The sequence below is a fragment of the Eschscholzia californica genome, unplaced genomic scaffold (genome assembly GCF_041429995.1).
Source record: "Eschscholzia californica isolate CP2 unplaced genomic scaffold, dmEscCali1.0.p SCAF_1, whole genome shotgun sequence".
Taxonomy (NCBI): Eukaryota; Viridiplantae; Streptophyta; class Magnoliopsida; order Ranunculales; family Papaveraceae; genus Eschscholzia; species Eschscholzia californica.
This window is the reverse complement of record NW_028238198.1, coordinates 69557816-69629904: the sequence shown is the minus strand read 5'-3', so window position 1 is coordinate 69629904 and position 72089 is coordinate 69557816. Positions and strand designations below refer to the sequence as shown.

Sequence of the window (72089 nt, the reverse complement as noted above, 5' to 3'; positions counted from 1 at the left end):
ATTCATGGGCTAAGGGTCAAAGAACACGGAACCGAGATAACCCACTTACAGTTCGCTGACGATACTATAGTTTTTCTACAAGCTAATATTGAACAAGTACGAGCTATAAATGTAATTCTCCATCGCTTTGAAGCTTTAACAGGTCTCCGCATCAACAGAGACAAGACTTCAGTTATAGGTGTTAAATGGAACCTGAATTGCTAGAAGAAATCAAAGGCATTATTCATTGTCGTCAAGAGACCCTTCCTTTCTCTTACTTGGGTCTTCCTCTTGGAAAATCTCCCAAATGCAAGTCTTTCTGGGATCCGGTCATTGATAAAATTCAAAAGAGATTGGCTACGTGAAAATGCAAATATTTATCTAAAGGAGGGAGAATGGTTCTTATCAAAAGTACATTAACAGCCATTTCGGTATACTATCTCTCGTTATTCTTGATGCCAGTCTCTATCAGTAAGAAGGTTGATCGTATCAGGAACTTTTTATGGGGAACAACTGCAAATAAAAGAAAATATCATTGGGTAGCTTGGTCTAAAATCAACATCAGCAAGAAATCAGGTGGACTTGGTATTAAAAACTTGGCATTGATGAACAAAGCACTTATTGGCAAATGGGTTTGGAGGTATGGACAAGAACCTCATAGCTTTTGGAGGAAGATAATTGATGAAACATATAAGGGAGGTGCTGCTCCGTGGTTCCCAAGCGACCAAATAACATCCAAAAATGCTGGCTCTTGGAGAAGAATATCTTCCATGACCCCTATTATCATGAAGAAAACCAAACTAGAGATCAATAGAGGTCGTCAGCTTAGCTTTTGGTTGGACGACTGGACGGGCAGAGGGTCTTTTAAGTCTAGATTTCCTACTCTATGGAGAGCTACCAAGAAGAAATTTGCATCTATAGAGGATAATTTGGGTGGTGCTTTTGTCGACGATTCATGGAATCTTCATTTTTCTCGGCCAATTAGAACATCAGAGATTGATCCCCTTACTTCTCTCCTTGAGTCCACAACGGAAGCTTCATCTTCCCTCAATTCCTCGATTGACTCACGTAAGTGGCTCCCTTCGAACCATGGTTTCTCGATCAAATCTTTATATCTAGAGCTAGAACATCAAGTTGCATCCTCACAACAACCAGTTGCAAGTTGGATTTGGAACAAATGTATTCCTTCAAAAGTCTCTTTTCTTCTCTGGGCTATATCATCCATAAAGTTGCTCCAACCATGGACAAGATTATTCGAAGAGGCTTTATAACTCCAAACAGATGCTCTTTGTGTAAGTCCAATTGTGAATCATCTGATCACCTATTCCTTAATTGCACCTTCACTTCTAAGATTTGGCAAGCTTTAATCCCCTCTCATGATACAAACAGTAGCACTCAATCAATCTCCAACTTCTTGATAGAATGGAAACCAAAGAAAGTAACAGATAGAAAATCCTTCCTCCATCTTTGTACCCCTCCGACAATCATTTGGGTCATATGGTTAGAGCGTAATTATAGAGTTATGGAGATAGAAAGTGACAGAAGTTACACGGGATAATATCATCATTCAAGCTAAGAGCCTAATTCACTATTGGGCAACCAATCAACTATGGAGCAAGTCGACTCCTTTTAGCCAATACATTAGGAATTGGGATGCTTTATCTAGGCTATAAGCCTAATGTGTCTATATTTTCTTGTCTTTTGTCTGTGTATTGGATGGTTAGCCATCTAGGCTTCTACCATTGCATTGTTTTGTTTTTTCATTAATGATACTATTTTATCTTCTAAAAAAAAAAGGTTAATACCTTTCAAAACCGTATAAAAACCCCAAATTTACCATTCATAAACATAATACTTAATAAATTCAAAAGTGAGTACAGTTAGTGAGGTAAAAAATTTACCTACTAGTGAGTTTTGTGTCAAAAAATAAGGTAGAGAAAAGTCTAAAACAAAAAACTAAGATCCATTCAAAATATGGTTCAACCAATAACAGTTAAGCCTTATTCTCATTTCTCCCCTTCCCATCTAAATTACTAACTTTCACTTACATATTGATTCCAATGTACATAGTACTGCCATTACTTTTAGTTATAAAACTAAACCAAATCCAAATATGCTTAATAAGTCGTCGTCCGGAAACTGACTCGTTTGGTCTCTTTGTAAGTCCGCATGTGGTTAAACTGATAAACAATCACTTGATTCTTTGATCGTCAAGATAGTCGTCATTGTAACATTGTAAGTACCACATTGTGGTGGTTGTGATAAATATAATTATATAAACCCAGCATGCATGTTTAATTGATTTAGTTGTTTTCTAGAATGTTTTATGTAAAATACTGGTATGTAGCAATGCTTGTATCTGGTAGCAATGCTTGAATAAAGAGAAAATCAAAGAATCCCTCAGCAATAACATCTCTTATATGAAAATCAAAAAGTTTCACTTCATACTTTTTTTTTCTTGTTTAATCCAAGTCCAGCTTCAGACCAAATTTTTATGACTCACGTATTAGTTATGTAAAATACTGGTATGTAGCATATGATTTGGTCTTCATGAAAAATGCATGAGTGGGCACACTATTTTGTATACTTTTTAATTTAGTTGATAATTTAGTTATATACTGTAGTTCACTATTATTCAAGAGTCCCTGAATTCTAAGAGTGTTCAATTTCAATTTTGGACTCTCAAATCAGAAGTTATCAACTCAAACTTTCTCATAAAAAAAAAAAAAAAAAAGAACTCAAACTTAAACGTGTAATGTATGTACTTGTAAAGGATTTTAATTTTATTTTTCAACTACAAATTATTAACTTTAAATTTAAAGTTAAAATCTATATAATAAAACAGAAGGCAAAAAGGCTAACGGGGGCAAACATCCTTCTTTAATAAAGGATATTATTTAGAAGCCCTTCTCAAAATTTAAAATATAGTCCTTTGTAGAAATAAAATAACCTATTTAAAAAAAATTATATCTTTCTTAGGAATAAAATAATTAATTTAAGAAAAAAAAGAAACAAAAGATATTGGAAAAGTTATAAAAAGAAATTGAAATATCTCCCAATAAAATAATAATTAATTTAGAAAAAGAAACAAAAGAAAATAAACAATAAGTAAAATATCAAAAAATTAGGGTATCCACAATATAGCAATAATAAATATGAAAAGTCCTCAAATTTGATTTGTACAATGGTTGTGTCCTAAGGCACGACGTGATATATCCTAGTTATATATAATTTGCGAAAATTTTAAAAAGATAAACAAAGAATGGAAAAAAGAAACTATTATGTAAGCAATTGTCAAGAAAAATAACAAAAGAAAACAAAGGTGAAAAATATAAAACAAAAAAAAGGAAGTATAGTGGGGCGGATCTCCTTTTTGGAATCCACCTCAATATAGTCATCCAAACTCAAAAATAGTAGAGGTTATGAGCCTCCTCCTCTCTCCCCTGTCAGAGCACGGGGTTGTTCTTAGGTAAAAAAAGTTTACAACCAATATGATCTTTTAGAAGTATATAGAGACAAAATAAAGAAAAAAAATGAGGACACTCTCTAAATCATGTCAGAACACATACCTCATGACTGTGATTCGGCCAAAATAATGGTCGGACAAAGCATCAGTGTTAATAAAAAGTCAGTGCTTTGGGGAAAGCTAAATAGTTTCCGGGGTGTAAAATTTTAAAGGGAATATGTAAAATTTTAGAAATTTACCGGGGAAATAAAAAAAAAACACTCCACCTCACCTCACTCTCTCTCCACCTCACCTCTCTATCTTCTCCGATTAGGTCGCCGGCCGGAATATTTTTCGATCAGCGGCCTAATCGGAGAAGAGAGAGAGAGAATGGTAGGGAGAGAGAAGTGAGGTGGAGAAGCTATTTTGCTTTCCCCTAAATAAAATTGTCAAACAAAATTGACCAATTTTTGACCAAGTCTTCACACTCCGGAAACTATTTAGCTTTCCCTAAAGCGCTGGCCTAAACCGCTTGTGCAGGCCCCCGTCAATTCCTTTGAGTTTGGGTCTTGCGACCGTACTCCCCAGGCGGAGTGTTTCACGCTTGTGCAGGCCCCCGTCAATTCCTTTGAGTTTGGCCTAAGATCTACAATAGTCATCACAATGACATTTATATATCAAAGATGTGATAATTACGATAACCACTCATTCAAACTCTTACAAGAACGGGCCAATAGTCCAACTAAACTATAGCCTAAAGCCCAACAACATTATTTATACCTTAATAACATAAACCATTGAATCCACCTCCTCTAAAAATCGAACGTAGAACCTCCAGAATTTTGGAGTTTATGTCAATATTATCCACCACTTAAGCTGTCAAATGTTGACCTTGTAAATGTTAAGTAGCGGCATTTTATGAGATACTCACTTAAACGTAATGTCTAAGTGCACCCGTGCTCGTTTTTGGTAGCTTATAAATACGGATAATTTGCTTTGTGGAACTTAAAAACAATGTTGTTCTATGACTCTATATCTGCTATTTCAGAGTCATCAGCCAATCTAAAATATTTATCTACCTGATTTTTAACCAAATCAAACTACTCTGTGTTTAGATATATGTGATCACTGAACTCAAAAATATCTTAGGAAATTGTCTTTATTTTCATCGCCAGACTGCTATAAAAATGAAGAACATGTCAATTTAACAATTAACAGAAAACCCATATTGAAAATGTCAGATTTCCTGGGTTTTGAATATATCAACCAAAAAATAAAGTTTTCACCATTGCTTGGCTCTGAATATAGATGTAGGTTGCTTTGTCGAACCTTTGAAATTATATACACAGTAAATATAGAACCAACTTGTTATATAACAACCGACATAATGTTGGGTTTCGAAACCCTAGTCTATTCACAATCAGTTATGAGACGTCGGATGTTGGAACTTGGAAGTACCACCATCAAAGAGGCAGATACAAAAGACTAGAGAAGTCTTGAGATGAAGCACTAATATTAACAGGTATTTTTCAGAGAGTAAGAAGGAACAAAGAGGATAAGATTTATCTGACATGGTTTCTCAAGGTGTGCCTGATCTTGTTTTGTCGATTTTCAGAAACCGAATATATTCCTGTTGAGACATTTCCCCTCCATTCACTGGATCAAATGTGCATCTGTAGAAACTGGTATAGAACTCACAGAAGTCAACAACGGTATTACCAAATGCTAAGAAATTGTTTCCAAAGAATCGTTTAACTTCACTATGCTGCTTTATAAATATTTGAATGAATTATGATAGAATTGGAGAGAGAGAAAGAGAGGGTTAAATGAGTTTGTTGTTTGCACCTGCCATCCATGCCAACAATAATAATAGAGTTTTGAGATCCAAATGCAGCAATGAAACGGGTAACTTCTGGTACAAAGAACTGAGCGAATGACCATTCTGAGCTAAAGTATTTTGGTAACATTCCTGATAACAGTTGAAGCAAGAATAAGATATCGAGTTTACACAAACAAATGTGTTTTCTAGTGTTCAAAGATATCATACAAAGCAAAGAAAGAGTAGTTGTGAATGTAATAAAGGTATCCATAATTGCTTCGAGTTAAGACCCTTTGTAATCCAGCTAGAGCTTTCTCAGACAAACTTCACGTTCCTTCGTTATCTTACTTTTTCTAATGTTCTGAAATTGCAATAGTCCTCGTCAATGATTCGATTGATCATTAACTAGTTTAAAAACTTACCAAGAATTATTAACCTAATTAAGCGTACTAGGTTCACTACTTGAATACATTTGTCAAATGTTAGAACTCTTTGGCTGAGTTTCCTTGGCCTTCTTTTAGGAAAAGAGAAAATTTTCCTCTAAAATTTTAGTATTCCATGCGTTCCCGAACTTTAACCCATTCTATTTTTCTTATTGACCAGTTTTATCCGAAAATAGATAAAATCATGATCCAGCTTTCTTTCCCCAAGAAAAAGTTTGCTTCTTTGAGAATTTTTCAATTCTTGTAAAGTTGTAGTCAGATCATCTCCAATGCAAGACTAAAAAAAACTCGAAAAATCCTAGGTGTCAAGTGTGAAAAATGTATCTCTAAATGATCTCTTTCCTACATGTCCATTTAGAGATACTCTATCAGAAAACCATCTCCGGAGGAACACTCGAGAGAAACTCTAAAATTTATATTCTGACTATAAAATTAATTGATTTTCTTACGTGGCACTTAGAGACTCAAGGCTCAAGCTACAAAGATATTACTATGTATTTAATTTAGAGTTTTCTCTTAAGGATCTCTGAATAAATCTTGACACATCATTTTAGAGATTCATGTTGAGTTTTGCATTCGAGATAATTTTTAAAGAGAAACTATAAAAAATCATGTGTGGCACTTTAAGTTTTAGAGTTTAAGTGTTGCATTGGAGATGCTCTCAAACACACCTCAAGTCGTAGCATGCTAGGCTAGTACCTGTCAAACTAAGAGAGTACTTGTACGGTTTACCTCTATATGTGGATTCAATACAAGATGAACCTAGACTCAAGCTACAAACATATTTCTATGTATTTAATTCTTCAAGAGGTATGCAAATAGTTTAGCTTAAACATCTTACCTTTCATGAAAGAAAGGGATGAGCCAGGGTTACCACCAATATTTGGAGATATAATGGTATTGACAGAAGTGGAAGAATTCTGGTGAATCAAACCATGTGCATGAGTTGTACCAGAATAGCTCGATGATTCCTCTCCACCCACTCGAACTCTGAGTCTAAAAATATGGACAGTACCTTTGTCGCTTGAGACAGCTAACCACTGAACATTCGGAGATAGTGAAATGCTATATATTTCTGCTCTGTCTACACCCCTGCGAACCTACTAAGGGAAGTAGTGTACATAAATTAGTTGCATATCATGGTTAACAAAATCAAGCAGTAGGAAATTTCATTTAACCAAACAAGTAAAGTAAATTTTGGAGACCACGGGATGGATTTTTGTGAGCCAAACTCGACTCTGAATCAGTAGATACACAGACGAATGTAGAGAGCTTTAAGTTTACAGTTGAAATTGTAAAACTTATCTAGAATTTCATGACAGAAAGTCTGAATACTCTAATATAACAATTCATAAAGGAAGATTTGAATCTGCCATAACCTGTAATTCTCTACAGGAGTGTACATATTTCTTTTTTCTATATTAATTCAAATTTTTCAAAAAAAATATATGTACGATGTGACCAGACCCATGCCCAGAAAAAACAAGATATTTGAAGCTAAGATTTCTCTGGCATCCCATGATGTCCATTATGTGTGCCATTTGGTTAAGAATTTTCAATACAAAGAGCTGATTTTTAACAATTGGTATTTGGAACCCCTTCTAGGAGGCATATTAGTAGTTAGTTAAGAAACGACTAAAGAGAATAAATAAATCTGTAGAATGACTAGCTCACTGCCGCTGCCAGCACTTGTTTTAATTTCTTTCAGTCGTTACTTAGTAGCCATTTCATACTCGAAGTCTTTCAATTCCTCTTAAATCTAATAAAGAAAAAGATGAACTGCAGAGGAATGAATAAGTCCTAGCATACATTCACATGTGAATAATATATTTCAACTGTCAACTTAGAAGTTTGAGTTTGATACATGAGCATCACAATGCAAGCGGTAATGCAATGCAATTGTTATATTAGGAAACAGTAAATTGAAGAAAGAAAGCATCAACATGTTGGATTTAATCAAGAAATTCTTTGTCCATATAAAGACCCTTATTGATTCATTGACTTTTCTTAGTCAAGTTGTGTTTGGAATCGGAATGTCAAGTTTTTCGAACTGGAGCTCTACTTTGTTACCACTCGCAGCAAAGTGTACATTTCTCCAACCACCCATGATTGGGGAACCTGTATTACGAAAGGATCATCTTCCATATCCTCCCATCTTTATCACCTAAAAGAAGCCTAGCATGACGGTTAACTCAGATGGGATACCGTAATCATAGGATCATCTTCCATATTCTCCCATCTTTATCACCTAAAAGAAGCCTAGCATGATGATTAACTCAGATGGGATACCGTAATCATGACTCTTCGTGCTCTGCCACTTTTAGGTGACTTATTTGATCTAAGCAATTTCTGAAAAGGACTCTAAAACGCTGAAAACATTTTTATCATGTCAATGTGAAGCTAAGAAGTCAAAATAACTAGTCCTGAAAATGGTATGTATGTTAACAAAAGATAAATGCATAAACTATCCATTTAGAATCACGATACCTCTTGCAAGAGCGTCCCGTCCATTGTATTAAAAATTCGAATCAGAGTGCCTTTTGTACTAGCAGTAGCAAGAAGAAGCCCATCCATAGTTAAGCTTAAGCATGCAAGGTTAGAATCATGAGCATCAACTACTTTTGACCTGTTCAGTCCAAAGTGATGAATTCCAACTTGCCCTCGTTGACGACCTGGGCAAGCCAACACAGACGTAGTTGAATGATGTGAAAGACAGCAAAGTCCTCTTGGATTTGACCAAGTCTCTATTTGATGAAGAAGCTTCAAATCCATGAAGTCATAGACATATATCTTATGCTCAAGAACCACGACAATGTGTTCCCTTCTTAATTTCACTGCACGAACATCAGATCTGAATGAAAACTCCCCAATGCATCTGCTCTGATGATCATCCCATATCATGACTTTGTTTGGTGGATATTGAGGATTATCCCCACCACCAACAAGTGCCAAAATGTTGCAACGAAACAGCATTTCAACAATTCCAAATCCCCCAGTTTTCAGATCTCTTCTAAATATTTCCTTGAAAGGTTCACAATTATAAATACGAAAACCGCGACTTGTGCCAGCGGCAAAGCATCCATAATCCTGATTCCAGGACATCGATAGTAGCTCAGTTCCGTCATTGTCATTGAACTCCAGTTCAGGTTGACCAAATGGAATCGGAGACTGCACAAGTAGAGGTTCCGACATGCCAAGCCCTGGCACTGGTATCCCTGAGATGTTTTATAAATATCAGAGCCATGGAAGTGGAAGCAGCATTGAAAGTGATTCAAATACATAATAAGAAACATACCCAAGCAAGAAATCCACCAAAGTTTATAACAGATGTAAAAAAGGCATGAGAATCAGAAAATGAAAGTGAGAAAGCATAAAGTAGAAGAACGTAGCATGCAATAGAAACTCATTTAGAGAGCAAAAGAAAATATATGACATAAAAAAAAAGATTAACCCACTATTTACCTGATCCTAAAATTCAAGTGTGACAATAAGCTAAGACAAATAAAAGCTCAGCTCAAGTGCACCACTAGGATTTCTTTGATGCCTTAATAAGAACAAATAACACTACATTCATTCCGAAACAAAGTAATGATTCTTGTGAATATTTGTAAATGCTTTACACTACTCTTTCAGTCAATGTGATTTTTTTCTCTTTCAACATAAATAAACCAATATTACATGGGCATTTACCATTAAGTAGATTACATGTTAGATTCTCTAGGTTGGTCACATGATTCCTTTAGCTCTTCTGTACGAGCCTACGACTAAAACACTTTTACATGGGCATCGGGTACATTACATGTTCATTGTGTAGATAACATGTTAGATTCCCTAGGTTGGTCACGTGATGCCTTTAGCTCTTCTATACGAGCCTACGACTAAAACACTTTTACTTTTACAATGCCATCTCTTTAAAACTTTAAATATTCAATATTGTACTAAGATAACTAAAAAAATCTTGCATTTAGCTACTCAACTATCTATAGATTTTTTATAAAAAAGTATGAAGAAAGAAGATTTTCGTGAGTAGATTCAGATTAAAGGATCACCGAAGCACCCAAAAGCAATACATGACATTAGTGTAAAGGGGGCTAGAGTTCCAATAACTCTGGAATAAACACAATGTGTCTCAGACGAGATTTTGTAGTCATAAGAAATACAACTTGAACATGAACCGACTAAATCCTTCAGTAAATTTTGGTTACTTGGATAGATTCTTCTAATGATATCCAACATGACAGAAAATATATTTGCATTGAGTAAAGATCAGCTCTTTTCCTATAATCAGTAAGAAACCCCTCCACCACCATCACAAAAACAATTAAGAAATTCATTTATAGAAAGAACACTAATTGATCTTTCCTACGCCATAACTAAACCAGATGAATGAAAACCACACACAAACGCATTAGCTTAAGTTTCAATTGCACCTATACGACCGAATTGATCTCTAAATTATCCCAAATTGATCCAACTATCCGCCCTAACCCGCAAGCAAGTAAGCATGCTTCAAGTGGAACACAAGAAACCCTAAAAATTTCAGCATCAATCACTAAATTATTACTAATCCAACAAAAACTCAACATAATTCGTATAAATTTCAAATTGACCTTGGAATCCAATTTGAATCAAACAAAAAAAATTACAAATAAACAGAAGATCTACATATTAAAACAAAAAAAGAATCCAATTAAGTTGGTAAATACTGAAACGACAATAAGATATACAAATTTAAGCGGGAAAGATAAGTAAAATAAGCAATGAAGGAAGATCTCTAACCTGAATCTGATCTCAGAGATGAGATTTCTAGAGAGAGAGAGAGAAGATAAGAGATTTCTAGAGAGAAATCTAGAGAGAGAAAGAGAGATGATTTTATTAAAACAGAACTCGATTTGGCGAAGCTTTCTTCTCTCGTTCTAAAGCGTTGCAAGCAAGGTGAGAAAAATAATACAGAGAAAATGTTGGTGCTACTATTATACATGGTTAGGGGAGTAGTATTTAGATGTTGAACTAATAGTTGATGGTTTGATATTATCCAATGGTAAACTGACAGTTTTCTTGTGGTTTAGTTCAATGTACAAATGTCTGTTTTTTATTGGTTGTTGACGTTTACAACAATTTTGATCTTTAAATGAGACATTGTGGAAAAGTTGTTCTTTTTGTTTGCTTGTTCCATTTGCAAGAAATGATTAACAATTTGGCATTCATTGACATAAAGAGTCATAAGAGCAACTCCAACGTGGGGCTCGGGCTCCCAATTTTGGGAGCCCCTGAATTTTGGGAGCCCCGGGGCTTTCCTCAATTCCAACGTTGGGCTCCCAACCGGGGCTCCCAAATCAATATATTATACGTGTGCGAAGTATGTGTGCGAAATTTTGGTTTTAAATTTCGACTATAAATTATTAGATTTCGACTATGAATTAAAATGTGATATTATTCGAGAGAGATAATTTCAAAAAGATAAACACAAAAAAAAAACACAAAAATAAAAATTAGAGAAAAATACTTAAAAAAGTAGTATTTAAAATAATAAGAATATTAAAAAAAAAATTAGTTTAAAAAAAAAATTTTTAAAAAAATAAAATAAGGTGGGGTGGATCCCCTTTTTAGGGGATCCACCCCAAAATAGCCGTTGGGAGACCCCCATCGGCTATATTTGGGGCTGGGAGCCCCCCAGCCCGGGCTCCCAAATGGGAGCCCGGGAGCTTGGGGCTCCCGGGTTGGAGTGGTGAGGCTTGGGGCTGGGGCTCCCAAATTCAAATTGGGAGCCCCAGCCCCATGCACGTTGGAGCTGCTCTAAACTTGGGAACCAATCTCCCATACAAACCACAAGGGAGCCTTTATAGAGGCACCTTCTTATTACTCTTAGAGCTCCCACGCCAATTCTTGGTTTCCCTCTCTCTGAGAGCAAATCCAATGGCAGTCTGTCTTAGGTTGAAAAAATCATTTTTTTTCACTCAAAAGTTTCAGTTTCAGCTCAGCCTTAAAAGTTCAGCTCCAGCCTCAGCCTCTCTTGAGGTCGAAAATTTGAATTTGAAATTTCCTAATGTACTTAATAAGTTCAATTAAAAAACATTAGTTACAACTAATAACTATTTAAAAATTTTAACCTACTTAAATACAACTAAACAACAATAAAAAAAAATTAAAGATAGCTACAAGGGGTTTCTTGTGTATCGTGGTTGACCGTTAAACCAAACTTCTCGCGCTACTATAAGCATTCGTGCACCATGTTTGTCGAGAGACCTAACATCAGTATTCATTAATTTCATCTCATATTTTCGGTTCTTGTGTTCTCTATCTGCTTGTGGATACTCTTGTTGAACTCGTAGGGCCTCTTGTTGAACCCGTATAGCTTCCGTTATTGTTGTTGCTCTTTGTTGGGATTCTTCTACTCTATTTTCCCAATATCCCTCAATCGGAGTTTTTGAAGCAGTAGAATTTGCGGAATTTTCTCCGACTCTTGCATTTGTTTTTGCTTGTTTACGACCAACTGGTCTTTCCTCTGAGAGATTGGTACTAGAATCTCTTTTGTCGGATGTTGACTCTCCTCGCATGTCTGTCATCCACTTGTTGTGTGTCATCAAAATTTTGTAAACATGTTGGAACCTAAAGCCTTTTCCTTGGTGATTTTTTTATACATTTCAAGTGCTCTTTTTAACTGAAATAAACAAAATATATTCTAAGTTTATATAATGAAGTGAAAAGATAGAAATAAATGAATTAAAAGTTTGCAACAATTACCCGGTCATAATCGTTTTCCCCGCTTTTTGGAACTTTATTGACTAGCCTCAGGGTAGATATAAAACTTTGACACTCAGAGCTTATCTCACTGAAACGAGATTTACAACTTCTAAGTGTGCGTTGATACTTTGCACTCGCATTATATTCACTGGATATTTTTTGCCAAAATACTTTATATTTTTGACAATTTTCGACAACCGCATCAAATGTGATTTTCAAATAACAATTAGAAAGTAGAATATCTTCATCCGGCTTATACGGTTACCGTTTAGTTATCTTTGTTGAAGTCGTCCCTTCGTGCACAGAAACATCCTCAAATACTTCATAATCATCAACCCCTATTTGAGTCGACGGGTAAGTAGAATTAGGGGACAACATTTCCATATAACTTTGCCCGTTGAATTCGTTAATCTAGTGGATCCATAGGAAGATCAAATGAAAAATATAGAGAAAATTTGAAAGAGATTAAAAGGGAAAGAAATTGAAAGAGTAGAGAGATAGAAATTGAGAGAGATAGACAAGTGAGAGTGAGATGAATGAGAATGGGTTCAACCCCTATTTATAGGGGTTGAACTCATTTCCAGCCGTAGCCGTTGGATTTGCTCCAACGACTAGATCAACAGATATAGCCGTTGAAGGAAATCCAACGGCTGGGAGGGGTCCCCAACATGACCGTTGGATCCCCAACAGTCATTTTAGGGACGCTTCAGTCGCCCCGAGCTGAGGCTAAAATTTTGAATTTTTGACTTCAACCGGGCTTCCGTTGGATTTGCTCTTAGAGCCCCTTCTTTTTACTTCTGAGTATGAGACATGTGGAGAGTCCCAATAGAGTGGTGGACTAAGAGCAAGAGAACGGAACGCTTTTTGGAGGCACCCAAATTGGAATCAGAATACAGGTCGAAGTTTTATTCACGACATTTTTGTTTTCTAAGTTTTTGTACTAAGTAAAGTACACTATACGACCGTGATAAAGATGCAGGGTCAACCCAAAGCAGACGCCTGCTTATGTGCATTAACGTGATACGGGGCTTCATAATTTGAGCGTTATAAATCACTTCGAACAAAATAAGTCTATATGGGTACGACTTCATGGATTTGAAGCTTCTATGACTTCATTCTATGACTTCATGGATTGGGGAGTTCTCATTCAACATCTGATGTACATGAGTGATTGTGAGTTTGGTCTATGAGTAAAAAACATAAAGGGTTTCAAATCCTCTATAAAGGTAATTGGGCAATTTATTTGTAATTGGCACATATATGAAGATTGCCCCAATTTTTAGCTCCGATTTGACCCTCCCACACGTTTTGGCCGTGTGAAATCATTTGTAATGATGTCCAAATGCTTCTCTCCTTTTTTTTTATTTTTTTTTTGAAAGCAAATGCTACTCTCCTGGTATCCTAATAAAAATCATCTTTGCAACGTTTAGTTCAAAATGCTTTCTTTTGTTGTCAACAAAAACTTGATGGTAGCGTGCTTCTGCAAAGACACTCTGACGCTTAAGTCAATACAATGTGCAGCTTAGAAGTTTCATAAATCCCAAAGATTAAGGAGCAGACTTCTTTGCATGGCAAAGATGGTGTGATGCTTATATAGATTTGCATGGGGGTGGTCAAATTACCGGCCATGATTTTGTTGTGTTCAGACACTAACTTGATGATAGCCACGTGGCACCGTTGTTAATAGAAAAATTTTATCATGGTTATATAATCGTATCTTCTGAAAAGGAAGATGAAATTTAGGGTTATTTGGCCTTCTATGTGTTTCAAGCGAAGCAGAGCTCAAGTCGAGCTTGCTTCTACAGGCCTCTCCAACTCAAGGTTCAATGGCAGGGTTTACTCAAGTCCTCTTCTCTGTTTACCTCTATGTCATGACAAAATTCTAGATACCTAGGAAATTTGTGCCGATTTTTCAAGAATCTCTCGGTTAGAGTTGAGCCAAGGTGACAGAGCTCTTCTAGGTCTACCTCTTGTTGGCAAAAACAGGCACTTAGGCGCAGCGGAAACAAGAGTTTTTTCCCTTTGTGTTAGTTACGAGGAAAAATATGAAGAATATGTGGGAGCAATAAACAAAGAACGGAAAGTAAATAAGACAACGATTTTTAACGTGGAAAACTTCCTCAAGATGAGAAGTAAAAACCACAGGACTCGTAGTCCAACCAAATCAACTATAATAAGCAAAGTAGTTACAGACTACGTCCACCCGAGACTCAGACTCCAAAAAGGAAATCAATATCAAACACGAAGAAACCCTGACAAGCAAGAACAAAACAGCCCAGAAATTTGCAGTCCAAACGACCCTAAATTCACTTGGATTCCGACCACCAATCAACGATCTCACCGTACAAATACTAGATGAATATGTCAAGAACAGTTCTGTCAAATTTCAACTCAATCGGAGAAGAACTCACCGTCGGATTTTCCGAACAACGAAGACTGCGCGTGCTGAAAAATTTCTATCCCGCTCTTCTCGGCAACCTCCTTCTCCCCCTTCTTCTCATGTGCGTTTCTAATTGTGTTGTCAACTTCTAATTAAGATTAAAGAAGTATTTATAGAGTTCCCCTAAACCCTAATTCCACCGTCATAAGCAACCGACTCAAAGAAAATTCGACTTGTGTCCGGATTTGATTTCCTAATCCAAACCCAACTAAGTTTCCCCACTAGGAGGAACACCCAACACCTCTCAGTTCGGTCCAATTAAAGGTTTGCTTGTGCATTACGTGGAAATCCAACACGAACAATGCAAATCAATTTTTAAATATTTTTTATTGGTAAAAACTAGCCAATATTCGACTCAGCAATTCATGATAGGATTTTACGCTGGCACATCAAGATTGACAAAATGATGTGAAATTCTACCTTACAACTTGTTTCACATCAGCTTTTTCATCATCTTTACCACCACACTAAACACTAGCATCCCACAAATAGATATTTATTTTATATGGCCCAAGAGTCATAAATTGAATAAGCACAACAACTACCGTTTCAAAACATCTTGAACCCTACGAGCTATATCAAGACCTCACGGCCATACAACCCATATCAAGACCTCACGGCCATACGGCCATACAGAGATATTGTGTCGTGTGTCGTTTTGTGAGTCGATCATATGTTATTTTAATTTATTGATCTGCATAATTTACAAAGATCAATGACTCGTTCCTAGGGATTTTGTCATGGGAGTACTGTTAGCTTACACTGGGTCTGTTTGACCATGAAAACATTATAAAGGATATGTGAAGAAAATGATAAACAGTACAAATATATTGACATCTAATAGGTCCAAAAAATCGTGAAAAAACCTGTCTACCATCTCCATCACCACTACTACCACCTCCTTTCTCTGTCAGCTCTCATCCTATAATCTCATCTCTCCCCACCCACTCCCTCCTAAGACAAAGGCAGAGGCAAGCCGATAACAGACCTGAAACCCTTAGTGGGAAATTTTATTAAGCACCACCAATTTGGCTACATGCCTCGAAGAGCTGGACTTTGGATGCAGATAAACACTTCACCCTAAGGTGTCAATGCTCGTGCGATAAATTTCGTAACTTACATAAAATGAAGTTTGGGTTAAAAACAAAATATTAAGGAATTCAAATCTATATAAATTGTAATGGAAATATCCCCCAATAAGCTATGTAAATAGATCCATTCTAACAAGGTTAGATTTGCAGAAGACACCTCGAAAAAATCTAGCGCAAAGTTGATCACATTGGCAAAATTGTTCAATTTTGGCTGAGAAAGATGTTAATCTTGCAACTATATGCTCAAAACAATGAACTAAACCCAACACCAAGAATCTGACAAATTAGATACTTTAAAGCTTCTCAAAAAGCAGTCTCAGGCTCTCAGCTAGGGTTTGTTGCCTAAAAGCTGTAAAATTTCATTACACAAAGCTGCTACACTGAAAGTTCAAATCAAGCACAAAAGCTGTTAGATATTACAAAAAACACCATAATGGGACATAGTTATAACCAAAAAATAGTTACTATTATTTTATGTGTATAAGGGTGCTCTCATTTCCTCTCTCTCTCTATATTCAATTTTGTATTAAACAAACGCTTTGTTTCTCTAAATCATGCTCGTCCACGTCTTATTGTCAGTAAAAAGTTGAATCTGATAAATTATCTCAGATTTTTTTTTTTGAAGAGGGAACTATCACAGTTGATAGGCAAGTTGATTCACACAAGTGACAAGACCATGCTTAATTATAACTTAGTACCAAAATATACAACTACCCATCATTTAACAACATTTCATAAGCTTAATCAAATAATCAAAATTTTAAACCAGTATTAAAATGAAATTAAAAAAATCAGCTTCCATTAAAATACTACTGTATTGGAACTTGGGCAATCCCATTGTATGAGGAACTGGTTAATTTAAAGGGAGAATAAGACCTTCCCCACTTGAAGTTAAATGGGTTAGATCCAAATTAACACATGATAAGATAATTAAATATGAAATTAAGTACTAAAAATGGTAAATAAAGTGAAGAGTTCCTCAAACCATATTTAGAAAAACACAAGAAATATGGGTTAAAGAAACATTACTTGAAAGAAAAGAAAAGAAAACAAAACTGACTACCCAATGGTTCCCCACTAATACCATAAACCCATTTACAAGGCCAAGGAAGTACATAAAATAACATTTTAAAAGGAACCCTAATTTGATCACCACCTTCTAAGGACAAGATCCAACTGATTAAACTAAAATGCAGAACAAAAGATACCCTAGATATTTAAATGTATATGGGTGTACTTCTAAATCCATTGACATACACCAAGAAATTGCTCTAGTTTAGAACCCCCCAAACCCTAAATCTTTTTTCTTTTTAAAAATATTTTGCTTTACTGACAAATCAGCCGTACTAATATTGTGGTACATTTAGATAATAGATGGGGTCATTTGGAACCAATAAAACACTGCCAACTGTCACATTTTTCTCTATGATGGCAGAGTATGGAGTATGGGACTTAAAGATGGCAGTCTTTTATTTGCTCCTTCTGTTGTCAAGATGATCTATCAAAGGTATTCTCCCACCTGAATATCTTCTATTGAAGAGACTATTATCTTACCCATTTTGGAACTTCAAAAAGATTTGAAGTTAGCATCTTTATAATGTCAATAGATTAGTTACACACAAAACCCTAATTAGACTTCAAAGAGATGAAGAAGTAAAGAGAAATTAACTTCATGGTAGACATGTACATATAGGCCAAAACACCCATAAAAAAAATGAAATCATAGATTAATTAAAGGGTATGATTTAGTTCATGCAAAATCTAGAAAAGAAACATAACCGAGAGACAAAGATTTTTAGTAGCATCAAAACATGGAAACAAAAAATAATATTTGCGAAGTTTCAAATTGGGGATGTATGAAGGCTAGTGACTTATCGAGGACATTCTGCCATTGGAAAAATAAAAAGAGCACAACATATCATGGGCGCATGATAAATTATAACATATAGTGAAGTAGACCAATAACTTGTAAACTTACAGGATACCGTTGTAATATGATCGGAAACCCGAGACCTTGTGTGCTTTTCGCACGTCATGTGTGAAAGCCAGCGCCTTGTCCTTCTAGATAGAGAACTATGAACCGGAACTTTTCACGGAATCAAGAAGATAATTAAGAAAAGCATATAGGATCAATAGATATATAAACAAATCGGTGATTAGATAAGAAAAGAAGAAACAAATAGAGGGAGCTCCCTTCAGTCCAAGCACAGAGGGGAAAGGATGAAATTTATCTCCCGCATCATTCACACAGTCACAGTAGCGAAACTATCTCTTCGTGTCTACTTAGTGTTTGAGTCAATGAGTCGGCAGATAATTCAAACCCTTGAATCATCCATAAGTGGACTGAAGGAAGCTCTCTTAATCAACTTCTTAGTTCCACAAAGAAATTAAAGTGAAAGATACTATAAAGAAACACTCCATCAATCATGAAATTGAACTACACTATTACGAACCCACTCCTCTTAAACAATAAGAAAAGGGAGGTTGGGGGAAATCACTTCATACAACTCCATGAAATCAATGAATAATTAGTTTAGAAAATTTTGGTTGTTAAGTTCAAAAGTAAGTTCAGCCAATCTCCACTAACTCATAGGACATAAAAAACAAACAAGAATTAGTTCAATTTTTAAAACCAAACTTTTATATCATTAACAATACTAAATGTATCCATTTGGGGCTCAATCACTATCTCTAATCATATCTAGGAGTAGAAACAACATATAAAGTGATTGAAGGGTAAAAGCATGACTTTTTATGCAAATTTTTCTACTAAGAGATTGTTGTAAATCAACCTGACAAAGCTGGTCAATTGAATCAACAGGCAACATATATCTATCACTTTTTCATGACATGATAGAACAAACATGTATCTTCTTATTTGAAACCCTAGAATCAATCTATTTGATCCAAATGGCATAAAAATTGATTCATCAAACACACTAAGCCACTGTGGCCAGAAAATTTAAACAGCCCATGAGAAAAGATCACAATCTCAAATCAAAATGTCACAAATACCTAACATAGGAAAGATCAAAAAACCCTTAAAAGTAAAAAAGATCAAATCCACCTAAGTTAAGATGAAGGAAGTGGAAACCCTAAAAACAGTAGCAAGTAAGGTTTGGACAATAGAAGTAACCCTTGTGATCACTTTATATGACAATGAGGACTAGTGGCACATGTCTCACCATTCTAAACCTGAAAACTGAAAGATAAAATCTAAAATTAAAAAGATAGCAACAAATAGTAGTAATTGAAATGATAGTACTGGTAGAAGTAGTAGTAAGAGTAACAGTGTAGAAACTCACTCCTTGAAGGGGGGGTTCAGTACTTATAGACAAATGGAAACCCTAAAATTCTGTGTGTAATTTTTCCAATTTAAAGAACCCTAATTTGCAAATCTGTGAGCTTATCTGCATACAGAGAAAATTAGAAGAAACAATAGAAGTCCAGTTATCTAATTTAGGGAAAACTAAATAGCTAAGGTGTTGCACAAATTACGGAACTAAAGGTTTTAGCAAAGAGAGAAAAAGAGAGAGAGAGAGAGAGGAGTGGTCATTATCGGCATGAGAATCAGGCCCTGGGAAAGCGACTGTAAGATCTATACAAATCTAGCAAGTGAACAGTTACAGAGAGAGAGAGAGAGGGTTTTTTTTTTTACTTGCCTTCACGGCTTGACATTTTATTTTCTCAGGTGATGATGTTTCATTTTCAGTGAAATAAGTTGCTGAGAGAGAGAGAGAGAGAGAGAGAGAGAGAGAGAGAGTCTCTCATGGCTGAACTGAAAGACGCTTACAAACTTTAAATACATCTGAGAAGTTAATAAGTTTAATGAGAAAGAGGGTTTCACTGTAGTAGTTTGACCAACAACTCAATACTTAATGGTTTTGTTTTAAGATCGGAACTCTCTCTCTCTCTCTACTCTCTACTCTCTAATCTCTCAAACATAGTCATGTTACCACTCCATTTCAATGTGCTTTCCAACCTTTCCTGTCTTAAAAGGCAAATATAGATACTGCACCTAGATCTCTTGCTACAGAGTTGTTACTTTACTTATATGCCCCTATTATTTCATTCACATTCTTTATTTCTATCATTCCATATTATGCTAACTAATCTTTGGCTACTTCTATTCAACACGTGTTTCTTTTGTGATTTACTAATGATTTCCTAGTAGTAAATAACTAAGGGACCAACTAAAACCACCGGGCAGATTTGTTGTTCGCCTCGAGTGTCTGATACCACTCAGCCTGCATTTTTATTTGTGGGTTATTTCTCGATTGTCTTCGTAAAGTGTGACTGAATTTTTACGTGGGCTCTTAAAATATGAAAAATGTCGAGATGACTCCCTTTGGTGTTTTTTCTATGTATTAACTAAAAAGTCAGATTTTAACTTGATGACGTTACTCTTTTGTTGTTTTCTTCACGTAAAAGATAAATAAAGAAGGAATAATAAAAAAGGGCAGAAGCGAAAAATTTAAATTTGATTTTTTATTCAATGCATCAAAAAACACATAAGGGGCATCTCGGCACTTCTCGTACTTTTTAGGGGCACGCTTGAATCTGGGCACACTTTAGGGGGCAATCGGGAAATAATCCTTTTTCTCTCATCTTCTTCTTCTGCTTCTACTTCTTCTCTTTCTTTTTGGTCTATTTTCCTTCTCCTTCTTCGCATCATCATCGTTGTCATCACGTTATCATGGAAACAACTTTGTTTCCAAATCCATCATCATCGATCTACAATGAGGAGCTAAAGAGATAAAAGACCTTTGTTTTAGAGAGACTACGAACATCATAGAGAGAGCTTTGATTCCAAACTAAGCTTGATCTATGATTGGGAGTTAGAGAGAGAAAGAACTTTGATCCAAAACAACCATGAAAATACCCTTGGGAACCCTAGTATCGGGCTGATCTCGAACTCGACCCAGTCTAAAACCCAAAGCAATGGCTCGGACTGGGCCTGTCAAAATCTCTTGGACTTGTCCGAGTCCGAAGCCTTGCTTTTTTGTTTCGAACGGGTTGATTCGTGCCCGGGGTGCCATTAGATGTTTGAGGTCAGATAAGATTGATATTAGTAAATCTCCTCCACTGTGTGCTAATAGCAATTTTCAGTTGCTTTTAGTCACTCTGGATTAATTCTACGGAAGAAATGTTCACTAACGCATAAATGTTACCCACGTCAACACTTGGTTGCCCAAGTGGTTGATAGTTTTGACATAAACTCAAAAACCCTTTTAAGTCTCAAGTTCGATTCTAGAGGAGGTTATTGAATTTGAGTTATAAAAGTATAAATAATAAATTTGTTTGGGTTGCAGACCCCTTTCACTAGTAGTTTAAAAAAATGCATAATCATGATTAGTAATATATATCTCAATTATTGTTGAACTCAAACTAGAGAGGAAATAAAAAATAATACCTAGTTGAATAGCTTAAAGAAAGAAATTTGGCTAATATAAAATTAAAATACTTTATTAATGGATAGATCTATAGATTGGTCTGTTTTATCACTCTTTAGTAATAATAAAGAAGATAGTAGGTTTTACATTAGGACCACCTAAAGTTTAACCTTAACGAACCACCCTATACTAGCTAACCGGGCCAGAATAATTATAAGTAAGCTAATCAAGATGGTCCGGATAATTATAAATAAGTTGGTAGATTCTAACCAATACTTTGTTAAGGTCGAAAAATAATCTAATATTTTGAGCATTACCTAAACAAATTAGAGTTAGAAATAAACATATCACATGCCTAAAGTGGGAAGTCTCATAAGGTCAGATTTTGCCCAATTTCTATATCTGATGATGAAGCAAGTTGTGTATGTACATTGTACTATGCAGGTGTAGTTAAATTCATCAACAGCTTACCAAGGTGTGACAAGAGCCAAGTAGGGCATAGCTGGCAGGCTAACTCTACTGAATTATAATGTGTGTATTTCTAATTTTATCTATTTCAGCTAAAAAAAAATATGTATGGACTATCAAACTATCGCATTTGAGACTTTTTTTTAATCAGTTGAAATGAATTCGGAAACAATAACTAGAGATCTCTACCATAACCTAATTCCAAATTTAGTAAATTATCTAATGTTCAAACTCTGGGTCTTTGAAGTTTTATATATCTAAACGTTGTAGTTGTTTCATCGTATGTCTTGTAGTTGAAAACGATGTCGAAATTACATCATTCACATTGGATGGAAAATATTTTTGGACCCAACACTATGCTCGTGGTGGGTTTTCTTATTATTCTTCGCATATTACGTACTTTTGAAGCGTAGCAGCTACCTGCAGGCAAGCTCAAACGTGGGTTGGCAGGCCTTCCAACCTAAGTGGTCTCAACTAGGTACTTATGATGGATACCATCTAGGCAGAAAGCTCATGTCCACTTTCATACATAAAATCCTATATCTCGACTTTTTCTTATGGCTTGGAGGGTGTCTATGCTTCCAACATTTTCCCCGTTTCAGTCGTTATCTCTGTTTTGGTGTGCTGTTCCGAGACATCCTCCTCTTAAGACTTCTTTGATTTTCATTTTCATTATGACTAACCTATACTCCCCACTTTGTTCGTAATTTAGATGTGTTTTTTTCCTAGTTTAACTATTACATTTTGACCCTCGTCCCATTAAAAGTAGAACATTTTGGTTGGCATAGAAACTAAAAAAAGGTGTATGTCGTCTAGCTTAATAAAAAAACAAAGAGAGGTACTAGAGGATTGAGTAATGGCTAGGCTTAAATTGTTCGACATTTTTTTTTGAAATGGTAAGATATTTTCAACATTTTTTTTTTGAAATGGTAAGATATTTTCAACATTTTTTTTTAGAAATGATATTGTTCAACAAATAATAATAGGGTTTAGACATTGCTGTCTGACCTTAGTTTAATGCATTTATTAAACATTAACACTATAGTTGATGCCATCGAAGTGAAAGTGCAAACATTTCGTAAGTATCGATTCATCAATTACAATTAGAGTATTATCACAAATAATAATAAACAAGATATAGTAAGATGAATTGATTCAAACTAAGTTGGCTATGGAAGGCTCTAACTGATGACTACTCAATGAGTAAAATTGATCTGAGAGGAAAGCACTCGACGATATAGCCATCAAACAGATTACTGTAAATTTTGTAATATCCACTACTACGATGCAAATTTGACACGAAAAGAGAACTAGAATAATGAGTTGTAGGGATTTTTTGATGACTACACAAAATAAAATGAAAGAATAAAAACACAAAATGCTGGCTATGGGGTTCGAACCCATGCGCACTTATGTGCAGAAGATCTTAAGTCTTCCCCCTTAACCACTCGGGCAAACCAGCTCGAATAAAAAAATTTCACAAATTCTTCATAATTTATTAAGTTCTTGTGAGCAGAGGCGTGTTTGAGGGGGGGTGTGACTGGTGCGGTCAACCCCTTCAAACTACAAAATTCTCTAAGAACAGCTAAAGTTCTTTGATGTAATTTTAAATTGGGAGTCCATTGTCTGATATTGACTTTGGGTCTCAAAAAATTTATACTTTTGATCATTTTTCAATATTGGTACGGAATGTCAAAACTATTGCAATAACTAATCTGAGACTTCTGTTAATCAAACTCTCCGTTTCCGAAGTGTTGAATTTTTGTACATTTTAGTTCTCTCGTTGTGTGTATGGACGATAAAAACTATATAAAAATTCATATTGCATTGTTTACATATCATGGAAGATATTTTTGGACCTAATATACTTTGTTCATGGTTGTTTTCGTCTTATAATCCTTCGGCCTATTACTTTTAAAGTCCCACGGGGCAATTCCAAACCTGGCCTGGCATGCATTTCGACCTAAATTGGCTTAACTGAGTTCTTATGATGGATACCATCTCACATAGAAAGCTGATTTCTGTGCTCATACATCACTTCCTATATCTTGACTTTTTCTTATAATTCAAGGTTGTCTTTGCTTGCAACATTTTCTCCGTTTCAATGTTATCTGTATTTCATGTATTTCAACGATGTTCCATGACACCATCTCCCTTTTACTTCTCGACTTTTATTTTTGTTGTGACTCACGTATACTTTCCCCTTTAATCGTAATTAGTACATGAATTTTGTTCTTAATGTTACTTAGTACTTGTAGACCCTAGTCCCATTGAAAATAGAACATTTTAGTTGGCATCCTATTTTACATTATAGAATTGTAAATGGGAGTTGGTGCTATTTCAAAGAAAAATGATAGTGTGCCAGAACACAGTCCCCACTTTGGGATCAAGAACCGGCCACATTGCTCCTACGCTTGGGCCTAGCTTAATTTGTTGAAAATTTTCTTTGAAAATGGTAAGATTTGTTCAACATTCTTTACAAAAACAATGATAGCTCCATTCTTTCTAAGATATAGAGGTTCCTTAACGGATTTTTAGCTTAGCTGTGTTCATTAATCATGATCCTAATGACGATGACATCGAGTTGAACTGCAAGCATTTCTTACATGTTGATTCGTGATTTACAGTATCAGAGTATTTAAACAAATCAAAAACTACGGTCAAACTAAGTTGCTTATGGAAGTATTTGCAAGACCCTAACTTATGACTACTCAATAAATAAAATTGGTCAGTGGGTAGAGAACTCTGCCATATAACCCATCCAACAAATTACTTTAGATTCCGAGAGAGGTCCTCTCCTAAGATGCAAATTTGACACGAAAAACTTCCGAAAAAACTAGATTACTGACTTATAGAGTGAATAGATGTCTGGTCAACATTTCTACGTCGGGTAGAAAATCTATTGCTACGAAAATTGAATGTTGCAAAAAAACGAAGGAAAAAACACAAAATGCTGGCTATGGGGTTCGAACCCATGCGCACTTATGTGCAGAAGATCTTAAGTCTTCCCCCTTAACCACTCGGGCAAACCAGCTCTCATGTTTGAAATATTGTGGGATACTAATCTCACAATTTGTTTTAGCATTTTGTGTGAGGCACAGATCTTTTTTGTGAGGATAATGTTGATTTTTATTGTGTTTGTTCTTCAATTATTTAACATCAAACATTGAATTTGAATTTGGTCATCTATGTAATTATGTTGTTCGACCTATATGAAGCTAGTGGTGTCAATTAGGTTTGGTTGGGCTGGTTATCCCTGTTTGGGCCCATTTATTAGGTCCGGCTGCATAGACAGATAACCTCGTCTAGTTCAGACTTTGTGTGTGTAGTTAAGAAGTGTTAGGAACATAACGAGTTGTGCAAAGGACACACATTGATGATATCAAAAAAATTTCACCCTGTTATCAGTCTGAATAAAGAAGACTTGATGTTGGATCATGCCTTGATGATTAATTATGTTCCGTCGATTTCTATTACGATCAATACTGCTCCTAAGAGTTTGAGGGGGGGGGGGGGGGGGGGGGGTGACTGCAACGAGCTCGGAAACCTCCCCGATGCTCAAGACAGTCAAATTGCCCTTTCAGTTAAAAGATTAAGTATCAAGTGAATCTTGGAGTCCATTTTGTGAACGCACCTTGTCCGAGATGATTTGATTACCCCCTGTTATCAGTCAGAATAAAGAAGACCTGATGTTGGATCATGCCTTGATGATTAATTATGTTCCTTCGATTTCTATTACGATCAATACTGCTCCCACTCCTGCTCCTAAGATTTGGGGGGGGAGGGGAAACTGCAACGAGCTCGGAAACCTCCCCGATGCTCAAGACAGTCAAATTGCCCTTTCAGTTTAAAGATAAAGTATCAAGTGAATCTTGGAGTCCATTTTGTGAACGCACCTTGTCCAAGATGATTTGATTACCTTTTATATCCATTTTTGGTCGACTGATGATAGGTGGTGATGATGAGGCGATTAAGATCCATCGTCTGTGATTGAGACTACTCTTCCGTAGTTGAGAGATTACGGGTTTCTCTTTCGAGTTATTGAAGGAGATGTACTTCGACCAAATATGCAATTCGAGCAATTTGTCAGATAGGACAAGTGATGAAGAAGATCATCAAGTCCGGACGATTTAGAGGTCGTAGTGTGTAGCTAGAAACCAACTACGATCGTCGAATTACTAAGTAATTCGCGGCTAACTTCGACCGGATCCTACATCGGAATACACAAAAGAATGTCTATTTGATTGGATGATATGACTAGTGGGATGAGACATATAAACATAGGAGAGTCCATAAATATGTCTCATAGGCCTAAAAGAAGATTAGACAAAGATAATGCAAATTGCCCAAAAGAGGAGAATTTGGGCTGGGGCTTAAAAGAGGTTTTAGGGCTCAGTATAGGGGCCGACCTACCTATAGGGGTCGCCCATATCTACCCAAGATGGGGTTGATATGCCCGGCCAAGATGGGCTTGATATGACCGGCCAAGAGCAAGGGAATAAAAAATAGAAACTACTTTCTATTTTCGACTATTTCCTTAATCTTATTCAAAAGGGACTTTTCGGAAACCTAATTAGGGTTGGACTCTAACTAGGATTCTATATAATGTCTCTTACGAACTTGAATAAGGTGTGGAACTTTCTCAAGGAGCTTCCTTATTCTCCAACATCAAGTAGAGAAAGAAAGAGAGAAAACGCCCAACTATCTATCTAGTCTTAAAGAAGAAATGCTCTTCTAATCGAACCACCATTGATTATCTAGCTAGAAACAAGGTGGGAGATCAAGTTGATCATTCGGGTGTCTTAAGTAGAGGAGCAACAATTAGAGCTTCTGGTCTTCACATTCGATTGAAAATGTTCGAGGAAAAATTTAGCGATCAAGGTAATCTCTAACTCTTAGTTGATTATTAGCTTATGCATGAGATCCTGGGACATACTAGTGTTAGATATTAGAGCGAAATTAATGTCTGAGATTCTGTTAGTAACACTAGGTGACACCATAACCCAGCAGTTATCTTGTATCTTAGATATTTAGGAGTTCCTTTGTTTTAAGATCCTCGATATATATCTTTCAGCTTATACAAGCGACCCACTTGCCCGATCTTTAATAAGCAGATGGGCGAGCCCCAAATGGGACCACCAAATTAGACAGAACAAACTAGTACCAAATCACCTCCAATGGAATAAAAAATCAGATTAGATTAAAAAGAAACAGTTAAGGATCTGTTTGAATCAATTAAACTTTTATATTTGATATCAGACATAAAGGCCACCCCACCAATCCTAAACACTTTTATATCTGATATCAGACATAAATGCTACCCCACCCATCCTAAGCAAACGTATCGTGCCCCGCAAATGACCGAAAACAAATATCATGACACAAGCCCACGGTACCACTCCGAGTTTCTTTAGTCACACTAAAAGCTAAGAGCATCTCCAATGCAAGTCTCAAGAAGAACTCTAAAAATCCTATGTGTCAAGTGTGAAAAATAGATCTCTAAATTGTCTCTTTCCTATTTGGCCATTTAGAGACACTCTATGGCAAAACCTTCTCCAAAGCAACACTCAAGAGAAACTCCAAAAGCCTTAATTTTAGTTGAAAACTAATTGATTTGTTTATGTGGCACTTAGAGATCCTCAAGAGGACACTCTAAATTTAGAGTGTCCTCTTGAGGATCTCTAAAATAAATCTTGACACGTCACTTTGGAGATCCATGTTGAGTTTTGCATTGGAGATGAATTTTAAAGAAAAACTCTAAAATATCCTATGTGACACTCTAAGAGCATCTCCAATGCAAAACTCAATCTTAGAAATTTGGAGTGCCACATAGGATTTTCGGAGTTTTTCTTAACAAACCATCTCCGATGCAAAACTCAACTAAGAACTTAAAGATGATGTGTCAAGGGTGGAATAGAGATATCTCAAGAGGACACTCCAGAAATAAAGTGTCCTCATGAGATATCTCTAATTGTCCAACTCATCAATATTGAAATTTCAACCAATAGAAATCAAGTCTTCGTATATTTCCAAAATAACTAATTATTTTTTTACAAAAATACCCATGCCACATAAGTAAAATAAAAAAGTTTAGAGTTTTGCATTGGAGACATATAAGAATTGAGGATCTTTATTTTCGCCACTTAGGAGTGAGAGTCTCAATTAGAACTCGACAAATAGGACTAATAGAGATTTTTTTTGAGTGTTGCATTGGAGATGCTCTAATTATATGAAAACCACCAAATGGTCGAGCCAAGATATGAGCCAAGATATGAGCCAAGATATGAGAGAATGAAGAGATATGCAAGGAAAGCTAACACAAACGTGCCTCTCCCATATATAATTTAAGAAAAAGGCCGAGTTCGTTAAAATCAATCCTTTTTTCTATCTATCTATTTGATATTGATTGACTCTTTCTTTGTTTATTTCTCTCTCTAGAAAGGGAAATTGATCGACCGGATTAGACGTTGTTAGTGCGTTTCTCGTTCGCCTCTTCGTCGTCTTGGTGGATTGATTTCATTTCTTCCCTCCCCACATTCATGGCGTATAGAAGAAAACAAGGGATTACCAGATCTTCAACCTTTAAAGAAGAAATTAGATACCCACCTCCACCACCAACAACAACAGATGATAACAACAACTCTTCTCTTGCCGCTCAAGCGATTAGAGCTTCTTCCGCTCATCGTGATTCTTCTTTTTCTTCTGCTTATGGAGAACCCACTCTTTCTTCTTCCTCCTCTCATAGAGAAACTAATCGCGTTAAATCATTTCCTGCCAGACAAGTAAGGGTTTTTTTTCCTTATCATGAATTGATTGAAAAAGTTCCTTTTTTGAATCTTCATCAATAGTTTTTAACTGTTGGATTTAGGGGTTGATTTGTGTTCATGGGTAATTTTTTTTATCAAGTATAAGAATGGTATTGGGTTTGTTTCCTTAATTATGATTTATGTTTGAAAAGCTATAATCTTTATGTGATTAAACCACTAATTGAACAAATAATCGATTTGAGATTTGATATGAATTATGTAAAGTTTGGCAAATCTAATATTTAACCCATTGATATGAACCAAATTAGGTGATTCTTTCTTGGCATTGGCAAAAGCTTTTCTTAACCTAGTTTGAAATGATGCCTTTTGATAACTTCTTTTTGGGCCATTTATGGTTTATGTGTGGATTTTATCTTGAGGCTTGTTCGGATTTTTGTAACCATCATCTTTGCTCTTGTCAATGTGATTATTTGATGGTTGTTGTCAATATTAACTCTTAAAAATTCATTCCTGCTGCAATGTCTTGTCAGTTGCAGTAGAATTTCGTTATGATTTTACTAATGTTGATGGTTGTCACTCCTGTTAATGTAGGAGCCGTCTTCCTATCAGTATACTTCGATCAAGTCTATGGACGAGCCAAAGTATGGGTTTTGGGGTGTTCTTGCTAGAAAAGCTAAATCGATACTTGATGATGACAACGTAGGAAAGCAATTTGACACGCCAAGTAAAAGTAAACCTCTCGTAGTTGATACTCCTATTAGGGATAAGGTGAGAATGAAATGAGACAAATTGAATCGAAACAGTTTTTTTTTTTGTTACTTTAGTTGTTATCTTCTTGTTTTTTAAGGTTTGTGTTTTGATCATAGAATTGAAATTTCTTCAAGTAATCAATGAAATAGGAAGCTTACTTGTGGTACATCAACTAAACATAACTTATATACTCAGTTAATGCAGAAGCCGGAGTATCCTGTGATGTTTTTTTGGTTATGCAAACAAATGGTTTCAGTTATTAGAGAAATGGGTTTAATTCTAAACCCTTCCGACTTCTGAAACACATCATTCTCATCTTTAACATTTGAAACGTTCCTTTTGAATTATTTCAGTTCTTTCGCAGTTCATGCGTTAGCTGTGGTATCGCTTGATGCTCTTTATTGCACTTTTGTAGTATTGGTTAGTATCATGGATGCGAGTCTCCTGTATTCCTCGAAATTTATTAAAAATTTCCTATTTGCAGGGTCAACAAGATTCATATGGATCACCTGGAAATGGCAGAAAGGCAGAAAACCCTTCTTTACAAAAGGGAATAGAAGCAATAACTTCTTCTCTTAATTATCTTGGTGGCACAATAGGAAATGCATTGGAAGTAAGTTTGTTTCACCTCACCTCAATTCATTCAGAAGGTTATTGTACTCAAATCATAGATTTGCTTTTGGCGTATTTCCGTGTCATTTTCCTTTTTTTATAAGTACAAGTAATAAGATCAAACCAGTTGTACCTACAATGCAACTATTTGTCATTTTAAGGGCTATTATTGTGATATATAGGCCGCATAATCTAGTCATACTACTAATATCCTTGTATGAAGTATAAACATTGGCCAATATGATGTTGTGTTGTCTCTTCTTTCCTCATTTTTTTTTTCTTCATTTATACTTCAATTCTCTGATATATACCAATTATTTTCTTATTTTCAGGAGGGTCTGACAATTGTGGAGCACAGGACTCAGGATATAATCCAAGAAACTAGAAAATTACATGTCAAGAGAAAGGGAAGCAATTCTGAGGCCCAAAATGCTTCCACTACCACAAGTATTTCTAATTTACAGCAGCGTAATCCACAGCCTCAACTGCATATGCAGATGCAAACAGACAGAGAAACTCAACTGAAGGCATCTCGCGATGTAAGTTGTCATTGGCATATAAATGAATCATGTTTTCAACTTCGACCTCTAATGGACATTCCCTGACTTTATTTACACAACCACTGTGCTTTTTTTGTTAATGGTGAATTGAATTGGAACACTGAAACTCTTTGGATTGGAGGTCTACTCCCTTAACAGTTTCTGCATAGTTTGCAAAATATGACTTTTCTATTGTTATAGCCTTGTAGGGATGTCTCTTATGTTTCTCGTTCTTCTCAATTGTTTCGATAATATCTATGATGATCAGATGCATGATTTTTAAGCTTATGAGTTGCAGGTTGCAATGGCAATGGCTGCTAAAGCCAAACTTCTCCTAAGAGAGTTGAAAACTGTCAAAGCTGATCTTGCTTTTGCAAAGGAACGATGTGCTCAGCTTGAAGAAGAGAACAGAATCCTTAGGGAGAGTCGTGAGAAGGGAGACACCCCAGAAGATGATGACCTGGTATGTTCATGTATATGACTATTGAAGTATATATAACCTTTGTATTTAGAATTCAATATACAATAACTCGAGTCACAGAATTTACCTTTATCGGAAAGTATGATGCTTCATAAACCATTACAGACAGTTTTGTAAAAGTATCTGTCAGGCCCAAAATTTTGTTTGCAGTTCCAATAGTAGAAAATGGCAACTTTAAATCAAACACAAGATTCTTATCTACACCATGTTTGTATATCAGATTCGGCTTCAACTTGAGACACTATTGGCCGAGAAGGCTCGATTAGCACACGAAAATTCCATCTACGCTCGTGAGAATAGGTTTTTACGGGAGATAGTAGAATATCACCAGCTAACGATGCAGGACGTAGTGTACTTGGATGAAGGTATTGAAGAGGTAACAGAGATTCACCACTTCCCGCCGACCTCAGATTCGTTCTCCCCAGATTCTATATCAACGCCGCAACTTCCACCCAAGTTGCCGACAGTGCCGGAGGAGGTTAATCACAGCGTGAGCACTCCTGCAATTTATGGTGATAGTTCCGTAGTTATTGCTGTGCCACCACCAGGTGCCAAGGAGATTTCAGCCTCATCAAGTCCCAAAAAGTGAAAAGAGCTAAGCTGAATACAGTTCCAAAAACAGTACGTTGTTCGGATAACCCTTTTTGATCGAATAGAGTTCGTCGGGCTCTTCTTTTGTATCCTGTGTTCCAAGCTAAGCTTTTTGTATGTATCAATTTTGTTACATTTATTGTCTCTGGGGTTCTCTTTTTCTTCTATAATTTTATTATTGATCATGTAACTCTTAACTCAAGCATTTATCTTTTACCATTTTGGGTTGTTGTTACATTAACACAATAAATAAAATATACAAAATTGTTTCCTCCTCTTTAAGTTAATTTTTGTACTAATTATTATCACAAGAAAGACAAGAGTTAACAGTACTTCAAAAAGGTCGATGTTTCAGGGAAATAAAGATATTTTTCGAGGAAGAAAGTTTTGGGAGGAAACAATTTTCCACTTCTTGTGTTTTTATTTTCTTCTTCCTCCATCTTCTTTCAATCCTTCTTACCACGATCAACTACGGCGGCCATTAATTCCGGCGACAACAACTCCGGTGATCAATCTCCCTCTCTTCATCCATCTCTTCTCTCTTTCCTCTCTTTTCTTTTTCATGGTTCCGGCGAAGGGGAGGCCCCTTCACCGGAGCTCTCGTCTAGAAAACCAGACGCCATCCGGATCCTTCGTCTGGTTTTCTAAACGAAGGTTCCGACGAAGGAACCACTCCCTTTGCCGAAACTTAGAGACAGAGTGAGGAGAGAGAATGAATGAAGAGAGAAAGACAGTGAAAAGAGAATGAAACTCGCCTGGAAAACCAGATGAAGGATCCTTCCTTCATCTGGTTTTTCAGACAAAGGGTTCCGGCAAAGGGCCGTTCCCTTCGCCGAAACGTAGAGAGAGTGAGAAGAGAGAGACAGTGAAAAGAGAGTAAACAGAGATAGAGAGGGGAGAGAGATAGAGTGAACAGAGAGAAAATTTGGACATCTGGTGACTTGTTTTTTAGGTCACCTTACGGGGATTTTTTTTTATTTCCCCGAAACACCGACAACGTAAGACTCTTAGCTGAAGTATTGAAAAGCAAAGTTCACTAATAACTTCTGAGGTGAGAGCTTTTCGAGATAATAAAATATGTCAACACCATACCATCTAATAGCCAAAATTCCATCTTGTCTTTTTAACTAAGATCGGACATTCATGTTGAATATTTGAGCGGAGCTTCTCCAAACCTGTATGAATCTATCCTCCATCCTGAGAAAGCAATGACATCTGAACTAGAAAACATTCTGAAATTCATAAGAGACTCCCACTTAAAGGTGATTCTGACATAACCAATTCAAAGGTGTGACTGCAGTAAACACATCCACAGACCACAGTAGATCGAAAAACAACAGTGGCATGAAATGTCAGAAGGATAATATAGTTGGTCTTTTGCTTCTATTTTTCATTTGGAAGTAAATTGTATACAATAATTTGTTTTTTGTAGTTTAGAAACCCCTCCCTCATCATCACATAACAATATACTTATACAGACAGACATCAGGGGGCTAACCCTTTTTCAGTTCCTTGAACCCACCAACTTATACCATCATCATCCTTTTTCTTCCGTGCTTAACTACACAATTACGTCAAAAACAAGTATAAAAATATATATAACGAGTATCCGTTGCTAACCATATATTATAAGGGGCCTGCTTCTATGGAAAATATTTTTCTTGAGCTTCGGAAACAACAAAAGGCATCTTGTGATTTTCTGTGCTGAGTAACGAACGAGAACGGTCTTTAGAACAACTGGAAGAACAAGCTTGTTGATCCATCGCTAAATGATCTGAGATCTGCAGGTTTCACCAATGCCCTGCATAATGGGCATGTTCTTTCTCTCTCAAACCTGAAATCACAAAATCCATTAACTTCCTGACAAAGCTAAACATACATACTAGACTATAGGCATGAAATATAGCAGAAAATAACGTCTGGGTTGATGGCTAATTTTTAGTATGTTAAGGCAAGATTATTTTCTGCTTCCCCATCGTGTGCATATCCCCATTCAATGAACTAGAGCAGAATATCATTTACTTAAATAATATTACAATCCTTAGTAAAACAGAACAACCTTCAAAGATGCCGATGGGCGGACCTGGACCAAGTCAACCTAGAGGCTTTCCCTTGCTACTATTTTGGTGCAAAAGGAATCCCTCCGTATCTTATACCCATTTCAGTATCCACTTGAATTGGGAGGTATTGATTAGTACATTATAAGTCTAGTGGCTTTTGGGGAAGCTTCGACTGGCCTCGTTTATATCTTTTAGGAATTCATCGACATCGGAGAGGATCTAGTGTCGAGTGTCGACAGTATGCAGTGCCGTATGTGGCTTTCGCTCTGGTTTACTTTTGGAAGACGAGCCTTCGTATCATTTTATTTATCAGTTTTGTTATACACGTTCCCCATTTAAAAAAAAAGATAACTATCACCTTAGTAGGTTTCTTCATTCAATTAAATAGCAACTAGTAATCCTAATGGAAACTTGATAAGATAATATTTCTTATAAAATGTGTCTGTGTGAACCCTATCCCTAGAGCACATACCTAAAATAAATGATTTTATTTAACATAAATAAGAAAAACCCGAGAGATGAAAATGGAATATCCGGAATTATCATCAGTCCCATTTGGTGTCGCTTAGTTCAGGCACCAATGTTGAAACAACATCAGCAGGAAGCCTAGCATTATAGGAAAATGAAGAGTCCTGGCAAGCTAAAAATATTACGTACCTAAAATATAACCTAATGTCTGGTTCAGGTAAACGCCGGCAGTCTTTCTAATCAGAAAAACAGAAACGTCACGTACTAACATCTCATAGAACCTTATACCACTTTCAAAAACAATCTTCATGGGTGCAGAAATTATTAAATTAAAAACTAATAGAGCCCTATTTTCGTGTAGCTAAATTCTTTTGCGAAAGAACTAATCACTAATTTCACACTTGTATGAAAAGCTATGATCTTAACTCAGGCTAGCTTTGAACTTCACGAGGAGCAATTTATCAAACGATAATATGCTGTACATTTCCCTTCCTAAATGGAGTAACTGGAAATTTGAATGAACATTGTCACACACTGAGATATTCCCCTTAATGTCAAACTCTCAAACAAAACAAGACATTGTTATCTCCTTTTTGTTCTTAAACTTTCAGTTTGACCTAAATTGTGCTTCAGAATCTTTATCCTGACTTAGTAAAAAATCATGAATGCATAAAAGTGGGAAAAAAAACATAAGTTCAGAAATGAAGCTACTAAACTAACCACTCAGACACGCAGTCTTCACAGAATATGTGTTTGCAGCGAAGTAAGATTGGTGCATGCATCTTCTCCTGGCAAATTGCACAAAGATCACCTGCCGCATTAACCTGTAGATCATAAATGAATTAGAGCATATCGAGAGGCTTTTAATTCCTACACATCAATAGCAGGCATTATTAAATCAGAACCCATTATTGCATTGGGCAACAGAACTTGATTTAGGTATCCCAAAAAATAAAATGACCCCATTAGGAGGACATTCCTTGAAGTTTTCACGAGCTGCTTGAAGATGTGGATTGGATAACATAGTGAGATTTCACACATCAAGGGAAAGGCAACATTTGACCAGTCATGTTACAGTTAGGAGAACACGTCTTTAATTTCTTCTTACAAGTCTTTAGTTACAGAATAAAACTGAAACTTTCTGGGAAACTGATTTGAACAGATTAAGGTTACAAGTTGGGGTTTTCAAAATTTAAGGTTGCACCACTAACAAGAAAGGCAACTCATTTTAGAGCTCTTAGCTGGAGCTTAAAATATTGGTTTCAATCAAATGTTTCAGCCAGATGAAATTTGGAGTCAAAGTCATTACCAAAACAAAATGGTTATCTCATTGAATGAATTTGACTACTACCTGATCAGACGTGGCATGAGATCCATAAAGAATTTCTTTACGCGACAATGCCTTCAAGGCAGTAAAGAAAGACTGAACCTGGACACCATATACCCGAAAAAACAATTAAGATCACTGAGCTACTTTCTGCTGTTGGCGAAGCTCAAGATATTAGGGATGTTCCTAGAAAATAAGAGCTAAGAAATGAAATAAGAAATTGCCCACAACCAAAAAGCACCTTCTCAACAACTGATGTGAGCTTGAAAGTGAGATATAATCCTGTAGTTAGGGATGAAAAGAGGCTTCCATATTCTTTGTTTAGAAAGAAACGATACCAAACAGGAGTTGGTAATAATGCACGATACAGCAAGAGCATATATTCAACCAGGGTTAGCATCTGACCCTGAAAAATTAATAGATAAAGTAAATATACTGCTCAAGTACATCTCAACGAGGCAAAGAAGTAAAAAATGTAGGAATACAGATTCACTTTCAAGCAGTTCAGACAACTTGGACTACATGGCATTTTAATCAAAAATTTCAAAGGTTTCACATACAGATATGCGCAGGTAAAACTGCCAGACATGCATTTTAGGTTAGATAAAATAAATATACAAAATAGATTCATTTGCAATTTTAGAGAAAATAGCAACCAAGTATATTCTCCACGAGGAATTGGAAGATGAAACACTAGGGAGTGATTAGATTAAATTTATAATAAGATTACAGCTTCAATTAAGTGAGGCATAAATCTGAACGTGCCAACATATTGAAAGGCATCTAGTCATGGCCTTAAGTGCATTTTAAATGCATGATCCTTCTTTTCAACTTAAAAGAAGGGAAATTTTTAGACTTCAAAAATAAGTGGAATGGTAAGGGGAAGATTTAGTGGAGGTAACAACCAATCAGAAACAACCAAATACATATGACTTAGATTCTTCTAGGAATAGCCACAGGGACCACATATCTTGAATCTCATAGCAATGCCAACATCATGTACCAAGATATCTCATGCCCCATCTTTTATCAGTAATGGTCGTCATCCAATAAAAAGACCTAATAAATATAGTAGTGGTTTCCTCAAGTGTGATCTTCAAACTAGAAACATGTGTTGTACGTATGCTCTAAATATGTAATGTTACTTAAGCTAATAGGTTGTACGTATGCTCTTAAAAAATAGTGCTAATTATTCAAAAATTAAGAGGTTCTTCAGTGACTGGTGTAGAACCTATTTGCTTCACTGTGTTATGAGTAAACAACCCTTTTACTACAGTCTCGTATTATTTGAAAGTTGAAACTAGACCTCAGAGCAGGAAAAGACATTCCAGACATATGTACAAAGAAAGCACACATATCATTCACAGTATCATAATGAAGTAATGAACTCATTCACATAAGTCTTACACCTTCAAAATCAGAGCAGGCATAAACTCATTTACCTGCTTACGATAATCACGGCCTCTGCTATTCTTGTAATACATCAATAGGGCGCACTTTAGGATCATTGCTGCTTGACGCACCATTGTGTCTGAATATTAAACCAATCATAACAGTAAGAAATAGTGTTGGCATCCAAAAGGCTCTAAATTGTAGAGGATATTACATATCAACAATAAATCTGGTCAATACAAACAAAGTACTCTTTCTCGCACCATCTTCACACAGGTGTCAATAATAAGTTTCAATAGCAGTTAAGATATACTCGCATAGATACATGTCCAAAAAGAGAGTAACTAAGGTACTACCTTTACCAGTATGAAGGGAATTCTCTGAGACTATATAATTCGTATTGGATCCACTTTCACTGTGAATATATAATAGCTATGTAACAGGGATATCCCTTTTAATGGGTTTTCCCTATCGTGTATAAATACTCAAGTGCTTGCTGGATATTAACAGTCAATTTAATGGGTATGATGTGAGATTTTATATGTATGTTTTGTGTGTACTAGCAGAAAACAATGTTAGCTGCAGCAAGTGCTACTCAACTGTCATTAATTATAATTTAAAATGGTTGATAAAAAACAAAAGGCAAGTTGCAAGATAAAACACCACTATCTAGATAATGTGAGTTGTTATATCATTAGCTCATATATGAAACGATATATAGAAGTCAAGAAAGGAAAATTTTGAAGCATGAGAAATTAAAAAATAGGAACAACACCATCATACCATTCACCATAATAATGAATATAGCATGCCAGAAAGGTGGTATTTCTTTGGGAGGAAGCATGACTAATGGGTATAGAAGATCGTCGTTTCGATACCAGTAGTAAACGCCAACTACATGAAGCATGAATGCTATAGTTATAGCAACGAGAAAAGACATTTTTCTCTCTCCCTACACACAAGCAACAAGACACTGTAAGCGATAACATATGATCTGTAGAAAAAAAACACCGAAAAGAAATCACAGCACCTTTAATGCTGTTTGCTTTCGTAAAATATCATTTGATTTGAACATCACCGCAGCAATAAAGATCGCCACGAAGAAACCTGAAAGTATTTCCAAAGAAGTAATATATCAGTAAACAAAAAAAAACTAATGAAAATAGGGAAGTGAGTGATGAAGCAGATAAGCAAGATTTATGTCATCACTGTTATACGACGCATTACGCAACTCAAACGAACACAACTACCGGTCTGCCATCACCATATAGCCCTAAATGCCAAAATATTAGCAAAAAATGACACTACGGCTGTACGCATTACGTAGTCAAAAGTTGCATGCCGAACACCTGAGAAAATAAAACTACAATGGACTAGTACATAGTGGCATACATGCTTTTCCAAATGACATTTTGATGAAGTCGGATGGAATACTGGAATTGTACTTCCCCAAAAAGTCATGCTTCACTTAAAATGACAAAAACTCCAATAGAGTCTAGGCCTCTGTAACATAAAAATTCTTGTGCCTCCAAAAGAACAGTTTGACTCATTTCCCGTAACTCCATCTCAGAGGCAAAATAGCAAACTCATAAACACAAGCTCTGAGAGTCCGAGTTACAAACCCAGGAAAAAAATTCTAATTTCTAAGACAATGATGATTCAAATACCTTGCAAGTGTTGTCGGATGAAAACCACTAACAGAAGCAAAGAGAAAGGCAAAATTTGCTCAATCCACCTAGCAACCTGTTGAATATCATATCTTTGGGAAGATGAATCCCTATTACCTGCTGTCCCATCACCGGCTTCCCCGCCATTACTTTCATTACTAGAATTACCCGCCCCTATCGATGACGAAGAGGATGATAACAAAGACCCTTCACTGTTTCGACCTTCATTACTCATATTACTCTGACGATCCAATACTGCTTCAGATAACGGTCCAGTAATCTGTTCGACAGAGCCAGCATTTTCGACTACTTCACCATCTCTTTCTTGGTCTGCAGCACCAATTATCCGTATCGAAACCTCCCCACCACTGCTGGCTGGACCAGGATCATCCACACGATTCTGAATTCGATCACGTATACTAGATAACGTACTTCCATTAATCAAGCTTTCCGTTTCTTGATGAGTTGATCTTGTTCGAAGAACTCCAGAATACTCTAATAAAGCGGATAAAGGTGCCTGGATAAAATTCGCAGCAGAAAATTGCATCCCAAATCTTCTTGAATTACTACTACCAGAACCAGAAGAACTTCTATACAGGTCCGGATTGCTATTAGAAGTATCCATTTCAAATAAACACACTAACCCTAAATTAAAGCACCAAAATTAGAGAAAGATAAAGCAAACATATCTGGTTGAAGAAATTCTAATCAAGAACTTGTAACTTCAGAGAAAAACCCTAAAGATGAAAATATATAATGGAAACCGTACCTTCACAAAGCTGAAGCTCCTTCGATGGCCAACCAATCAGATTAAACAATTCATTTCCCAAACCCTAACATGTAAATAAAATCAATTTATGATAATAAAATCAGGTTGTGGAAGAGATTGATCTGTTGCTAGTTACCCTATCAAGAACTATCTGAAATGCATAGAAAAGTCAGAGAGGATAGTTAATAATCAAAATAGGGTTAAAATCTAGGGTTTTCAAAGTGAACAATTCAGGTTAGGTAAAATTCTTTTTTTTTTTCTCTCTCTATGAGCTTTCTCTCTCAACGAGGTGAGTGCGGGGAAGCCAGTCGCTACAGGGTTAAGGTCCATCTAATCACAAGATAATTGAATTTTCTCCTCTTAATAATTAGAAGATAAACGTTTCTAATAAATAAATTAGGAAAATAAATTTATCTTATTTTAACCATTTTATTGGGTCAGTGTTTTTGGAAAATAAGAAAAATATCCACGGCAATAAGTTTTGGGTCGATCCGAACATCACCCATAATTTTTTTTTTAAATGTTTTAATCAAGGTTTTCTTCGGTTTGATGGAAATGGAAATAAGCTTGAAGATCATCTGTGGTGGTCTTTCAAAATTTTATAAAAATGATTTCTTAAAAATTTTGCCGTTGTTGTTGTTTGAACAATTAATGTGCAAACCTCAACTACAAAATAAAATACTAAAAATTCATAATGGTTTCAAAAATAAAATATAAAGGCACGAGTCTTAAAAAATGTAATATTAAAAGTAATTACCCGATCACCATCGTTTTATCTGTTTTTTAGGTTTCTTTGTAACATGGCCAAATAACCACAAAGTTTCAAACATTGCTTATTAATCTTGCTCTAATGACGTTTAAGACCCTTCGAAGCATGACTTTTATTTGTACGTTCATTAAGGCGTTGGGTAATTTTGTTCCAAAAAGTACTTCCTTATTTATCATTTCCGATAATCGAATCGGTTGCGATGTGTTAATAACCGTTAACGAACCCAACATCATTTAGTGGAGTATACCATTTAACAATAATGGATGGCGTTTCAGAAAAAACAAAAGTTCCCCCGACCTCATCATTCACTAAATCAACTCGATGGCTCATATTTAACATATCTAGAAAACTATAGTTATCATTAAAATCGGAGATTGGATTAGCCATTGATGATAGAAAAGAAAAATGGATCAAATTTTAAAGAGAGAGAAGAAAATGGATCAATAACTGGGATTAAGAAACAAATAGGGTGGATCCCTTTTTTAAAGGGGGTCCACCCTAATTTTGACACCCGGAAAAGGAGATTCACCCCAATTTTGATCGCCTGGTGCCCCAACTAGTCGTTGGGGACACCAACAATTAGAATTGGCGTTGGGAGCTCCTCCCTTCGGACTCCCCGGTTGGATTCCCCAATGTTGGATTCAAATCAGACAGTCATAGTGTTTATTCAATTCATAAATCTTCATGTATCTTTGTATTATCTCTTCATGGTGTATCAACGTTTTATAAGGATAACTCTTATATGTACTCCATTTCAAAAAAAAAATTGAAATCGTGGGATATAATTTCTGTATACAAATAAATGCAAATGCTTTTAAAATTTCTAGGATCATCCACTTAAAATGCGATGAGAAAAGTATATTTCATTACAAACCTCTTAGAGGTATTTATACGATTACAAAGGATAACATAATATATTCTAATAATCCTTAATATGTTGCCTATTCTTTGATATAATACAATTCTTGTTTTATCTCAAATATTTGGTTTTGATATCTTGATCTTTTGCCAACTATTATTATTCACAAGATTACAACCAATATTTCATAATATATTATCATTCCAACACTCCCCCTCGAGGTGGAGCATAAACATCATGCATGCTCAGCTTGACAAGTTGTATGGACCAAAATACGTCACCAGGAGTGCCCCGAGAAATTCACGATTAATGGGCTTACTCGGTGACCAACCCTATGAACTAATAGCTAATGGGTCCGGCCCATTTATCTTCGGGCACCCCGAAGCAACGCCAAAGTAACGAAGCACTTTCAGCCCTGGAGGAAGAAGTCCGCCATCGCCTCCTCACTAAGCTGAAATATGTAAGCACTTCCAGCCCTAGAAGAAGAGGTCTGCCCTCGCCACCTCAGCAACCTAACTACGAAAGCACGTCCAGCTCTGGATAAAGGGGTCCGCCCTCAAATCCTCAACGGACCTCCTGCCGTATATCCGTTGGAGAGACGTTACAGTCATTCAAGATGACAACGTCCTATATATATCCGTTAGGGGATTACAGAATCCATATTAATGGTGACTACTCATGCGTTACCGCCACTAAAGATGACAACTCATCACCGAGTAGCAGTCGATCGAAGACTCTATAAAATGACCAAGAAGAAGATGATACAGATCATCTGATTCTGGGCAAACACATCGAGTACAGACTCAATACTATCATCTGATTCCAGACATACATACCGAGTACTAGTTCGACATCATCATCGAATCCCGACTAAAACACTAGATCGTCTGGTTATCGCCGAAGACACCCCACTACTTTCTCTCTCTTGGGCGACCTAACAACCAAGGAAGGGCGACCTACCATTAGCTCTCCTAACAATCAACGTAGGCAAGCTACTTTGTCTCTCCTGGAGGTCAGGTTGTCCTTATCTCACCCACGTGAGCACTTACAAGGTCAAGTCCTTAAAGCTTCCCACTTATTTACGATACGTACCCCTGGATAAGGCAAACCACTCCAGGGCTGCCTTACTCAAGGACGGACCTCATAGGCTGTCATAATCAATCTCTAACTAAGTCAGTCATCCGTAGAGAGCAAGCTCCGGCCACTCTACGAGTCGTGCCTAAGCTCCGACCATTATCCAACCAACGGTAACATTCCAAGTCTAATATCCACGTAAACTTTACTTCTTTTGCAAGCTTACTGACTTGACCGTCGGATCCCCCTTAGGCCGGCACCATCCCGGTGTCCCCTAAGACCTCACGGTCACGTGTGTTGTTGTCTCTTTTGTCACAGGTTAAGCCCAAAGACGTCGTCGGTGCCCGCAAAATTATTAACAGGTCGAGGTTCGACGTCCGGTCAATAACCCGGTCCAACTGACTTCTTGACCCGCGATTCCTACCCCCACACAAGTGAGCTACTGAAGGCTTGACTTGAAACAATTGTAGTTAAAATATCAACCAATTGGTCTGAGAATTTCACATATGAAACTTCAATCGTTTTATCTTCAAAATTTTCATATATAAAATTACGATCTATCTCCACATGCTTGGTACGGTCATGTTGGATAGGATTCTCTGCAATCTTAATAGCTGATTGATTGTCACAATATAACTTCATAGGTTCCGTAGGAGGAAAACCTAACTCTTCCATAAGCCTTTTCAACCACAATAGTTCTTGAATTCCTTTGACCAGTGTTCGGTATTCAGCTTCTACAGTGGATAACGAGACAACCTTTTGTTTTTTACTCTTCCAACAAACTAGATTACCACCGACGAATGTGAAGTATCCACTTGTTGAACGTCGTTTATCTCGTTTGGCACCCCAAACATAATCAGAATAACCTGTAATTGTGTTATTATGGTGCTTAAAAAACATTATATCTTTTCCTGGTGTGGACTTTAAATATCATAAGATGCTAATGACAGTGTTCATATGAGCCTCACTTGGATTATGCATAAATCGACTTGCCACACTAACTGCATATGCGATATCTTGTCGCGTATGTGATAAGTAAATTAAGAGACCAACAAGTCTTTGATATCTTCCTTTTTCAGTGGGAACTTGATCAGGAAGTTCCTCCAAACCCATAATTTTTCTCAATCAATATATTGATGGGTTGACAACTTAACATACCAGCTTCCTTCAATAGATCTAGAATAAATTCGCATTGTGATAAAAAAAATTCCTTGCTTGGACCAAATAACTTCAATGACCAAAAAATACTTTAATCCTCCAAGGTCTTTCATATCAAATTCAAATGATAAACAAGTCTTCAACTTAGTCATTTCATCAATATCATCACCTGTAACAATCATATCATCTACACAGATGATAAGTGCAGTTAACTTACCATTTTGTCTCTTCAAAAATAAGGCGTGGCCTTCAATACTTGAGTATAGCCGTATTTCTTTATTCCTAGTCGGAATCTCCCAAACCATGTCCTGGGTGATTGTTTTAAACCATATAACGTCTTCTTTAACTTGCACACTGAATTTGCATTACCAGAAGTATTGCAACTAAGAGGTATATTCATATAAATTTCTTTTGATAAATCTCCATGTAAAAATGCATTTTTTACATCATATTGTTGTAATAGCCAATTAAGGTTAACAACAATAGACAATAGAACTCGAACAGTATTTAACTTTGCAACAGGCGCAAAAGTCTCTTGATAGTCAATATCATATGTTTATGTGAAGCCACGAGCAACTAACCTTACTTTGTACCGATCAATCGAACCATCTGGCTTATGTTTTATTGAAAATATCCATATACATCCAACTGGTTTCTTGCCTTCTGGTAAACTTATGTCCCAAGTTTTATTTCTTTCTAGAGCTTGCATCTCCTCAGCCATGGATTTTGGCCACTTAGGATCATTTAACGGTTCTTCTACTCTCGTAGGAATTATGACATTTGCCATTTTGTTAACAAACCCTTGAAAACTATCAGGTAAATGTTTATTAGAAACATAATGAGCAATTAGATACCTAATGACCTTTGAGTTGTCAGGTGAATATCTCTTTGGTGGCTTTCCTCGGTTACCATGAGAAGGTAATTGATACTTGTCATCATCACTAGGCAACACTAGAAAATCATCATTAATTAAATCACTAATGTTAATATTATCCTCAAAATTAGTACATACCTCAGGAACCACACCAAAAGAAGAATTATTGGTGGGTATTGTCGAAGAAGGGGGTTCTTCAATATTTCGATGCATCACTTGATTAGGAGTATGATATATGTTAGGTCCTTCATCTACCATATCCTGAATTGAGAATATTGGATCATTATTATTTGTTGAGGCCAGATCAGTTAGCAAACGTGTCACGTCAATATTGTCAGGTAGTAAATTGGTCCACTTTTTCTCTTCACTCATATTCTCCGCCTGAAGAGTGTACATTGGAGAAAAATACAAATCTGTCTCAGAAAAAGTAACATCCATAGTAATGTGTAACTTCTTTGTAGGAGGGTGATAGCATTTATACCTTTTTTTATGAGAAGAATACCCAATAAAATACATATTTTAAGGCACATGGATCAAGTTTAGTATGTTGATGTCTAGGGATATGAATAAATACTACACATCCAAATATTTGATGTTCTAGATTTAAATGTGATGGGATACTGCAATAGCTAGAAAGTTTCTCGAAAGGAGTCTTGAACTCTAGGACACTGCTGCTAGGTACAAAATTGAAACAACGTAGGTAATAGCATCTCCCCAAGAAACATGTTGCATATTAGCACCAATTAAGTACACACGTGTGACTTCTAGAATATGACGATTTTTACTTGCTGCCACGCTGTTTTGTTGTGGGATAAAAGAACATTTCGTTTCATGAATTATCTCATTATCTTGAAGATAAGACTTCAAGACTTGATAAATAAATTCACCACCATTATCGGACCTAAGAACTTTCATTGTAGTAGAAAATTGTGTTTGTATCATCTTATGAAATAAGCGGAAGCATTCTGAAACATCACTTTTATTCTTCATTAGATAAAACCAAGTCATACGACTATAATCATCAATAAAATCACAAACCAACGAAAACCAGATAAAGTAGAAACAGGAGCAGGACCCCACACATTCGAATGAATCAAAGCAAATGGTTTTGTCACCTTACTTGTGCTCAAACGATAATTAATACGATGACTTTTTGCTAATATGCAAACATCACAATGAAAATCAAAAAGTTTGCAATCTGAAAATAAGGTCGGAAATAAGTGTTTGATATAAACAAAAGAAACATGGCCAAGTCTTCGATGCCACATCCAAATTTTACTTTGTTTAACAGACGAAGAACCTTGATTCATCAAGACAATTCCAAGACATACATCGTCAACATAATAAAGCCCCCCTCTCTTAGTACCACACCCAATAATTTCCTTGTTGTTGAGGTCCTGAAAAGAAAAAATTGAGGATACACTAATACTAGACAATTTAATTGTTTTGTTACTCGAGACACGGATAGAAGATTATTAGATAGTGAGGGAACATATAATGTATGTTTTAGAGATAATGAAGGTGTTAGCATCACTGTCTCTGCACTGGTGGCAGTGGATGATACTCCATTGTTGTTAGATACGTGTGTCCGACGCGGTGTATTCGAACTTTGTAAAAGTGACCCTTCAAAGGTCATGTGATCAGTAGATCCTGAATCAATGACCCGTCTAGTGTCTTTGATTGAGTCAGTGTTTATAAAAATATATCCAATATTACCTGTTGAATGACTCGATATATTAGTCACCAAGTTCAGTTGAAACTGATGAAAAAACTTCAACATTCGATGGTGGATCACAGGTAATAGATGATACTAGATTTGCAACTTTCCTATCTGTCTTGTCACCTTCTTTTCGACTACGCCTTTCATGAGACTTCTTTTCATTAAAACCATCTCACCAATCTGGGCAACCGTGCAACTTAAAACAAGTTCTATAATATGCTTAGAATTACCACAATGAGTACACCCTTTTTTACTTACATTTTGAATTTTGAAGTGATTATTTCGATTATGATTAGTGTTATTTCCCAAATAGCCCCCAACTCTGTGACCAGCTTCCTGCCTAGCCCCCTATTTTATCAAAAATATCCAGATGGCCCCATTTTTGAGTTACCGTTATAACGCTGTTAACTAGTCATCACTCTCTCTCCTCCACCTCATCACCTCTCTCTGCCACCTCATCTTCTCGCCACCTCATCATCTTCACCGGCGAAGGTCGCCGGCCGGCTACCTTCAAACCTAAAAAATAAAAAATTCTTCTCTTCTTCTTTCTCTCTCCCTCTTTCTTTCTCTCCTCTCTCTCCCTTCTTCTTTCTCACTTTCCCTCCCTTCTCCTTGTTCTCTCTCTCTCTAGACCTCCGACGACTTTGCCGGAAGTCTGGTTCGCTCGTCAGATTTGGCGATGGCAATCATAACAGTCCTCCATTAGTATCATGGTGATGAACTAAATATCCACCGTACTAGAGAAGAAGAGCATAACAGCAAAAAATAGTGAAAAAGGTATCACCCAATCCAAAACCCTTAGCAAATCCAATTTTATACCCAATTCTCTGAGAAATTCTCAATGCAGATGACTAGTTTTGTAATGCTCTTGACTCTTCAACATACGAAAAAACTGTTCGAATTTGAGCAATTGAATGAAAATTCAATTTGAAATCAAAATTACTAGAAATAGAAATTAAAAGATACTCAAATTTAGAAACAGAAAAAATCCTAAAATCTAGTCTAACTTTTTTTTACCTGTTATGCTATATTTCTTGCTTGAGAGAGAGATTTTTGACTTTTGGTGGATAATTTTGATAATGTGGTTGTATAAATACCTCCAATTAAATTAATTAAAGGAGCAACTCCAAGTGTGACTAGGGTTGATTGCCAAATAACAGTGAAACCACAACAAATCCAATCACAAATGTTGCTATAGTGAAGGAAATTACTCAACTGTTAAAAAATTGAATCTGGGTAGGTTAGATTTGATCGAAATTAAGAAGAAATCACATGTGTTTTAAGTTTTCATTTTGGGTTTTTATTCACCTTCTCACTAATGGCATCTTGAAAAATTACAGCATATGTGTTAATGGCATAAACAACATCTGATGTTCTAACTTCCATATCAAAGTATTGAATATCTTGGTTTGAAGCTGATTCTAAATATTTGATCCTCATTTTTTTTGTTTCTCCAGTCCACATCCAACATGATATTTCTGCAAGTCTTTCATTCTTTTAGAGAGAGAAATAATAAGGGAGGGAAAGAGAGAAAGAAGAAGAGAAAGGGAGAGAAAGAAAGAAGGAGAGAACAGAAGAGAGAAAAAAATTTAGGTTTGAAGGTCGCTGACCGGAAAATTGACCGGTCGGCGACCTTCGTCGGTGAAGATAATGAGGTGGCGAGAAGATGAGGTGGCATAGAGATGTGATGAGATGGAGGAGAGAGAGAGTGATGACTAGTTAACGGTGTTATAACGGTAACTTAAAAAGGGGGTCATCTGGGTATTTTTGATAAAGTAAGGGGCTAGGCAGGAAGCTGGTCACAAAGTAGGGGGCTATTGGGAGATAACCTTTCTGATTAATAGTAGTTTTAGCTGTCATGGTCAAACTAGATTCTACATTATTATTTAACATGGTATTTCTTCGTTGTTCTTCACTACGAGCCATAGCAAATGCAGATTTCGGATTTGGAAAAGGATTTGGGCGAAGAATATCACTTCGCACTCGATCATAGATAACATCAAGACCGCCTTCTTCTTCAATTTCTTTTTGACGAGCAAGTATAACATCAGGCTTCTTGAATGTGATTGACTTGCGATAATCAAGTTACTACCATATTTTGCGTAAATCGACAAAATATGTAGACACAGATTTACCGTCTTGTTTCATACGCATAACCTGACACGAGAGATCATAAATTACTGATCTTCTGCTCATTCGTAATAGGTTTGAGATAAAGTATCCCAAATTTGTTTTGCAGTGGGAAGTCGAACAAATAAAAACATCACATCGGGTTCCATGGCACCAACAAGCCAACCTTTCATAATACATTCTCTATACACCATTTCTCGTACGAAGCATCTTCAATAGAGGGTTCTTCTATTTTTCATTCAGATATCCCAATTTTCCACGACCTGCAACAAAAGTTTCAACAACTTAGGACCAAAGAGAGTAATTTGTAACATCAAGTTTCACTCCGTAAGGAATGGTCACTAGTTCAGGTTCAAGATTTGTGGTTCTAGATGAGTCACTAGTGTTTGAAAAAAAAAAGGATAAAGAAACAACTTGCATTACCCTACTAACAATGAATCAAAGTAATAAATCGAAACTCTTTCTTTCTTTTTTTTTTTCAAGAAAAAAGAAAAAAGAAAAAAGAAGAACAATAGTGTTAAAATATAGAACCGCTTTGTATACCAACGTAAAATGTGATGAGAAAAGTATATTTCATTACAAACCTCTTAGAGGTATTTATAGGATTACAAAGGATAACATAATATATTCTAATAATCCCTAATATGATTTATCTCAAATATTTGTTTTTCATACAATTCTTGTTTTTTCAACAAAAAAAAAAATACAATTCTTGTTTTATCTCAAATATTTGATTTTGATATCTTGATCTTTTGCCAACTCTTATTATTCACAAAATTACAACTAATATTCTATAATATATTACCATACATTCATGCCAACACATCATACTTACCATTACACTCAAAATAGGTCAAAATGTTGTTCTATCTAATAGTTGGTTTCCATGAAAATTAAAATAAATCTTTATAAAACCCTGGATGTTTATCACCTAATTTCAAGTGTCGATTGTCGTGAAGGATGTCGCTTGGGGTATGTTTGTATGAAGTCTGGCTCCATTTCACCCATGTTCTACTTTGAGTCGAGTTCATGTCCTGACATGAAGTGATGAATTTCATAGTCTAAAGGCTGGATCCATCTTAAAATCATCTTTTTATCAACCTCATTCATCTTGAGTCCAAGCATTTAGTTCTATTTTAAGAGCTTCGATAGTTCAATGCCATTGACTTTTGGTCCTGTGTTAGGCCATATATGGTGGTGCCTATATATTTCTTATCAGCATCTACTGGAAAACCAACTTCAATGAGCCAAATCAAAGTTATGTTATTCCTAAAAAGCCTTCTAAGGTGATTTATGGGCACCTTTGCAATTTTATACCTTGATATACATGGTGGGTCTCCGGGCATAAAGAAAAATTTCCTGAGTAAAGAGACCCTGTTTGGTTCCGCTTAAAAAAAGCTAAAAGCCAGCTTTTAGCATATTTTAAGCGCTTATTAGAAACTTTACGCGTTTGGTTCAAAAACGTTGTAGCTTATTTTAAGCTACAAAAGTCCATTTTCTCCAAAAAGCAGAAGTCACGATTTTGTGGTTTTTTATAGTTGTTTATTAAAAGCTATGAAAGTAAAATAAAATAAAATATTTATCTTTTTTTGTCACCATCAATAAACATCCACCATCACAACCACCCCACCACCTCTACCACCACAATCACTCCACCACCTCTGGCCATCACCCCACCACGTGCCTCTGCCACCATTCCACCACCATCACCAACACTTCACTTCCATACCACTTTCGGTACAACTCCATCACCACCATTCCACCGGTACAACCATTCCACAACCACTTCACCACCATCGCCACAAATCGGCCACTCCACCACCACACTATACCACCTCCACCAACACCATTTCACCACCACACTATACCACCAACACCTCCTCTATTCTACCACCACCATCACTATCATAACTCTGTCACCATTAAACACAACCATAACCCGTCCACCACCATTGAGTACCATCACCACAACATAAAGTTCAAATTTCTCAAATTTTGTTCTTTATGTGTTCATGAAAAATTAAAGAAATTTATGATTTTATTTTAGTTTTTAATATTTATATTTTTTTTATTAATATAATGATATAAGCATATTGTTTAATAACTACAATACGAAGATTACATTTTTACCAAATGTCAATCCTAGCTTTTTAAGATATAAAAGCACTTTTTATGCAGCTGTACCAAACGACTCAGACAAATTTTTAAAAAGCGCTTTTATTTATGGACTTATAGAAAAGCTCATAATATAAGCTATTAGTGTACCCAAATGAGTTAGTAAGTCAAAATTGACTTAGGGAGAAATTTAGTTTTTTATCCAAAAATTTACCATTCCTTTATAGCCCCCTAATTTCTCTCTCTCCCTCTCTCTCTCCCTACCTCTCTCCCTACCTCTCTCGGTGCTCTCTCTCTCTTGATGCTTTCTCCCTCTCTTCCATCCAAAACCAAAAATCATTTGTATAAGGAGAAAAGTTTCTTCCTATCCCTTGACCTATGACAAAGATTTTTTTTTATTTTTTTCATTATCATTGGCATTACCATAAGCTTCTCTGATTCTACTCTTTCAACTTGGGATTCCAAAACTAGAAGAATGAGATAATTATTTGATTTTCTTCCCTTCTTTGACTCTTGACAAAGATTTTTTTCCATTATCTTTACTACCATAGTCATTACCATCAGATTCTTTCCTCTCTACTGCTATTATTTCAACTTGAATTGCTCATTCTGCTTCTCCTCCAAAGTGGGATTCAACATTTTGGTTATATCAAAGCTAAAAAAAAACCGTAACTGAGTTGTATAGGAGTGTATATTTAGTATCTGAACCGACCAACCCAATCGATCCAAATGGATTTGGGCGGTTTGGGGACAGATTCAATGGTTATTCGGATGGGTTTGGGTACTAAAAGGTCAAGACCGAGGGGTTTGATGCGGCCCATGGAGTTGCTTGAAAGATAACCGGAAAACCGAACCACATCATTTATTATTATCTTTTATATTATATATATACACACACAAATATATAGGATTGGGCATGATGGACGGTGGAGACTCAATTGTTTATCGTCTTTTTATCTTTCTCGAATGTTGATAAACTATGTCGGATTAATTACGTACATGTAGACTTAAAGTTTGTGAGACAATATTAATTTTTAGAAGGTTTTTAGTATAATTGTAGCAGGTTTTAACTTCGAAAACTCGAAATTTTGTTCTGGGTAAATTTTTAACATTTGGGTCGGTTATCCAACCAAACCAAACTGTTCGTGCATAGTTTGGTTCAAATTGAAATTTATAATAACTGAATCCTCTGGATCGGATATGGATAGGCACAAAAGCCGGTTACTGAAGCAATGTTCACTCATAGAGTTGTATAATAACCTATGATGAAATTTGGTCATGTTAGAGAGAAAAACTATGTTAAAGTAAAGAAATCCTTCAACCCCGTACTTGATTTTTCTGTTTTTTCTACTTTTTTGAATTAAGTAGACAAGAGATAAAAGTAGTGATCAGTTGGATCTTTCTGACTAATTGGTAGAAGAAAAAAAATTGAAGTTAAAAGATCAAAATCGTTTAGAAGGAAACTTTGGTCTGTTGTATACGGCGTCAAAAAACCAAAATTAAGTCAATCCCTAAATTTAATAAAGTAGGAGATAGAAAGAAAAGAAATAAGGAGATGAAGATCAGGGAGCTAAAAATCATCAAGTGATTTTTTTGGGTAAAAAGATAACTATACTTCTTAAAGTCAATTTTGATTGACTAAGTCTTTACGTCTCAGAAATTTTTCTTCGTCCTAAAAAGACGGCCATGTAAATTTGTAGGTATGATGTCTAAAAAGAATAGTTCTTCCCAAACAAAGTGCAATTACTAGTAACAACACAAGACAAAACACAACTCAATTCCTTATATCTATGTATCATGTTGTTATCTTGGTGAAACTAATCGATCCAATATATCTTTGTTTCTTCCACTTTCTCTTTCTCTTTGCCTAAATGTAAAAGTTGGTGGTAGAATTTACTAGAGGCATCACCCAATTGGTAGATACATTAATGGTGGGTTTTAGGCAAAATTGTCCTTGCCCTTGTGTCCCCCACATTCCTTCCATAAAGAATGATACTTATTATAGCATATATTTGGTGTCCAAGTGAAATAACCTCCTTAACCTTTTGGTGCCGTTTAAAAAAGAAAACCTTTTGGTGCAGTTCTTTAAGGCATTCTAACCCTTCTGGATCACATGGGCATATGAACAAATAATTGTACCACAAGAGAGTCAGGGACTCAGGAAGTTAGGAGTTGGACTCTTGGAGTTGGTAGTTTACTCTAAAACCCATCTCATGCAATTTTTTAGTTGTTCAGTAACCTGTACAACTAATTTAAATTGTTAGTGCATCTACTACAAACTCTAGAAGTCTCAATTTCGATTTAGTGTGAAAGTAGAATCTATGATTTATTGAACTTCAATTATAGAGGTATAAACAATGGTGCATAGAGTAGTTTACATGCCCTTTAGGGATAATATATAAAAATTGTCAATATGTGTTTTGAGAATCTATCATTTGAGGTACCAACGCCATGAAACTGTGATCATGATATGGTAGGAAAAACGTAAAAATAAAAACTAGAATATTTTGAATTTCATTTTCTTTTTTTTAAAAATCGACTACGATCTACGTTAGTCGTTACAAGGCATTGATACATCGAGACAATGTGATAAGCACAATAACTGCCGAAATATTACTGAGTCTAAAGCCCAACGAATTAAATAACCTACAGTTTGCACTTCCATGAAATCAAACTTGGGACCTCTGCATTGCAAAGTATATGCACTGACTAACTGGACTACTAGTGGTTGGCATTTTGAATTTCATTTAATGACAACTTTTAAATGATTACTAGTATTTTATATTGTTTTGTAGTAACTATATCAAATTTCATCCTTATACAAGATATCTAAGTCAATTGAAATAATAGTTTGTAACAGAAACACTTCTTGGTCACATCTTACACCTTCTTCATATAATATATGTTAGTCAGGACAGAGAGAATCGATGTTGTTTTATTGAGGAATTATGAAAAATTGACAACCACGTGTTACTAAAAAAAATGCATGTAAATAACACATTTTTTTTCATCATACTGTAAAATCTTTATCATGTAATCTATTTGTCTTAAATTTCAAAATTAAGTCAATTGACTTTAATAATTAATTTTTTTTATTTCCCTAATTAGTTTTTTCTTTTAAATTAGTTAACATTTATCTCATCTGATGTTTAAAAAGTGATTGTTGATCGACTAAATAACAATAAGCAACTCAGAATCTAAAGAGAAAATATCTTACAAAAAGAACTTATAATAAAGAGTTATATTTTAATAAAAATCATATTGTATACTCTATAGTGTCATTTTAACAAAAAAAAAAAAGAAAAGTATATAGTGTCATTTTCTAACCAAAAGTCTAAATAGGATACATTCACATGGAATGAAATGGTCACCACAAAAGATAGGTCCCTCTAGAATTTAATTGTAAATCACAAAAAATAAAGTGCATACGGCGCTTTGTACACAAAAAGCCTTATCAGAATATGAGCTGGCAATTTTAACATTCTAATTGACAGCCTGATTAAAGAATAATTTCTCACTTAAGTAAAGTGCCCCTAATTGTTGCCTAATTATGTCACTAGGTGGACCCCACCTTGAGGAGTACAGTACTACATTGCAGTGATTTAATCCAAACTTGTTATGGACCACCGACCACTGAATGGGCCTGTCCCCACCAAAGCCCACTATCGGCCTTAATCTGATAATTATTGTCAGGCCAGTGTTTTAGGGAAAGAAGTAAAGTTTCCGGGGCAATTATTTTCGGGTGGAAACAAATTCTTTTTTGTTTCCTCCAAACACTACACACTTCTTATGTCTTCTTCCACCATCTTCCTTCTTACCAACGTCAACTCCGGCGACCATTATTTCCGGCGACCATTATTTCCGGCGACAACAACTCCGGTCATCCATCCCTCTTTCTTTCTTTTCATCCTTCTCTTTTATCTTCTCTCTCTTTCCTCTCCTTTTTCTTTTATCAAAATTCCGGCGAAGGGGACTCCCCTTCGCCGGAACCCTCGTCTGAAAAACCAGACGAGTTGTCTGGTTCTACCAGACGAAGCTTCGTCTGGTTCCAGGCGAAACTCGTCTGGAAAAGAGAGATGCAGAGAAGGGTTCCGGCGAAGGGACCATTCCCTTCACCGAAACTTAGAGAGAGGGAGAAGAGAGATGCAGAGAAGGAAGAGAGAAGAAAGAGAGGAGAGATAGAAGAGAGAGAGATAGAAGGAGGAGAGAGAGATTGTCGGGCAGCCGCCGGTGGCCGGAGAGAAAGTTGTTCGGAGAGAAAGTTGGTCGGAAAAGAGAGAGTTGAGAGATAAGGTGCTTTTGGATCGTGTTTTTTTGGTTTTCCACCGTCTTCCTGGAATTTTTTTGCTTTCCCCAAAGCGATGACCTTACTGTCAATATCAAGCAAGATTCATAATTTATTGTGGGGATGGAGCTCGGTAGAGCGCGCTAGCTTAGCATGGGAGAGGTACACGAACATTTCTCTATTTTTGCCTACTTCATTCATATTCTATGTTAGGAAGTAGGAAGTTCATATTGTACGTGTAGAATAGGAAGAAAAAAGGATACATAATATAAAGTGACAAACCACCGAGTAAAACACACTAACTAATTCATTGATAACATTTTGATTATCATATTACCCCTGATTGTTTGCTAACAAATTATATTTATCTCCAAGAATGGTGAACTTCAGCGTATGATACAATTCTTGCATTATTGGTTTTTAAACCAAAACCAGAAGAAACCATATGTACAGATTCCATAATAAAAATAAATTTGTCATCACTTGGTTGTCCAAGTGGTTGATTGTGTTGACATAAATTCTGAAATCTTAGAGGTCCTAAATTCGATTCTTAGATGAGGTGGATCTATAGCTGTTGAATTTGAGTCATTAGATGTATAAATAATAGTAATAATAAGTGTCGTCTTGAAACTCTTTAAGTGTCACTGTAAAATTTAAACAAATAGAAACCCTTATTTTTCGACTACGCCATCAACTTGAAGTCAAAAGTATTGAGGTCAAGTTCATCAAGACTAATTATAAACACAAGTTACAAGAGCAATAGATGAACATTCCTAGAACATCAAGTAAGTACAATCAAAAGAAAATCAAAAGTAGAAAGGATCGAACAAATTCAAGGTAAACGTCAACAACAGTATTGAAATGTGTTAGGAGATGTCATCTTGATTTTGATCTTACCACAATATGCAACTCCACTTTTTGATAAAAGTGAAATAGTAGTAGATGGCCATGAATGGAATACGGCGCAAATAGAAGTTAGTACTACTTTTTTTTTTTTTGAAATAAATAGAAATTACTCTTAACAAAAGAAGAATATTGAAGGGCCATTATAAATTTGTCATTAAATATACATTGACTTTTGGTAAAATGTAGTTGACCAATAGCTTTCACTCCAAAAATTCATTTTCCAACTATCAAATAGTAATTGCACTCATAATCTCATTCACCCCTTCCCTCAACTAATTCAAAGAAAGAAGAATATGTTACTGATAGTAACTGATTTCCACAAAAAGCTTAAAAAAATCTTCATTATCATATTTAAAATGTCTAAAATACCCTTGTACTTTATCATTATTTACTTGATCACCACTTTTACCTAACACCCCAACAACCACAGTCAACTAACAAGAAACAGAAATAAGGATACACTTATCATTTTAAAATAAACTAAAGGGTATTATCGTCATAATAATAACGCTTTGACTGTTAATAAACTCATTATTACTCAATTAACTTTATAAGTTTAATTATTATCCCTTTAATTATTATTTAATTAATTAGTAGAGTAATATTTTATTTTTATTCCATTTTATTTTATTTAGTAATTTCTTTTTAGTATTTAGGGCTTTAGATCTCTCTCTCTCTCTCTCTTCTCTGGTTGTTGTTTGGGAGCTTATCTCTTTGAATTTTTTTCGTCTGAGAAAAAGGATTTGATTTGAAGGAATTTCGCCTTCATTAGCTGAAGTTTGAGCGAGATTTCTGGTTAATTACTGCGTATAAATTAGTTATCTTGACTGAAAAGAGCTTCATTTTTCATTTTTATGAGCTTTAATTAGTTGAAGAATTCAAACTTTATTGTGAGTAATTAGGGTTCTTGTTCTAACATGGGTTGTTCTTGAAACTTCAATTCTGGTATAAAAACTCAGTAATCTTGATCTTTTACATAAAAAATGATGATATCTCCAAAGACTTCTGGGTTTTGTGCTTGTTCTGATATGTTCTTTAGGGATTTGAGTTCAAGAACTTTGAACTATGGTTTCATTTCTGCTACAATGTCGAATTTCTCTGATGATTTTGGTGTTTCTCATTTAACATTTTGAGTGTTCATTCATAAGATTGAAGAAGAATTTCTGAGTTTTCTGCTTCATCAAGAACAGGTATTTCATTTAACTTCTCCCATTTCAAAGAAAAGAGGGGAAATTGTAATAGTGTGTAATTTGGGGAATTTCAGAGGTTTCAGTTGAAATGTGGAAGAATTAGGGTTTGGGTTAAGGATTGAGTAGTGAAATGATAAAAGGAATGACCTTTTCTTCTTTATTGTGTTCTCTTTGTGAATGAATGTCTTTTCTTCTGAAATATCATCATAAAGGGGAAAAGTAATCTAGGGTTAGGTTTTCTAACGGTTTATAGCTTCAAAGTTTCTTTTTTGACAGTAAGAGATCAATCATTCTTCTTGTACACATTTGCCCGTTGGTTTAATTTTCAGTAAGATCTGAACTTTCATTCAAGAAGACTAATTTTGTTAGGGTTTGTTATTCAATCACTAGTTTGAAGCATCAATGGGACTTCTCAGAAGTCTCCTGATGCTTCTTCTTCTTCTTCCATTTATACCCATTTTGTTATCACCCCAAACCCTAGCTCAATCTCCTAAATCATCATCATCTTCTGCAAGACTACTTGATTCAATTCTTCAAGATTATGCATACCAAGCTTTTAATAAACCAAGAACAGGAATCCCTTATGACGGGAATCCTCCGTCGAATTTAACTGGTATTAAGATTACAGCAATGAGACTTAGAAGTGGAAGTTTAAGAACCAGAGGTGTTCAAAATTATAAAGAATTTCATATCCCAATTGGTATTATTGAAAAACCATATGTTGAAAGACTTGTTCTTGTTTATCAGAATTTGGGTAATTTTTCATCTGTCTATTATCCATTGCCTGGTTATACTTATCTATCTCCTGTTTTGGGTTTACTAGCTTATAATGCATCGAATCTATCTGCTACGAATTTACCCGAATTGGATATTCAAGCATCAGGGAACCCCATTTCGATTAAGTTTCAGAATCTGAAATCAGTACCAATTGGTTCAACACCAAAATGTGTTTACTTTGATCTTCAAGGAACTTCATTATTGAGTAATGTAACAGGGAATGAATGTCAAACAATAAACCAAGGGCATTTCGGAATTGTGATTGAATCAATTGCTCCTTCTCCATCAGAACCAACACCTCCTTCAGCCGGTGGCGGAGGGCCAGGAAATGAAGGTGGTAAGACGAAGAACAATAAGAAAGTATGGAAGATTGTTGGTATTGTAATTGGTGGATTAGTTTTATTAGTTCTTTTGGGTTTGTTGATATTTTGTCTTAAAGGGTATAAAGAAAGAAAGAAGATTGAAGAAATGGAGAATGCAGCTGAGGTAGGAGAAGCTCTTCAAATGACGTCGATAAGAGATACAAGAGCACCAATAGCAATGGGAACAAGAACACAACCAGGTCTCGAACACGACTACGTTCCTTAATTAGGTTTTTTTTCTCTCTTCTTAATCTGTAAATGCAAAATCTACCCCATTATTCATCATTTAGTTAGTTACCCACATTCATATTTTAGCTCAATTCATCATTTTAACACATTCATCTTCATCTCTATATTGTGTTTTGATCTTTTGTTTGTTTTTTTGGATCTTGTTCTCATCAACTATGAAGTGTGCAAAATTTTATGATAATTTGTGTTAAAGAGTGTACAGTCAAGAACTGAGTCAATGAGATGGAAATTCAATATTATCGCCTTATCGGTACAAGTAGGAATCTTTAGGGTTCTATTCATTTGAAACTTTGGGTATGTGAAAAATGCAAGTTTCTATACTTTTTGGTTGTTTGAACTTTGAATGTATGCATGGATGAACCCTAGATCTTCTTATTCAGGCTATTTGATTTGTGGTTAACTTTGAAGTCTGAAAGCTTTGTTTAACAATAAACTGACATGGGTTTTTGAATTTGGAGGAGTAAATCTCTAGCAGTTTTTTTCAATGAAATAGCAGATTTGGGGCCATTCTTTTAGGCCCTTTAATGTGATATAAGAAACAGATGAACCGTTTATTGACTTGGCCCTTGAATGTGGAATATTTGCTTGGGTGTAACCCTAATTTTTTTTCAATAAAAAACTGTGATCATATCTTTATTTTAAATGAAAATTATAAGAATGGGTCATGCCACCACTAAAGACAAGTAACCAACTAGGGTTTCAAAAATGGATCTGTTGGATTTAGTAGTTTTTTTTGTTGAAATAGGATTTAGTAGTTATTACAATTATATTTAGATTTATAGTTTGATATTATAGTTTAGACATGTTAATTAAAAATTAGTGAATATTTAAATTTGCTAGAGAAAGGTATTTCATGTATGGACGAATTAAGGGTAGATTTGACCTATTTTCATTCTAATTTGACTTGGTTTAGTTGTAATCAAGCTCAAAAAAATCATTAAAAAATGTTTTTATGTTATTCGACCGGAAATAATTAGCGGTCTTTTTTATTTTGATGAAAATTAGCGGTCTTATGTGTCATAGTTTTTTTTTATCTTCTGAAGAACATTTTCTTCACATTTTGAGAAAAATCTAGTGTTAAGTAATCCAAAGAACCAACCCTCAATTTTGTAGTCTATCTCAAATATTCAGATGACATAAATTTTATTCTATCTTCCACTTTGTTTTATTGAATTAAATGAAATGTGTTTTTATCTAAGCCCCACAAAAATAATAAATCTTGAATTTTTCTATTGAGTTAGTGAAATTCCATACAATAAATCCTATGCATCATAAAGGTATTTGCCTTTAATTAACTAAAACAAAACCCTTCTCAATATAGATGAGGTTGACTTCATGTTCGAGAAATAATAGTTGTCTTTCATTATAATATTGATTCGACTATTTGTTAGTAATAGTTAAAGAATGTCATTTTTTTACTGTATTGGTTATTATTATCTTTTAATTCGAAATAAATTGACAATCAATATAAAATGACATTATGAGATATTATGGGGGCAAACCACATAGGATCCGATTCTAGAAAATATGAGAAATAGAATTAGGGAAAAGTGAGTCCAGAAAACAATGGGTGGACTGCCCCACCAGTCAAATAGAATATAAGTGTGAAAGAAGCAAAATTACTTTTTTCTTCTCTGAAATTGCCAGCAATGAGAAGGGATGTTTCCCAATCTTTGGTGGGTCCATAATACGTTGTTGCCCCACGTGCTTTATAAAGTATCTGGAGTGCCAGTATACCAAACAAATAAGTATGATATTTACTTTATATTATTATAATATCGCAGTTTTTTATTTATTTAATACTAGGGTATATCTCGTGCCCTAGGGCACGAACACTTGTATCAATCAAATGCTACGAAATTTATTGTTATATTTTATTGAGAGAGGGAGATTTTTATTAGTTATTATTTTTTTTCTCTTAAATTAGTTATTATTTTATTGAGAGAGAGATTTTAATTTCTTTTTTAAACCCTTGAAATTTATTTTGTTTCTTTTTTTCTTAAATTAGAATTTTTGTTTCTAAGAAGGAAATAATTATTGTTTTTTAAATTGGTAACTTTATTTCTACGAAGGACTATATTTTAAATTTTGAGAAGGACTTCTAGACAATATCCTTTATTAAAAAAGATATTTGTCCCAGTCATCAATTTCCCTTCTGTTTTATTATATAGATATTGCGAAACAAAAATCCAACTATCTTTTCTGATTAAAATTGAAAATTGGACAAAGAAAAGTTTGTCTGCCAGCACAGAGGAGCCGGCTTCTCTCTTTCTTTCTTTCACAAACATGGTGTGATTGAGTATAAGCACAATAAAAGAGACTTGTTCATGAATAAGTCGAAATCTATTTTAATATTTAAAAGGGTGGCAAGGAAATAAATCTAGTTTGAGAATTCTACCTCAACTAAATGTTGTTAGAAGCGAATAGTCTTAGAACACGTGAGGAAAGGGAGGTTTAGAGCATCTCCAACACTATAACAAAAACTCTAAAATCTAGTTGTCAAGTGTCAAATAAAGCATCTTTTTCCTAATTGTCAATATAGAGACACTTTAAATCTTTTTGGCCTCCAATGAAGATTTCTAAAATCTCTATACTTAATAAATACGTCACTCTTAAATTAAATATGAAAAAAGTAGTTGAAAAGAAAAAGATTTCTATTGGTTCAAATCCGCTTTGGGGAAAGCTAAATTTTTTTCGGAGAAGACGGTGAAAAACCAAAAAAATTCAATCCAAACGCACCTTTATCTCTCTTCTCTCTCTCTTCTCTGGCAAACTCTCCCTTTCCGCCCACCGTCTCCTCTCTGTCTTCTCTCTCTCCTCTCTCTCTCTCTCTCTCTCTCTCTTCTCACTCTCTCTCTTTCTAAGTTCCGGCGAAGGGAATGGTCCCCTTCGCTGGAACTTTGAAAAAAAAAAGGAAAGAAAGAGGAAAGAGAAGAATGAGAGAGAAGATAGAGGAAAAATAGAGAAGATAGAGGAAAGAGAGGGATGGAGAGAGAGAAAAAGAGGGAGATGGATGACCGGAGTTGTTGTCGCGGGAAATAATGGCTGCCGGAGTTGATGTTGGTGAGAAGGAAGATGGTGGAAGAAGAAATGGGTAGTGTTTGGAAGAAACAAAAAAGTTTTGTTTCCACCCAAATTTTATTGCTCTGGAAACTTTTCTTATTTTCCCAAAACACTGACCATTTTAAAATGACATTTAGAGAATCTAAAAAAGACACTCTAGTTTTAAAGTTTCTCTCTCTAGACACTCTATAATAAATGTGTCCACTTCATAATAGAGTGTCTAACAAAATATCCCATTGGGGATGATTTTTTAACAAAAACTCCAAAAAGTCATATGTGGCCCTCTAAGTGTTAAAGATTGAGTGTCCCGTTGGAGATGCTCTTAGAGCATCTCCAATGGGACACTCTAACAAACACTCTAAACGTCCTAGTTGTCAAGGGCCAATAGAGATTCTCTTTCCTAAATGTCAATATAGAGACACTCTAATTTTTGTTGGTCTCCAATGGAGATCTCTAAAGTGTCTATACTTAATACACATGTCCTTCTTCAATTCAATAGATAAAAAGTAGTTGAAAAGCAAGATTTTCTATTGGTTGAAATTTAAAAGTAACACTTAGAGAGTCTCAAGTAGACACATTAGAGATCTCCATTGAAAAGCAGAGGAGGTTCAGCCAAGCCCAACCCACATACGCTACCCTCTTGTGAGGGTGTAAGTGTAAATACAAGCTAGCCGTAGCGGTCTATAAACTCGGCATCCTTCAGATATTGAAGGACTACAACTGTGTAGGCTGTTGGGTGAAACTCCGTACTTTTGATCGATATATTCTACTTCCTTTAATAGGGTATAAGCTAAATAACAATCCAGTTCAACAAAAAATTTAGAGTAGAAAAAAATACCAGCACATCGCAACGGACTCAATTTAAGTTCATTGTTTTTGAAATCATCCCAAGCCAGTAAACTTGTGGGGTCTTAGGTTCAGTAAATTTGAAGGCCAAATATGTAGCTAGATCTCAAACAACAAACATGGGAAAAAGTTAACAGATCATATTCAGAATAGAAAGTTGTTAAATGGTTTAGTTTCTTCTATTCATCTTCAAATCAAAGTTAAACGAAAAAAAAAGCGAAAACGGAAACAAATGGAACAAAGTCTGAGGGTGCACTTGAAGCATCTCAAGAGTAATTTCTGGTTGCATAACACCAATGCTTTATTTCTTTCGGGACGAGTTTGTCGCTTAGGCTTCCCTGTGTTATCATAGAAAATAAGACAACTCAGTTATGTAAGTTCGACTATAGAAATCTATCCCATACACGTTTAGAAAATGTTATAAGAGCTTAAGTGCAAGTAAAAATAGGAAATGAATCGACCACGACGTTTCATTGAATTATTATTTGAGCTTAGACTCTTCAAGGATATTTTATATTAGGCAGTGCAACCGGAAAGTCTACCCGAGCACTGGACCGTCTCTTTTGGGTACTTTAGCGACTAAGTCTAACTCTCGAGTAACTCGCACTCCAGTATGCCAGTCGAAAACCTCGGAGTGATCTCCGAGGCTTGGCCACCTCCACAGCTAAGCCAAGTTTGAATCCCAAGCTCAACTACTTAGTTCAATGATCTAATACTTTACTTAGCCCACAAAAACCTGCATCCTTACTTTGACAAACTAAAATCTACCAAAATCTATTAGATTAACTAGTTGAGTTGTTAATGGACTGTTTTACTTCACTAGTTTTAATATTTTGAGCTTTATGGAGATTGAACTGTTTGAGTGCAAGTATATCTACTTAACTTGCATGATAGAAATATATCGCAGAAAGAGTTCCAAAAGTTCTGAAACATATATAGTGTCTTGAAGATGAACACCCTTGACATTAAAATAATTAAAGTTGCATATGGAGTAGTACATATCGATGAGATATGCTTCCCGGGCCGAGTTCTTCCAATCTACTCAAAAGAAACCTTGGCTGGCTCCACACTTGGATTAAGCCGCTTTTGAGTTCTGGAATCAGTCCGGGTTGATTTCTGTAGTTGTCGGTTTTTAGTGCTTCATAGTTTCTTTTAAGGTCTGATCTTCCCCAAAACTGAGATCTAGAACAAATAAGAGGAATGCTAGTTTGCAGAAAAGCTAGAATCATGACTTCTTCGACTATTGAGATTAACAAACTACGCGTTTTTCGCCCCATCCTAAGAATCAAAACCAAACTTGTACTAATATCAATAACCACTTAGGTAGTAAGAATGTAAGAGTCAACAAGAATCTCGAAGTTCGAAGAAACAAATTATATGAGATTGCACTTAACTTTATCAATCTCGTTTTCGTTGAGAAAAAGCTAAACGAAAGCCTAGACCTCTAAACGAGACATACTTCAAAATCAAGGAGAAATGAATGCAAAAAAAAAGTAGCACGAACTGGATGGAATTAAAAGTCATTTCCTAATGTCAATGTAAACTACAGTCCGAAATAGAGCAAGATCAATAAGCGGCTTTGTACTAGAACTCCTGAGTTACTATCAGCTTACGCACTTCCGAACTTACGCAGTGAACTTGGCTGGAGTTCACCATTTTCTATCTCTGCTTCTTTTTCACTTCCTTTTTTTTCAGTCTGGTTTAAGAAGTTTAGAACCAATGGTATTACAAGCCCATACATGAACACTATGTTTATGATAAATCCTTAATACTTTTCCCACAAAGTGAGTTCTAGTTCCTAAATTCAAGTCGAAAGAAACCTATTTATTTTGTATTCAACATCAATGATAACAGGTAATGGAAGCACGGTTAGATGCTAGAACAAGATGAGGCCAATAATTAGTAAAAAGTCTATCTTTGAACGTAATAAGGTATTAATCATTTTATTCATCTAAGGATATTCCTTTTCCTAGTTTTAAACTTCTAGTATATTCAATCAATCGTTCATGATCTTTCTCTATCCTAACTTTTGCCTCAGCAGTATCGACATCCTAATCGATACACATCCTAACAACTTATTATTGTTTGGGTTTTCGAAAGAGCGCGCCCATTTTCATGCCCATCTACGAAAATTTCAATGAGTTCATGACTAATTTTACTTCATAAGAAGCTCCATTAACTACTTCCCATTAAGTGATAAAATCAAAGAAATTTGAACCTAGATCTAGTAAATGTTGAATCACCCATCCAGAATCCTACACAAACAAGGGTCTAAAAAACCTAAACAAGTCAAAAGGAGATTATGAGTAGAATAACCCTAGCTTAGACATGATACAGAAACAATTCAGATGAAACCCTAGCTATAAATCTGACTTACTTTTGTTCAGAGTACAATTTCTCAACGAGCTTCTTGTCCCTTCTCTCCATAGCCACATCCCACATATCATTACCGATGTGTTTTGGCTGGAAAACAATAAATCGATCAAAATTGAAAACAACCCATGAATTAAGATCCAAAATTCTGAACAAAAATAAGAAAATTAGGGTTTTTTTTGTTTGAAGTGTTCATGGACTTACCCTGCCATGAGCAGCTTTGTGAATGTAGTATTGAGCATTGCCCATTACACAAAGCATTCCAGCTATGATCCCTAATGGAAGAACAGCTTCTAACCAGAACATCTTCGATTCCCAATTCCTAAATTTTGATCTTCAGAATAATATGGAGAAAGGGTTTCTCTTTGATTATTGTTGATATCAAAATAGTGATCACTAATTGTCTAGTAGTTGAGATTGTGGGATGATTTTCAGTAAAGAAGGTGCATAATCTGGCCCAATAGGCCCATTTCATATTAGAGGCCCAATAGGCTCATCTTGTAGTACCTTCATCCGAGTTGGACCCATTTATAATATTTTGAACTTGGTTCATGGCCTCCTGGTCAATTGGGCGACTTGAAATGGTTTACCCGTGTATAACAATTGATGCATATAAACAAAAATGACTTCAATTTTTAGTTCTATAAGTGCCCTTACTGTTAGGATTAAAACATATGAAGTCATTTTTATATATATATAATTGCCCTTAATGTTAGGACTAGGAAACATATTTGAAGTTCTTCCAGCATTTACACGATATTTTCGTCACTTTACAATGAGTAACTTTTGCGAATAGAATATTTCATACACAATACTTCACTGTAAATTAAAGTATGGATACATATTTTTGGGTCATGGAAATGGGCATTGGATCTTCCGTTTGACCTAAGTTGGGTCTCTGTAATTCCTTGCCTCTTTTGCCACGTTTGTTCACGTGAAGTTCAGACGTTTCTCTCTAGTTCTTTTTAAGACAACATAACATCTATTGATAGAGAATTAGATAAAGTACTTCGATGTTATGATGAGATACCTGGCAGTTAGGCAAACAAGTAATGAGAGTTGTGTTGTTCTTCGTAGAGTTTACAGTAAAATTATAAGCGATACTGTTATACTTCCTATTTACATGCACAAAGGAAATACAAGTAAAAGATGGGAGTAGCTTCTCCACGTTCTTCAAAACATGAATAGAGCTCCAATGGATCGAATTTCTCCTCCCATTCAAAAGGTGCAGGGGATCAATAGAAAGTACATCTATATCTATATAACATAATAGAGTGGGGTTGTGCTGACTGCGACAAAATAAATGCTCTTTGATGGTGAGTTGGATGCTGATTTGGACAACCACTTAGATCCTTTTTTAAATCTGGGTCGTTCACACTTATCTAACATATGGTACCCACGATCATAGCCCTTGGATCCTACTTGACTTAGGTCATTAAAACGGTCAAACCTCTGCATTAAACCCTTAATGAGATCATCTAGACCATTGAGTGAGAACCCCTTATATTCCACCGGCATCTTATCTTCTCATCTTCCTTCTCTAATCGGTACTCAATTTCTTTCATTACTTCTAAATCAATCATAATCTCTTTAAACACTCTCTCAAACTTGAAATATGTTCTTAATCTTTGCAAAAAAAGAGAATTTAGTATCTCTTTCATTGCTTCAGACAAAATCAATAAATCATCATGTCGTCTTCAATTAGCAGTATTGTAACTGTAGTAGTAGTTAGAGAGAGAAAGGGTTGCAGAGCTCTTTAGGGAGAAAGAATATTTTAGAGACAGAGTGAGATGATAAAGATGGGTTATTACTGAAACGTCTCTCAATCTCTCATAGATCTCACAACTCTTTTTAAATTTCTTGGTTTTCTGTTAGGGATGATTAAGATTTTTATTTCTGAAACGTCAAAAGTAAGGGAAATAAGTAGTCATGGCTTTCTCAATTCTCAGTATTTCGTGGTAATTTTTTTTTTTGTTTATTAAAGAAAAACTAAATTAGATACTGGACTGTGAGCTCCAGATGTTGGATTAAAATAACCCATTGTATCTTCAAAGGTTAGTTTCTATAATCTTTAATATATTTAGTTTTTTCTTATCAAAGTTGTTAGGTTTTGAAACAATTTTTTGTGGATCTTGGTGAAGAATTTTGACATGTTATGGTTTGTTAATCACTTGTTTAACTGATCTTGTTAGTTTAGGTTGATTTTTGATATTACAAATTGATTGAAATGATTAAATTGTGTAAAAGTAGTTTCTTTTGCTGGTTATATGCTGATACAAAATGTATTTGTCTAGCAGTAGGAGTAAAAGTAAAATCTTTAAAATTGTCTCAACATGTGAATTAACTTTGTTCTCATTCATAATTTGCAAGCATCTGTTGAGTTGTTTCGCGAAGAAGCCGTCCAAATTAAACACTGCCCTCCCGGATTCTCTTTACGTAAAGGCTTCCCCAGAAGAGAGCTTTGAGGAATTCTTCAAAGAAAGTCTAATCTACAAACTCAAAGAGGTAAAAGTAAGTTTTAAGTCCTGATGCAAAGTTAAATCTTTTTTAAATTAATTTACATGGATCTAAATTTTAGCTTTCTTGAACGATGATTCTCTCTAATATTCAGTTAATAAAAAAAATCAACATTGGTTTATCCTAATAGCAGTGAAGTATGGAATGCCAACGCGAAGAGATTGCTGGTGAGTGAAGAAACTTCCTTGATATGTTTTTCTTTAATGAATTTTTTTGCGTCAATTTGAATATTGATATTCGTTCTTCCAGAGAACCTACTCATCCATGTAATGTATGGTGGATTTAGTTTATAGTCATGATAGATATCTAGACAAACTTTCTTTATATCCTTTTGTTTTTCGTTGTCAGGCTATAATGATCTTTGATTTGGCAGCGATCCAAGTGTTTTGGTGAAAAGTGGTTCAAAGAGTTTGTTACAAGACGACGGGATTAAGGAGCAACGTTGATCGGAGGTTGTTGTCGAATAACACCTACCACCGTTCGAACGATTCCTAAGGTTCTTAAACACAAACACTGACTGGGCGTCTCATTGTCTCACTTTTGAATCCGTATAGATACGATTTTACTAAAAAAAATTAATTCGTACGAAACTTAGATCACTAAAACAATACATTACATCAACAACTAAATCCTCATTTAGTAAAGAGGCATGCTTTAGTCGTAGCATTAGTTAGCATATCTGTCCAAGATTTTGTAAAAACACATGTCTTAGCTGAAACTAACAGTAAATCATTTATCCAAAGTTTCCTGATTGGCTCCATAGATATCCGACAAGCAAGGTATTTACATACTATATGTTGTTTGCTTAAAGTAAATCATATGCCCTTTATTTATGTGTTATTGTATTATTTATAATAATTAGTAAGCACTTTGAACCCTTCGATAAAGGAGGTTAAATCTAATTAAAATGTAACCATTTAAGTCACCATAGTTTCATGAGTTGTATTTACAAGTTCTTCCTGTGCGAACCTGTCCAATTGCCTAATGCAGAGTTTCATCATTCTAAAACAACCAAGCAGTGCAACTTATGCTTGAAGGATTAAAACAACGCTATGCAGCATCAAGTAGTCAAAGATGGTTTTGGAAGTCAAACTCAATAACATTTCCGTTTTAACTGTAATCTTTCTTTATTCACCTTTAAAATCTGAGCAACCCTATGCAATATCAATCATCTAAATCTAGCTAGGTTTTTCGAAACGATGATGACTCAAATATAGATGAAGAAGACTTACCTCTGGCTATGAGTTTAAATTCAAATGAAGATGACAACACAAAACAAAGAATAATCTGAAATTGATATGAGGGGATTGTGTTTTATTATACTTATTGATCTAATTTATGATTTCTGTTAATCATTGCAGTAGGAGAATAATGAGATGTTAATCCTACATTCCAAGTTCTTAGAAGGTCCACAACTAATAGAAGGTAATATTTCTAATTAATAAGTGATTATAGTTTCTTAAAAATGTTCTAGGGTTTTCTTTTTGGTGCTTAGAGATGTAGATATTAGAAATCAACCAGTAAAGTTAAGTAACAACTTTATAATCTTCATATTAGGGTTTTCATATCTATTTTTGTTTTCAATGTCAATTGCATACCATACTTAGTAGGTTATTCTTTTTCAAATGATTTTTTTTTTTTTTTTTTTATGTTTTCGTATACGTAATCTACATTCCTCTTTTACTATGGTATTTGAATATGTAGCTAGAAGGAAAAACACTTAAAAAGCTATCTCTCTCTGTGAGTATGGTTTCAAATAATTATTACTTCAGATATAGAACGAATCAATATCTAACATTTTTCTTTTCAACCGTAAAATATATGCATTTGTATTAAATAAGTTCGAATCCTGCAAAATAATAGTGTTAGAGCTCTCAAATTTGATATTTCAACCGTTGGTTCTTTTGTTTATCTTACAAATTTATGAGTTTGCAGATGACATGGATTTTGCGGTACTAATTCTAGAAGGTCCAAAAGAATATTGGGTTGTAGAGGTCATGGCAAAAAAAATCTTCATCATGTTGGTATTTTAAGGTTCGGTTAAATGAGTTGAACATAGTGAAACGAAGAGCATTAGACTCACTCCAAACGAACGGAAGAAATCTCAGTCTTCTCTTTGCTCTTCTTAGTTCGATGTGGTAATTAAGGTTTATTAAGAACACTGTTTATCATGATCAATTTTTCGCTAAGAGAAGTATGATTTGATGAGATTTAATAATACCATTGAGGGGGCGTTGGAAAAACATAACTCATAATTTCAACCATTTTGTTTTGAGAGTTTCTTTTGCTATAGTAGAGGAACCATAGTATTTAAATTTATCGGAAGATTAATTAGGCATTTGGAAGTAGATTGTCTTCTGAACGAGATTAGCAGATTCTTCATCTGCATCCGCCAATAAGAAAAATCATTTTTTCCATTGAACTTCTCTATCTCATATTTCCCTGCTTTGACCGTACCACTTCTCGATCCCATATTTTCTTCTTTCAATCTCAAACAAGGCTCTGGTACCAATTGTTGTACTAAAAAAGCGGAAGCTATCAAACATATCCTAGAAATTGATCTGATTATGAAATTAATCGAAAAACTAAGCCAAAAAGTAAATATGCAAACAGAATTAACGAGTTTCGGCATAAAGCCTACGTCCTCGGGCGACCAAGAAAACTTTATTGAAAGATAGACGAAGACGACTCCCAGAACCCGCAAGTTCGTCCCAAGACAATATAGAAAATAACCTTCTATTTCTCTCTCTCTCTGTTCACACTCTCTCTCGAATAGTTGTTAAGTATATTGAACCTCATAATAGGAAATCCTAAACCGACCCCAATTAGGATGTGGAAGCCTAAATCGACTCCAATTAGGAAAACTTAAACCGCATCTCATTAGGAAAGCCTAAACCGCCTCTCACAGATTCATAATAAGAACTTACTCTCACCTGTCATGATCTGATCAGTTGCACCAAGCCCGTGTGAAGATAATATCCACGGGCGATCGTCTCACAAGGCACAAAACATCCAAGCTGCAAGCCAAGAAAGAGGATTGAAATAAAATTATTTTGATCCCATTAGCCAGTTGCACCAAGCATAGGTCCCATCTTGGCAGAACCCATGTATATTTAGAATTAATGTGCTTAGGACACTGGTTTGAACATAACCCACATAGGGTAAGTGATAATTATGATTCTTTTTTTAGCTTTTCTTCCTGGTAACACTCTAAAGCTACATCTCGCTCTCTCTATACTAGGTTCCCACCGTGCCCTACGGGCGCGGTAGATCCCTCTTGGCTAACGCCATCGATAGATCACGTAGTCTAACTTCCAGTGTCGAGCATACATCTACACGTACAAGTTCTGATATGTCTATTTTCACATCACGTGGGGTCAAGAGAGTATCGGTTATTTGAAATCGTGTACGGATTTCGTATGAAATCGTATACTGATTTCAAATCACAGGTATTCACATGTCGCCAAAAGGTGTGAAAATAGACATATTGGAACATGCACGTGTAGATGTATGCTCGACACGGGAAGTTAGACTACGTGGTCTATCGACGGCGTTAGCCAAGAGAGATTTACCGCGCCCGTAGGGCGCGACGGGAACCTAGTATTCAATATACTAAGGAAGCTGGGATTAAAATATCACTGTGATAAAAGAAACAAAAGTCCAACGTCTAAAAAAAAGGAGTTTAGTTTTAACATTTTCCTCATTTTATAAAATAAATTGTCCAATGTTTTTTCAAAACAACTTTAGACATTTATGTCTTAGACATTTCAAATGTAGAGTAATATTTTATTTAACGTTTGTAAAGCTAATATTATTGCAGTATCAATATTGATTGAAAAATTGTAATCCATTATATTTGGTTTATGCAGGTAATATTTAAAATAATATATAATTTGAAACATATAAAATTTAGATGTACTTTCAATAATATTATAATATTGTCTATCTATCAAACGTAACATTTTAAACAAAACTGTTATTCTCATAGGTCCAACTACCAATGAAGGTCCACTAGCCTTTGGTGCAACGGTTGAACACCCTTCTTAAACATATGAAGTCGCGGGATCGAGTCCCGATGGAAGCAGTTTGTCATGAAGATTTATCTCTTGTAATTTAAACTATGTATTAAATAATAATGTAATAATTTGACGGGCTTTAGATCTCTTTTATATGTTGAGTTTTAGCCTATTTCATTCATGGTTTGAATTAGACCGTTATCGTGCTTATCACATCTTCATGATGTATCAGTCTCGTGTAATGACTAACGTAGATCCTAGTGGAATTCTTAAAAAAAAAAACATACCAATGAGGAATGGAGGTAAAGTAATTGGAGTATACGTAACGACATTTTAGATATAAAAGACAATTACAAGGTCATTGATGATATGGTCCCAGTCCTATTAAACTTCTTAGACGGTTAGACTAGTAGCCTTCTTCCTCTCAATATCCAGTTCTTTTAACTCTCATTCTTCTTGTTTTCAAAATTGTCTAATTACTCATTCTTGCTTCTGGTTTCACATCAACTTTCAATGGAGGACAATGAGCAACGAAAACTAGAAATTAACATTCGCTTGACAGAGCTGGTTCAAGGATTTACCGAGAATATCCAGTTTTACAAAGATGGTTTGGTCAATTTAAAGGATCTTGAAGATTTGAAAAAGGAATCCAAGAAGGAGAGCAAAGAGGCCAAGAAGAATTTGAAGGATCATCAAATTGAAAGTCAAAGAAAGAACAACACTAACAATTACAATGCATTATCTGCCGAGGAGAAACAAATGGTGAAAGATGAACACAAATTGAGGAGCAGTATAGCCAAACTCAGGCGAAGATTAGTAGTTTTGTGAAATTTTGAACAATATTGGCTTTAAGAAAGTTAATTTTAGAATATCATTACAACTTGAGCTGGTTGAACTGTTCGAATAATTCATTGTTGAACTGTTTAGTATGAGTTTTGTAATTCATTGTTTGTTAGATTGAATCGATTTGATAATTTATAGTGTTATGATTCATTGTTTGTTAGATTTGGTCTAGTTTACTGATTTTTATGTTGTAATCTTTAATTATTTTCCTCTTTCTTCAGTTTAATTCTTCACTGATTTTTGTGTTATATTCAGAATGTGAGTATATGTTAGGGTATTATGGTTGCTTTCACAATTCTTGTTTTTCTCTTTCTTGGATCTTGTAGGGAAGGTTGAAAGTAACATTTTAGTTTACGGGCCTCCATTTGAAAAGTTTAAATGTAAATAGAATCGGTAAGGTTCGAAAAGTGCGTTCACGGATTCTCCGAGTATGCGTGTACCGTGGTGTTTGTGATCACGTCGTTTGACATGTTAGATCGAGCTTGGACGAAGAAGTGCATACACAATGGTGGCCACTTTCACACCTTTTAGGGTCACGCGGGTACCTGTAATTTGAAATCATGTACTGATTTCAAATTACAAGTAACCACATGTCGCGCAAAAAGTGTGAATATAGACACAATTGTGTATGCACTTCTTTGTGTAAGCTCGATCTAACATGTCAAACGACGTTTTCACAAACACCACGGTACACGCATACTCGGAGAATGCGTGAAAG

The 72089-nt window shown here is 35.4% G+C and overlaps 4 protein-coding genes, 2 long non-coding RNA genes and 2 other non-coding genes across 11 annotated transcripts; 2 read left to right on the top strand and 6 right to left on the bottom strand.

The window, feature by feature from the left end:
- Positions 1-4777: 4777 nt before the first annotated feature.
- LOC147568671 (autophagy-related protein 18c-like) lies at positions 4778-10673 on the bottom strand. Of its 3 annotated transcripts, none has more exons than XM_086655068.1 (5): positions 10466-10673; positions 8174-8901; positions 6528-6786; positions 5270-5393; positions 4778-5106 (listed from the first exon to the last, which is right to left on the bottom strand). In XM_086655068.1, exons 1-5 carry the CDS (start codon positions 10665-10667, stop codon positions 5004-5006), a joined length of 1416 nt encoding a protein of 471 aa, XP_086511194.1. In that variant the 5' UTR covers positions 10668-10673; the 3' UTR covers positions 4778-5003. The 3 variants fall into 3 exon arrangements, with proteins under 3 accessions (XP_086511194.1, XP_086511196.1, XP_086511195.1); XM_086655070.1 differs by having other exon boundaries at positions 8174-8892; positions 10466-10631; XM_086655069.1 differs by having other exon boundaries at positions 8174-9450; positions 9563-10623.
- Positions 10674-16001: 5328 nt separating this feature from the next.
- On the bottom strand, positions 16002-19701 carry LOC147568670 (uncharacterized). The gene is made up of 3 exons (XR_015231079.1): positions 19267-19701; positions 17940-19163; positions 16002-16341 (listed from the first exon to the last, which is right to left on the bottom strand). It is a non-coding gene; the product is annotated as an uncharacterized LOC147568670 (long non-coding RNA).
- Positions 19702-23201: 3500 nt separating this feature from the next.
- Positions 23202-23284, bottom strand: TRNAL-UAA (transfer RNA leucine (anticodon UAA)). Its single transcript has one exon. It is a non-coding gene; the product is annotated as a tRNA-Leu (tRNA).
- A 1489-nt stretch (positions 23285-24773) lies between these two features.
- TRNAL-UAA (transfer RNA leucine (anticodon UAA)) lies at positions 24774-24856 on the bottom strand. The gene has a single exon. It is a non-coding gene; the product is annotated as a tRNA-Leu (tRNA).
- Positions 24857-28047: 3191 nt separating this feature from the next.
- On the top strand, positions 28048-31836 carry LOC147568667 (uncharacterized). Its single transcript, XM_086655071.1, has 6 exons — positions 28048-28604; positions 29181-29357; positions 29824-29952; positions 30284-30490; positions 30789-30953; positions 31192-31836. The coding sequence occupies exons 1-6, from the start codon at positions 28362-28364 to the stop codon at positions 31558-31560; spliced, it is 1290 nt and encodes a 429-aa protein (XP_086511197.1). The 5' UTR covers positions 28048-28361; the 3' UTR covers positions 31561-31836.
- A 1081-nt stretch (positions 31837-32917) lies between these two features.
- On the bottom strand, positions 32918-39812 carry LOC147568666 (uncharacterized). 2 transcript variants are annotated; one of them, XM_086655066.1, is made up of 9 exons: positions 39246-39812; positions 38477-39121; positions 37840-37916; positions 37593-37761; positions 36860-36948; positions 35659-35823; positions 35439-35519; positions 34811-34914; positions 32918-33396 (listed from the first exon to the last, which is right to left on the bottom strand). In XM_086655066.1, the coding sequence occupies exons 2-9, from the start codon at positions 39099-39101 to the stop codon at positions 33291-33293; spliced, it is 1416 nt and encodes a 471-aa protein (XP_086511192.1). In that variant the 5' UTR covers positions 39102-39121; positions 39246-39812; the 3' UTR covers positions 32918-33290. The 2 variants fall into 2 exon arrangements, with proteins under 2 accessions (XP_086511192.1, XP_086511193.1); XM_086655067.1 differs by having other exon boundaries at positions 35442-35519.
- A 15976-nt stretch (positions 39813-55788) lies between these two features.
- Positions 55789-57949, top strand: LOC147568665 (uncharacterized). Its single transcript, XM_086655064.1, has one exon. The coding sequence runs from the start codon at positions 56728-56730 to the stop codon at positions 57688-57690; it is 963 nt and encodes a 320-aa protein (XP_086511190.1). The 5' UTR covers positions 55789-56727; the 3' UTR covers positions 57691-57949.
- A 3674-nt stretch (positions 57950-61623) lies between these two features.
- Positions 61624-64488, bottom strand: LOC147568664 (uncharacterized). The gene is made up of 3 exons (XR_015231078.1): positions 64200-64488; positions 64000-64085; positions 61624-61960 (listed from the first exon to the last, which is right to left on the bottom strand). It is a non-coding gene; the product is annotated as an uncharacterized LOC147568664 (long non-coding RNA).
- Positions 64489-72089: the final 7601 nt, after the last annotated feature.

Coding starts and splice junctions, on each gene's coding strand:
- LOC147568671 (XM_086655068.1), bottom strand. CDS start 10,667: ATGTATAATAGTAGCACCAACATTTTCTCTGTATTATTTTTCTCACCT. Junction 8,902..10,465: donor ATCTCTGAGATCAGATTCAG/GTTAGAGATCTT, acceptor AAAACATCTCAG/GGATACCAGTGCCAGGGCTT. Junction 6,787..8,173: donor ACGGGACGCTCTTGCAAGAG/GTATCGTGATTC, acceptor TTCCCTTAGTAG/GTTCGCAGGGGTGTAGACAG.
- LOC147568667 (XM_086655071.1), top strand. CDS start 28,362: ATGGCGTATAGAAGAAAACAAGGGATTACCAGATCTTCAACCTTTAAA. Junction 30,491..30,788: donor AACTGAAGGCATCTCGCGAT/GTAAGTTGTCAT, acceptor TATGAGTTGCAG/GTTGCAATGGCAATGGCTGC. Junction 30,954..31,191: donor CCCCAGAAGATGATGACCTG/GTATGTTCATGT, acceptor TTTGTATATCAG/ATTCGGCTTCAACTTGAGAC.
- LOC147568666 (XM_086655066.1), bottom strand. CDS start 39,101: ATGGATACTTCTAATAGCAATCCGGACCTGTATAGAAGTTCTTCTGGT. Junction 37,917..38,476: donor CATCCGACAACACTTGCAAG/GTATTTGAATCA, acceptor AAATACTTTCAG/GTTTCTTCGTGGCGATCTTT. Junction 37,762..37,839: donor GAAAGCAAACAGCATTAAAG/GTGCTGTGATTT, acceptor GCTTGTGTGTAG/GGAGAGAGAAAAATGTCTTT.
- LOC147568665 (XM_086655064.1), top strand. CDS start 56,728: ATGGGACTTCTCAGAAGTCTCCTGATGCTTCTTCTTCTTCTTCCATTT.